The following is a 72,089-nucleotide window of genomic DNA, read 5'->3' as shown; positions in this document are numbered from 1 at the left end:
GAACCTAAAATGGGCTTGGATCCAGCCCCTTACTTACCTGAATTTACCATTGGTTTACTCCAAAGTCACTCTGATTTGTGTGCTTCGAATTGGCCAGCATGTCGGCTTCACGTCACTTCCCGTCATCGTCTTAGTCTTCCTCGCCAATCTTCCTATTGATTTGCCAGTGGACCTAGTACTCCTTCCGGTCACTTCCTATTGGACACTGGCCAGTCTCCTTCCTGCTGGTTACAACACTGAAGGCACTTCTTTTTTCTTCCTCTATTCCATCTTCTTTCTTCTATAATCTATTCTTTCTTGACTGCCGTCTTCTCTGTCTTCTTTCTTCCTTGCTGTTTTCTTTTTTCTTCCCGCATGCCATCTTCTTACTTCGCTAACGTCTTCTTTCTTTAATGTCTTCTTCTCTGTCTTCTTTCTTCATTGCCATCTGTCTTCTCTCGTTCTTTCTGCATGCTGTCTTCTGTCTTCGGTGTCTTCTTTCTTCTTTACCGCATTCCATCTTCTGTCTTCTTTCTTCGTTTTCTCCTTTCTTCGTTCTTCTTTCCCGCATTCCTTCTTCTGTCTTTACTATCATTGCTGCCATCTTCTTTTTTCTTTCTGCATGTTGTCTTCTATCTTCTGTGTCTTCTTCTTCACTGCATGCCAACTTCTGTCTTTTTCTTTGCTGTCTTCTTTCTTCTTTATTGCATGCCTTCTTCTGTCTTCACTGCTGTTGCCGCCTGTCTCCTTCTTTTATTTCTGCATGCCATCTTCTGTCTTCGGTGTCCTGTTTCTTTTTTACCACATGCTGTACTCTGTCCTCTGTCTTCCGTGTCTTCTTTCTTCTTTACCACATGCCGTATTTTGCCTTATTTCTTCGCTGTCTTCTTTCTTCTTTACCGCAGGCTTTCTTCTGTCTTGGCTCTCCTCTTCTATCTTTGCTCTTCTGTCTCCGCTGTGTATTCTGTTTTCTGTCCTACAAGCCATTTCTGTCTTCTGTCTTCTTTCTTGTTAGCCACAGCCAGTAGATGTCGCCGTTGTCTTTTTTTTCTATCTAACTGGTTTAAAAATATAAGAGAAATGTTATGATAATGTTTGTTTTACAAAAGATAAAACAAACATTATTATAACATTTTTCAAATATTGTTAAGCCAGTTAGATAGAAAAAAAGACAAAGGCAAACCTGATTGGCATTTCCAGTGCTTGTTAAACTTGTCAACACTATCTGGGGATTAGTTGTACCGCATTAGTTGTACCTCATTAATACTAGTTTAATAGCCAAATATAGCAAAAAAGCTACAGAATAGGGACCAGTCAAACTTTGAAAAGGGCCTTACATTGTTCAGCAACATGTGTCACTGTGTTTTAACTGACTTATGAATTGATTGGGCTAGAAACGACATTTTTGTTAAAGTCTGCAGACTATGCAGCTGATGATGGATTATGTGGCAAATGTGGCAAATCTACAATTATGCGAAAATCACCTCAGCCGCACAATTGCACAATTCCAATAGCCCTGTTTTTAAGGCAATGAGTATTTCGAGTTCAGTGCCTCTCGTTCAGCGCCAGTATATCCCTTAGGGCAGTGGTTTTCAACCTTTTTACTTTTGTGGACCCACACTTTATCATTACTGGAACCCAAGGACCCCCACTGAATCATTGTTAGAATCTGGAGACCTGCCACAGAATCATAACTGGAAGCTGGGGACCCCAGGGTAAACATTGTTGATGATTTAAAATGCAAAACAATACATGAAAAATACAGAAACAAGCATTCATCAAACATACACAAATGATAACTTATTTTATTTAATCTGCAAATATAAATAAAATAAAAAAAAATAAAAAAATTTAATAGGAAGGTTGGAGTTTTTCTAAAATCAATTGAAACCACACATCTTCCTTACTATATTCTGTTCGATGCACCTGCACTGTTCCCATGAATCAATCTGACGATAATAATTCAATTTTTAGCCTCCAATTTCAAATTCCTTGACATTTACAGCATGTTTTAGAATTTTCAACTGCACATTTAGCCACTTTATTTATATACACTTTATTATTCTGTTAATATTATTTAATTTTCTAAGCAGTTGACGACTCCCTAAGGATGCTTTGTGGACCCCTAGAGGTCCCCGGACCACAAGTTCGGAACCACTGCCCTAGGATATGATGATGGGCTTTATAAATACTTGAAATAAATAAATGTCCTGGCATCCTTCTAGCACCACAAGGTCTATTTCTGTCCTGCCTTCACTAGTCTTTCCACCCTCAACAACTTAGTCAATCAGTGCCATCCCTGAACTGTTTCCCACCTTAGACAGTCCAAGTTCATGGCCCGTGCCTGTGTCTCCCATCACCCACATTCACACCTAACACCAGTTAGCGCTCACAAATTCTGTACTCAGCTCAAGCCTTCTGGACTACAACCAACTAATAATAATATTACATCCTGAACGATTTCCCCTCCAAACCTTAGTCACAAGGAAGCCTACCTAAGTCTCACAAAACAGCCTGTTAGCCCAAGTATTTGCGCAATGCATATCCCTTGACACAGTGGCCTTCAAGTGCCATCTGCAGGTCTGCCTGAAATTAGCACAGGCCTGGATCACCCTTTCGGTGTTCTCTACCAGATTATCTAATCTCAGGCAGTCCCAGTCAGGTTGACATTGAAGCACAACCCATAAACTCAGATGCCACTATAGCAATTGTGCTACCGCGGCCTCAAAACTCCCACAATCTCCTGCCTCATGCATAAGAGAATAAGCACGCCTGGATCCTTGGTCATCCACTGCATCTAAACACCCTTGACACTTGATAAGGCCATGATCAAACCATTCTGGAGCACTCACCACATGACACTGAATCCTCTAGCCCAAGATCAGGACCAGTAAGGCTCCACCTCAGTCTATCCCCACTAAACGAGCTTTGCTCCAGATTCCTCTTTCCTACCCATTACCCAGACATTGTCAGATTGCCTAGATACCCAATCCTGCATCCCCAAACTTTCAAAGAAACTGGACAACCCCACATTATGTTCCCACATCAGTAAACCCTAGTTGTCTGAAATCCCCGCAACCCAACTATCACTCTCCCTTTAGCAGGTAAATCATAACTATCTGCCTGGTCACGTCATTGCATCCATAATGCCCTTCTGCTTCTTTCCTGTCAGAAGAGGGCTGTCCAGCTCTCCACCACCAGCAAACCTCCACATTAGGCCCATTAAGAGATAGCTCAATTAATAAGTGCTCCATCAGTCTCACCCTAAGTGATTTAAAACCTCATACAACACACTGCATCCCTCGGTAACCCCTCTGTTAATCCCTAAACACTACTTTACTTTTCTTGCCAATCAGACCAAGACACAACAAATGCATAAGGCCCACACATGCAGCCATATCATGGCCACAAACCCCAGGAAAAAACACAATGGATCATGTATTGGCTCTTAGGTGTAGCCCTTTTTCAGGCCTTGACTGATAGGTCATCAACATACACCATCACCAGCCTCAGTGGGACGTGTGTCAGCTAGGCACAGCTAGGCATCACTTTGTGTAGGGAGCATGTGGCTATGTGCATGGGGGGAGGCTCTTCAATTTTTTGGGGTGTTTGGGGTATCTTTGGCCCTGGCAGATTCCGTAAGTGAGGAGACGTAAAAAGAAAAGGGGGAACAAATATCTACTGAGTGGAAGCCCTGAGGCATCATCTCCCAGTATGAGGTAAGTTGTTCTTGACAACACGTCATATCATGTAGCCAACTATTGAGTAGAGGAGCGGGGCAGCGGCCCTACTGTATTACAACTCTGTGCTTTCCTAAAGGTAGCAGCATTGCAGTTAGGTGTCTGACTCTGCTGAGAGTGCCCTTGGCATAGATTGTCTACACAAATCACCTGTACTACTTGCAGGTGATCTATATACTACATTTGAGCACCTGTAAGGCTTAGCAGCCATAACTGAGGTGCAGGATTGAGGCTAAACCACTTAGAAAATAGACGTCTACTGCATTACACTACTGGCTCTCACTATAACCTTTGGGTTACATGCCTGCAATTGCCATCTTGCTCCCACGTTTAAAAAGGATCAGCCAGATCTGCATTGACTACATTCTTCTAGACACTGATCTATGGCACTTTGCATTAGATTTTGAAATTGTGATCCGAACAGACAGTGATCATTACGCCCTAAAGCTAATATTGAAAGAAAATTTGTTTGTCATCAACACAAATACAGTCCCTCAGTCTGAAGTGATACTATCCCTCTCAAGCAATAGACAAGCTGTTAAGTGGCCCAAGATTTATCTTAATTCTGTCATAATACCAAAGATATATCCCGCACTTGCCAGCAACCTGGCCCCCTTTTAATACCTTCCGACTAACAAGATCCCACTGCGTAACCTGCACAAGGAATTATTTAAGGCACTGCATTCCCTCTACACCAAAGAAATAATGATAGGGAAGGGGAGAATGAACCAGTCTCCTTCTTGGTACTCAGGTGAATGTTGTAAAGCCGAACAACATCTAAGAAGGGCGATTAAATAGGGTGACTGTGATCAAATGAAGCTATCTTGTGCAATTCATAAAACAACTATCACCGGATATAAGCAACAACGGATCAATTCAAATTGTCTAGCCCTAACAGAAGTATCTAGAAATAAAGATTAAAAATCCTTTTGGCATGGTGACCTACTGACCCAAAGTGGCGTGGAATATGCGGGCAAACCTCAGGAAAGGGTGGAACATTTCTCGGCTATGTATGATCTGACCTCCCAAGTGGCATCTCTTATAGTCGAAAAATAAGCTGTCCTGCCCGACCTGAAACTAATGACAAATGTTCTGCATTTATAATGGATGAAACCTTTATGGGTGCAACCTTTATGGATGAAACCTTTACGCCCCGGCAAGACATTGGGTCTGGACAAAATCCTGGGGAGACCTCTTCTGCCCCAAGCCCAAGATATCAAGACTCAGTATTAATGGACTCTAATAGAATCATGGCAGATGATGATACACCTACTACCTGGTTAGGTGCCAAAATTATTGCCATCCATAAAAAGGTCAAAGGAACACTTCCCAGCAATTGCAAACCTATCAGTCTGATTGGCAATCTTCAGAAAGTTTTGTTGCAAAGATCTTGGTAGACTAGAAGACTGAAAGGATGAATCAAGCAGGGTTCCGCACTATAGTAAGCACCATTGACCTGCCTTGTGTTTTGAATAAATATTTTAGTCTGGAAATACCTGGGGCTCATCAAAGACCACCTCTATGCAGCTTTTGTAGATTTGAGGGCTGCTTTCAATCTGGTCCCCAGATACCAACTATGGTCTTCTCTGACAAAAATAGGTTTACAGGATATTCACATGAGGCTCCATTAAGGGAGCTTTGCCCAAGTAAGGTGGGGGGGAGTGGGGAGCTCACTGACCGTATATCTTTTGATCGTGGTGTGCGTGAGGGTTGTGAGCTCACCCCCACCCTGTTTTCCCTTTGTATAAATGATGTGGTTAATTTTTTATCCACCTGCACCACAACTGCCCAAAACTGGGGGCCTGCTAATTCCCACACTATTATTTGCAGATGATATGGCATTATTATCCAACACTCCAGCTGGGTTGCAGAACCTCCTGAACAGCTTTTCTGAATACTGTGACTCCCACGGACTGGAAGTAAACCATTCCAAAACACAGATAATGGTCCTGAAGACACACAGCTCCTTTAGAATATGAGAGGGAATAAACTCCAACAGATAGATCATTTTGGTTACCTAGGAGTTAATATTGACAAATACATGAAGTGGAAGGCCCAACTATTGAAATCAGAACTGTCCTTCCTTTATAGCATTTCTGTAGTCAACAAACGCTATAGAGCTACTACCCCAAAAATCAGTATCTCCAGCCATTGAGACATACAGGGCCAAGGTGTAATCTGCTTCCCTTTATGGTGCAGAAATTTGGGGTTTCTAGAATTTGAGCCAGCTGATTTATAAAGAGAACAATCTCATAAAATCATTGTTCAAATTGCCACAAAGAACTGCGACTGTCCCAATATTCTTTGACATAGTCCTTAGAAGGATTGGAGACTTGGCAAGGTTAAATCCCCTACTCTTCAGGGCTAGATTATGGTCCACCCAGGAACTGGCCTCATATATACTAGCATTGGTGGAGGTCATTAGCTTGGGGAACAGCGGCTCTGTACGATAGTTCCATTATGTTAAATAACAATTGGGAATACTAGGATTTGGCATGTACTGGTCTAACCCTTCAGTAATAAATAACAACACCAAGGCAGTTATCAAAGAGAAATACTGGCCCAACCTGACTTATTCCGATTGAGGAGTTTTCCTAAACTAGAAATGTATATGGATGCGTGTGTATTGCCCCTAGCGCTGTCCTGTTTTTAAAACTCAGAGAAGGCACACTCCTTGCTTGTAATTTCACCAATAACTGGGATACTAAGCAACCCCAAATCCCAAATCCCAAACCTGCTCACTCTGCAATTATAGTATAGAAGATGTAGAGTGTGTACTGTTTTTCTGTCCATTTTATGCCAAAGCCAGGAGGTCATGGTTAAGACCCATTTGCACCTCTTTGGGTGTGAAACATTACAGAGAAGCTTACCGAATCTTGAGGACAGACTTTAGCACTTTGATTGCATTAGGTCTTGGCAGCTACCTACAAGCGAACTGTTGCATAAGGAAATCAATGAGAATATCGCTATGGCACTTTAATGTACCTATTAAACTGTGCACTTTTGTTTGACATAGTTATTGACATAGTCACTGAAAACTGTTTGTATTAGTTTTTAACTTTTATAAAGTAGAATTGGTATTAATCTTGTACTTTAGCTTGATGTATGAACTTTAGTCATAATGTACTTTGTTTTTCAACCAATAATGTATTTACAAGTGTTTTATTATCTTTCTATGATGTGTTTTATTGGCTTGCGACCGAAATAAACATTACTACTATATTACCTCTATTATAGTGGAGGCTGAGGCCATTTATTGGGCATTATGAGAGAAGTATTCCATGATACTTGATCGAATTTAATTGTGAAATATTGAGTCGCTGTGGATGTTTGTAGAAAGCCTCCGGGGTGCACTTGGCCACATGTGATAGGGATACAGAGCTCTGAGAAGATCGGAGCATTCTTGTGAAGTACTTAGTTTCCATGGTCCAGGGGACTACGTCCTTCTTAATCAGCCAGTAGTCAATCCTAGACACGTACTGTTTGTAGTGTCTATGCAAGCATCCTTTCTATCTTCGGGGGTGTTTAAGGCTCCATCTATCCACGATCCCATGGTCTCTCATGGTGAAGTGTGTGGTAGACTTGTATCGCTAAATCGTCAAGGTGCTGGCCCAGCACAACACTAAAGTCGCTGCCCTATATGAAAGTTGCGGGCTCTACAATGATGCCACATTTCTCTAAAGCGATCAGGGCAGGAAACATTAGGTTTGTATAGAGGGGCCAGAGTGATCAGTTGGCCCTTTAGTGAGTCATTATAATGCCATATCTGCCCTGTTTGTCACATATAGATGTGCGTGTGTGCCACTGGAGGCCTTTGCGAATTTAGAACAGCCACACCTCATGCACAGTTAGAGTACACCACTGTGTGCTTTTTCACAAGCCAACTGGTCTGCACTGGAGTAAATTACAAGTACACAACCTCAGCTTTCTGGAGTAGCCACTTAGCTGGTAGGTATTCCCACTGAGCTGCAAGGTCAGCATGAAGTCGGGGTGCAATGAGATTGAACTTCCTTGATACTGAATGTTGCCATTTTTAGGATGGTGTCTCTCACTTACAGTTACGAAGATGGGTCACTATCGGTCATGCCAGGGCCCAGTGAGAGATGAGTGCACTTAATCGCGAACATTGGGGACAAGGCTTTACCAAACAGTGAGCAGAATATTTTCTTGATATAACTGTCCATTTTATCCATTGCAGTGATCTCGGGTAACCCTGAGGCAGGCAAGCACAAAGACAAGTGGGGGAAGGGGTGAGGGGAAAACACACAGACAAGAAAGAGAAACAGAAAGCACTGTTATTGAGTGTTTAACCAAAAAGAAAAAAGTAGCACCTGAAAAAAAGTGAGCAGTGGAATGGCACGAGTCCAGGCTCCAGGGAGGTGGCAAACACCAGAAGAGGAAAGTAAGTCCACGGAAGCTGATGAATAAGAAGCAAGCAAAAGAGAGTGACAGTGAAGCCAGCCAATGGCAAGCAACAGGTGGGTTCTAAACACACTGTAAGCGAACAATATGTCTCCTAACAGACAGTGCAGTCACTGTCTTTGGCGAAACTTAAAAGACTACTGCGAGCTAGATGATGATCCACACCTTATTTTGAATTAGTTACCTTTTCGTTTCCTGACATTTGAGGAAATTACAGAACTTTTTCATTTTTTGTACACTTATGTTTTTAATTTGTATCTTTTACTGTTTTGGAAAAAAAACCAAAGATCTTTTTTCAAGTTTGCAGTTATTTATATCGGGATTTTACCAGACTGAAGATTCACCAGTCTGGGTTCACCAGATTTTGTTTCTCCAACTTGAGAGTTCAAAACAGTACAAGTAACATGTAGAGTCAAAACATCCTTTTTCGCGTTTGTCACAACTATTCGGTATTTCAGGCATGCATAACTCAAGTACAGTAGGAAAAACAGAAAGCTCAAGAGATGGAATCTGATACATATGAAAAAATAAGAGAAGCAAATCAAACTCTTGAAGCGCGGGCTGAAGCGAGTGAGTAAGAATGTGAGCATAAGAGGGCAGGATTGACAAGTAGAATGAGCCAGGCAGTGCTGATGTTGGAGGTGAAAAAGGTGACAGGGCAAATATAAACAAGCATGGCAAAGCTAATAGATCTCGCCTATGCAACAGCTATTGGCTTTAACAATGCGTTTTGCCATGTTGTACGCCACTGAGGCTGCTGTCCAGCATGGCATAAGTTATTGGCGTGGAGGAGTAGACTGTCACAGAGTTGAGTAGAGGGTGGCAGAGTTCAGTAGTTCAGTGGCAGAGAGTGTCGTGGAGTGGGTGGAAAAAAGGTGGAGGGGTTGGAGTGGATTGAGATAGTGGGGTGGATTGAGTTGGAGGAGAGTGGGGTGGATTTGATTGGGGTAGAGTGGAGGGATTGAGTGGGGTGGATTGAATTGGAGTGGATTTAAATTGGGTGAGGTAGATTGGGGAGGATTTCAGTGAGGTGGTTGGCTGGGATTGGAGTGATAGGGCTGAGAGGGGGTGGATTGGATTGGAGTGGGGTGGGTTAGATTGGACTGGTGTGGGTGGAATGTAATGGCTTCAAGTGGAGTGGATTGGATTCACTGGATTGGAGTGGGGTGGACTGGACTGGACTGGGGTGGATTGGAATGGAGTGGGATGGCCTGGATTGGAGTGGGGCAGATTGGATTGGATTGGAGTGGGGTAGATTGGATTGGATTGGACTGGAGTAGGGTGGATTGGATTAGGCTAGATAGGGGTGGATTGGAGTATTGTGGGGTGGATTGGAGTAAACAGTGGGGTGGATTGGAGTGGGGTAGATTGGAGTGGGGTGGATTGAATGGGTGGAGTGGGGTGGATTGGATTGGCCTGAGCAGGGTGGGAGAGGGTGGGATGGAGTGGATTAGAGTGAGTGTGGTGGATTGGATTTACTGTGGTGGATTGAGGTGGATTGGATAGGGTTGGGGTGGACTGTATTGTGGTGGGGTGAATTGGGTTGGGGTGAGGTGAGGGAGTGGATTGGGTAGGGGTGGGCTGGATTGGAGTGGGGTGGGGTGGGGTTGATTGGAGAGCAGTGGATTGTGGGTGATTGGACTTGAGTGGGTGGACTGGAATGGTTTGGATTGGATTGGAGTAGCGAGGATTGGCTTGGAGTGAGGAGATTAAATTGGAGTGGGGTAGATTGGAGTGGAGTGGGTGGATGGGATTGGTGTGGGGTGGATTAATTGGAAAGAGGTGGACTGAATTGGAGTGGGTTAGATTAAGGCAGTTTGAAGTGGAGTGGCTTGGACTGGACTAGAATGGATTAATGTGGACTGGATTGGACTGGAGTGGGGTAGATTAAAGTGCATTAAATTGGAGTAGGATGGATTGGAGTGGGTGGTTTGGATTGGACTGAAGTGGGGCAGGTTGGATTGGACTGGAGTGGGATGGATTGAAGTGTGGTGGGATGGATAGAAGTGGGGTGGGTTGGATTGGAGTGGGTGGGATTGCAGTGGATTGAAGTGGGGTGAATTGGGATGGAGTGGGGTGGATTGGATTGGAGTGGGGTGAATTGCAGTGAGGCAAAATGTTTTGGACTAAAGTGGGGTAGATTGGAGTGTGTCAGATTCAAATGGATTGGAGTGGGGCACATTCCAGTGGGGCGGATTTGAGTGGGGCAGATTGTTGTGGATTGGAGTGACACAGATTGTGTTAGGGTGGATTGGATTAAAGTGGGGTAGATTGGACTTGAGTGGGGCAGAGTGGATTGGGGTGGGATGGACTGCATGAGATTGGGGTGGATTGGATGGGAGTGGGGTGAATTGAGGTGGAGTGGGATGTATTGAATTGGGGTGAGATGGACTGGATTGAATTGGAGTGAGATGGATTGGATTGGAGTGGGGCAGATTGGAGTGGGAAGGATGGAGTGGGATAGATTATCTTGGATTGGAGTGGGGCAGACTGGAGTGGGGTAGATTTGAGTGGGGTAGACTGTTGTGGATTGGAGTGGTGCAGATTGTTTTGGATTGGAATGGGGCAGATTAGTTTAGGGTGGGTTGGGAGGATTGGAGTGGGGTGAGTGGTTTCAATTGGAGTGGGGTGGATTGGTGTGGGATGAGGTGGGGTGGATTGTAGTTGGGCGAATTGGAGTGGGGTGGACTGGGGTGTACAGCATGATTATGTGTTAAAGCACCATTTCAGAAATTACACATAATAAAGAAACAATGTCACTTTGCAATATTTAGAACGAAATAATTGTCATCTATTGAGAACATTGCCCATGAGCAAAATCAAAAGAAAACATGAGTGCAAAGTGAGAAAAGAGGACTTGGCAAAATATAAGAAAGTTAGCTATAAAAACTAAAACTTTACAATTTTGTTTGTCCTGTGGGATAAGGTTTTGCCAGTCACAGGCCTTCTGTTTGCAGGGCATTAGAAGATAAAAAGAACAAAATAGTACCTCAATGTCATTGGGAGTGGTGGACAGGCACTGATTAAGTTGAATCAATAAGTGCTTGGTCCCTGCTCCAGGGCCAGGAACGGAAATTACACTAGGCCTGCAGTGACAAATTGTGAGGCTGTAAAGAAGAGTGCCACACAGGCCAACTAATGGTAAGTGACAGGCGGTCTCCAAGTCTTTTACTGTACACAACCGAATCTCGAAAGCGAGAGGCATGCAGAACATGCACTTGCAGGTTTGAGCCTAAAAAAAGCGGATTTGGAACAGGAGTAAAAACAGAAACAGAAAACACAGGAGAGGATTCTGAGGATCAGTGTCTAGGAACTCAAGTATGACTCCTGCTTCAAAGTGCTAACGTGAGCTGCAAATTAGGTGGTATGCTGATGGCCTAGTATTCTGTATCTACATTCACATGTTTGCATTACAGTTTTGATCAATATTAACCTGTAACAGCAATCAGTACACTGGTATATGCATCAGCACTGCAGGTTCATGGGACGGAAGAAATCAAGGATTAAAGAGAGAGTAATGATGGGTACTAGGTCCGAATTTGCCTTAATTTGTCAAGCAGATCTTTAATCATTGTCTTTAACCCGTTCTGTGCAACCAGGGATTGTGTGTGTAGTGGATGGGGGGCGGCCCCTTGGGCAAGGGTGGCTCCCCTTTGGGGGGCATGTCTTTTAGGGCCATTTCTGCCCTCTTGGGGGCAGATCAGCCTATTTTTTTAGGCCCACCTGCCCCCAAGGGGGGCAGAAGCCACTTAGACACCAGGGATAGTGTGTGTGTGTGTGTGTGTTAGTGGATGGGGGGGGCCTTGGGCAAGGGTCGCCCCCCACTTTGGGGGCACATGTACTGAGGCCATTTCTGCACCCCTTGGAGACAGATCAGCCTATTATTTTTAGACTGATCTGCCCCCAAGGGGGGCAGAAACCACTAGAACGCCAGGGATTTTTTTTATTTGTTTATTTTTGTGGGGGGCGTCCCCTTGGTCACGGGGCACCCCCCCAAGGGAGGTATTGACCTGTTGGCCATTTCGGCCCCCCCGGGGGCAGATGGGCCTATTTTTTTAGGCCCAGCTGCCCCCAAGGGGGGGCAGAAGCCACTTAGACACCAGGGATAGTGTGTGTGTGTGTTAGTGGATGGGGGGGGCCTTGGGCAAGGGTCGCCCCCCACTTTGGGGGCACGTGTACCGAGGCCATTTCTGCACCCCTTGGAGACAGATCAGCCTATTATAAGCCACTTAGGCACCAGGGATAGTGTTGTGTGTGTTTTTTTGTTTTTTTTGTTTGAGGGCTGTCCCCTTTGGCAAGGGTCGCTCTCCATGGGGACACACTACTAAAGGTATTTTCCGGCCTCCTTGGGGCAGACAGGCCTATTTGTTTAGTAGGCCCATCTGTCCCTATGGCAGAATCCACTTAGGCACCAGTTTCTAAATGTTTGATGGTGGGGTGTTTGTCAACTGATGAAGTATTTGCATTTGTGCTAAAAAATGTTTTCCTCCTTTTTGTTCTAGTTCAAAGCTTTTGCTTTATTTGCTGTGGCTCCTTGCGGTTTTGGCGGTGGTTGACCTGCAGTTTGCACAGTTGCATGTTTTAGGTAAGTAAAAACAATTTACTCCAAAGGAGTATTGTTGCCATGCATGAATGACATGTTTGTAGGGGCTGTACTAAATGCAGGATTGTGTGTGAAATTGTCCTTAGATTTGTGCACAATGATATTTGTTTTGTCTTATTCCTAATTTGCCTTTCTTTCTTTCTTTTTAGTGGGATATCATTGGTGATTGCTGTGTCTGTGCAGAGTAGTTGCTGGTGAATCAACCTTTTTCAGGCAAGTGAGCGGTATAGTTTTTGAGTTTATAACTCTTACTAACAAAGCTACACTTTGTTACTTGTCTTACACAGTGCTGGTTGTTGGTGGTGAATTTGTCCAGTTAATTTTAGTAGGAGAGATCATGGCTAGCCGCAGGATGACTGCTCAGCAGGTGGTTGGTATGCTTTTTGAGTCACAATCTGATCATGATTATGAGGCGGACTCTGCATCTGAGGCAGAGGAGGAAGTGAGAGATTCTGGCAGTGATGTTTCTGTTGGAGGGGAATCTTCTGATGATGAAGCCACACTCAGTGCAGATGAAGGGCCTGTTTTAGAGAAGGACACTGATGTGCCAATAGTGCAGCAACCTGGGGCTGAAAGGTTTCCCGTTATAAGACCTGATGTCTGGGTTGCCCCAAACATGGAGCAGCCAGAGTTGCCTTCCTTTACTGGTCTCCCGGGGTGTAACGCCAATACAGAGAACTTTTTGCCTATCAATTTCTTTGAGTTATTCATGGATGATATGTTTTTGGAAGAGATTGTTGAGCAGACTAATTTGTATGCGGAGCAGCATTTGAGGGACAACGCTGCTAGACTTAGGCCACACTCTAGAGCTGCCCAGTGGATTCCCACAAATTTGGAGGAGATAAAAAAAAATTTGGGTTTGACTTTTTTGATGGGGTTGATAAGGAAGCCGTCACTGGCTTCTTATTGGTCTACTAGTCCCTTGATGGCAACAGCTATATTTCCTGCGACCATGAGTCGTAATCGGTATTTGCTTCTTCTTAGGATGCTGCATTTTGTTGACAATGTATTAGCATTGCCACGAGATCACCCAGATTCTGACTGTCTTTTTAAGATTAGGCCTGTCCTTGATCATTTTGTAGATCGGTTTTCGGAGGTCTATGTTCCAGGCAAAGAGATAAGTGTGGACGAGTCTTTGGTCCTCTTCAAGGGTCGTTTGGTTTTTAGGCAGTACATTCCTAGCAAAAGGGCACTGTATGGAATTAAATTGTATATGCTGTCTGAAAGTAGGACAGGATATGTGTATAGTTTCCGTGTCTACACTGGTAGGGATTCCAATATTGACCCCCTGGTTGTCCTCCCACTTTTGGAGTTACTGAGAAAATTGTGTGGGATCTTGGTAGACGACTGTTCAACAAAGGTCACCATTTGTATGTAGATAACTTCTACACTGGTGTGCAGTTGTTCAAGGAATTGTTTAGAGTGGACACAGCTGCTTGTGGCACAATCCGTTCTAACTGGAAAGGCTATCCAAGGGAGCTTGTCTGTAAAAAACCTGAGAGGGGACAGTGCTGTGCCTTGCGGAATGAGGAGCTGCTAGCTTTGAAATTTTCAGACAAGAGGGATGTCTACATGCTAAGTACCATCCATGATGAGAGTACTTCCCCCGTGACTGTTTGGGGCCAGGTTGCTGAAGTGCGCAAACCTATGTGCATTTTAGATTATAATAAGCACATGGGAGGTGTAGATAGAGTTGACCAGAGGTTGGAACCTTATACTGCTATTCGTAAGTCTTACGTTTGGTATAAGAAGTTAGCAATTCACCTCTTTCACTTAGCAACCTTCAATGCTTTTATTGTGTTTAGGGATAGGTCTCCAGAGTCAAAGATGACATTTGTGAAATTTCAGGAGTCAGTGATAGAGAGCCTTATTGTGGTGGAACAGGCCAGAGTTCCTAGAGAAGCAGTGGTGGAGGATGTGGCTAGATTGAAAGATCGCCACTTTGCTGAGCACATTCCTCCCACACCCAAAAAAGACTTTCCAGCTAAGAAATGGAGAGTGTGTTTTCGAAGAGGTATCCGGAGGGAGACTCAAATGTACTGCCCAGATTGTCCTTCAAAGCCTGGGCTGTGTGTGGGTGGTTGTTTTAAGAATTACAACACCCAGAAGAATTTCTGGGAACAACCATGAGTGTAAACTCATGTCTGTTTTGTATTTTCATGTGTTCAGTTTCATGGTTAGCATTTCTGTCATGTACTAGAGCTTTTGTGTTTGTAGTTTTGTAATTCTTTCTACTTAGTTAAGGGTTCCTCTGTTTAAAAAAAAAAATATGATGCCATTGTGTGTGGAGTGGGGCTTGGCTGAGAGTGTACATATTGACTTGCTGGTGGCTACTGCAACACACTGCCAGCCAAACACCAGTCCACACACTCCCATCAGCTGGTGTGATTGTTGTATCAGGCATGTGGGCGTATGTAAGTGATTGAGGTTTGCAAAGGATTCTAGGTCTCTAGTTGTCAAAAATGCACAGGTTTGGTAGGTTTCCCTAGGTGCCGGCTGAGCTAGAGGCCAAAATCTACAGGTAGGCACTTTGCAAAAAACAGCTCTGTTTTCTTTCAAAAAATGGGATGTGTCCACGTTGTGTTTTGGGGCGTGTCCTGTCGCGGCCGCTAGGCCTACCCACACAAGTGAGGTATAATTTTTATCGGGAGACTTGGGGGAATGCTTGGTGGCAGGAAATTTGTGGCTCCTCTCAGATTCCAGAACTATCTGTCACCGAAATGTGAGGAAAATGTGTTTTTTAGACAAAATTTGAGGTTTGCAAAGGATTCTGGGTAACAGAACCTGGTCAGAGCCCCACAAGTCACCCCATCTTCGATTCCCCTAGGTCTCTAGTTTTCAAAAATGCACAGGTTTGGTAGGTTTCCCTAGGTGCCGGCTGAGCTAGAGGCCAAAATCTACAGGTAGGCACTTTGCTAAAAACAGCTCTGTTTTCTGTGATGTGTCCACGTTGTGTTTTGGGACATATCCTGTCGCGGGCGCTAGGCCTACCCACACAAGTGAGGTACCATTTTTATCGGGAGACTTGGGGAAGCGCTGGGTGGAAGGAAATTTGTGGCCGCTCTCAGATTCCAGAACTTTCTGTCACCGAAATGTGAGGAAAATGTGTTTTTTTAGCCAAAATTTGAGGTTTGCAAAGGATTCTGGGTAACAGAACCTAGTCAGAGCCCCAAAAGCCACCACATCTTGGATTCCCCTAGGTATCTAGTTTTCAAAAATGCACAGGTTTGGTAGGTTTTCCTAGGTGCCGGCTGAGCTAGAGGCCAAAATCTACAGGTAGGCACTTTGCAAAAAACAGCTCTGTTTTCTTTCAAAAAATGGGATGTGTCCACGTTGTGTTTTGGGGCGTCTCCTGTCGTGGCCGCTAGGCCTACCCACACAAGTGAGGTATCATTTTTATCGGGAGACTTGGGGGAATGCTGGGTGGAAGGAAATTTGTGGCTCCTCTCAGATTCCAGAACTTTCTGTCACCGAAATGTGAGGAAAATGTGTTTTTTAGACAAAATTTGAGGTTTGCAAAGGATTCTGGGTAACAGAACCTGGTCAGAGCCCCACAAGTCACCCCATCTTGGATTCCCCTAGGTCTCTAGTTTTCAAAAATGCACAGGTTTGGTAGGTTTCCCTAGGTGCCGGCTGAGCTAGAGGCCGAAATCTACAGGTAGGCACTTTGCTAAAAACAGCTCTGTTTTCTGTGATGTGTCCACGTTGTGTTTTGGGACATATCCTGTTGCGGGCGCTAGGCCTACCCACACAAGTGAGGTACCATTTTTATCGGGAGACTTGGGGAAGCGCTGGGTGGAAGGAAATTTGTGGCCCCTCTCAGATTCCAGAACTTTCTGTCACCGAAATGTGAGGAAAATGTGTTTTTTTAGCCAAAATTTGAGGTTTGCAAAGGATTCTGGGTAACAGAACCTAGTCAGAGCCCCACAAGCCACCACATCTTGGATTCCCCTAGGTCTCTAGTTTTCATAAATGCACAGGTTTGGTAGGTTTCCCTAGGTGCCGGCTGAGCTAGAGGCCAAAATCTACAGGTAGGCACTTTGCTAAAAACAGCTCTGTTTTCTGTGATGTGTCCACGTTGTGTTTTGGGGCATATCCTGTCGCGGGCGCTAGGCCTACCCACACAAGTGAGGTACCATTTTTATCGGGATACTTGGGGGAGCGCTGGGTGGAAGGAAATTTGTGGCTCCTCTCAGATTCCAGAACTTTCTGTCACCGAAATGTGAAGAAAATGTGTTTTTTAGCCACATTTTGAGGTTTGCAAAGGATTCTGGGTAACAGAACCTGGTCAGAGCCCCACAAGTCACCCCATCTTGGATTCCCCTAGGTCTCTAGTTTTAAAAAATGCACAGGTTTGGTTGGTTTCCCTAGGTGCCGGCTGAGCTAGAGGCCAAAATCTACAGGTAGGCACTTTGCAAAAAAAACAGCTCTGTTTTCTGTGATGTGTCCACGTTGTGTTTTGGGGCATATCCTGTCGCGGGCGCTAGGCCTACCCACACAAATGAGGTATCATTTTTATCGGGAGACTTGGGGGAACATAGAATAGCAAAACAAGTGTTATAGACCCTTGTCTTTCTCTACATTTTTCCCTTCCAAATGTAAGACAGTGTGTAAAAAAGACGTCTATTTGAGAAATGCCCTGTAATTCACATGCTAGTATGGGCACCCCGGAATTCAGAGATGTGCAAATAACCACTGCTTCTCAACACCTTATCTTGTGCCCATTTTGGAAATACAAAGGTTTTCTTGATAGCTATTTTTTACTCTTTATATTTCAGCAAATTAATTGCTGTATACCCGGTATAGAATGAAAACCCACTGCAGGGTGCAGGTCATTTATTGGCTCTGGGTACCTAGAGTTCTTGATGAACCTACAATCCCTATATATCCCCACAACCAAAAGAGTCCAGCAGATGTAACGGTATATTGCTTTCGAAAATCTGACATTGCAGGAAAAAGTTACAGAGTAAAACGTAGATGAAAAATTGATGTTTTTTTCACCTCAATTTCAATATTTTTCTTTTTCAGTTGTTATTTTCTGTAGGAAACCCTTGTAGGATCTACACAAATTACCCCTTTCTGAATTCAGAATTTTGTCTACTTTTCAGAAATGTTGCAGTTTCTGGGATCCAGTGTTGGTTTCATGCCCATTTCTGTCACTGACTGGAAGGAGGCTGAAAGCACAAAAAAATCGTAAAAATGGGGTATGTCCCAGTAAAATGCCAAAATTGTGTTGAAAAATTGGGTTTTCTGATTCAAGTCTGCCTGTTCCTGAAAGCTGGGAAGCTGGTGATTTTAGCACCGCAAACCCTTTGTTGATGCCCTTTTCAGGGAAAAAACCACAAGCCTTCTTCTGCAGCCCTTTTTTCCCATTCTTTTGAAAAAAACGAAATTTTCACTGTATTTTGGCTAATTTCTTGGCCTCCTTCTGGGGAACCCACAAAGTCTGGGTACCTCTAGAATCCCTAGGATGTTGGAAAAAAAAGGACGCAAATTTGGCGTGGGTAGCTTATGTGAACAAAACGTTATGAGGGCCTAAGCGCAAACTGCTCCAAATAGCCAAAAAAAGGCTCGGCACAGGAGGGGGAAAAGGCCTGGCATCGAAGGGGTTAAATTACCATGAGGGTGCTACAAACTTTGAAAGCACCAACTTAAATGTATGTTAATATGTAGCTTCAAATGCAGTTTTCATACCACCCCGCCTCTCTGACAGAACTGCATTCCTCACAGTGAATTGTTGCAGTCATGGATTGCTTTGCCTGTTTTGACCTTGCTAATTCCTCCCAGTGCGTGTATGTATTTTGTTTCCAGATATATGTTGTTTATCAGGTGCTCTTTCTGTGACTTAGCAGCAGAATCTACAACAGTTATCAAGCTGTGCTAGGTGTGAAATTATATGATGATGGTTATTGGATGTTATTGGGCTATCACCCAGTGAACAGTTGGAAGTCTGATGTCCATCATGCTGTTGTTACGAATAGTAGTCGTTACTAAAGGGGTTCTAGAGGTGAACTTGGACGCCCCATACATAAAAAGTGCATATGTGGCACAGTAGGAATTCAGTTGCTGCAGCATCATTATATCCTGTGAGTCTGCACTCCCAGGCATGACATGCTTGGACAGCCCAACCAGCTTTCCACAGTTTCTCAATGATTATATAGTTTGACTATAGTTGAAGTTGTTGAAGGGATTTATGCCACCTAGATTGGAGCCTTGTTCGCGCAGGTTCTGCCCTGGCATTTAGCTGATGGCTAACTAACGATTCCTTTAGGACTGTACTGTCTCACTTGTTTCTATATGCGTTCTAGGCCTCTTCTTCCAGGATGCTAGCCTGGGATGCAGATAACTTTATATCCGATGATGCATTTCACCATTAGCTGATAGAGATATTTAGTTTTTTTTTTTAAATTGTCCCCTCACCTTCTAAGCCATTCTTGCATAATTTTACATTTATACCAACCTGTTAACTCATTCATTTAGGTAATCCCTCATATAGCACATTCAAAACAGTCTTGTAGGGCATGCCCTGTAACTCATTAGCGCCACCTGCGCTCTGTTTGGAGGAGTGGTAGAAATTCAGAATCAATGATTATTGGTAGACGGCTCTACAGAGTCTATGGTTAATAGTCCATGTAACATCTACTTACCTAGAGTTTTCATACAGTGCCAGTCATTTCAGAGCGCGTCAAAGAAACACAGAAAAAAGGGAAGGTAGAGTCGAGTGAGGGAGCATCTCAGCCCAATATTATTCTAACACTGTCCCCGAAGATGTGCGATTTAGTAGAAAACAAACTGGAACTGTTCAATTTAAAGTCCGTTCCTGAAAAGGTTGTCAGCTCTGAGGTTCAATTTAATTGCAGGTGCTGATGTCACTTGAAACAATAGCCATACAGTTATGGAAGAGCAAGGGTGCTACAGAAGGGCCCTGCGGCACACATCATGAAATGTGCCAGATGGTGGACCCGAGCACCCTTATTTTGAAATGGTTGAGCATATACTAAGACCGTGTTCCTGAGTGCATTCTATTATTGTAGTCTTTCAGTGAGGTGCTGTGCTCTACCACAACGCATGCTATAGATCTGACCTGAAGAATCAGTGGTGTTGATGGTGTTCATCTAGGTGTCAAGGAAAATCCTCTTGGCTGCTGGCTGCCCAATTTCCCATCGCTGTCTTGGATCTAACTCCTGGTTAGAAACACAGAATCGCTTGTTTTTCATCCATGTGCTCCTCCCCTTGTTTTGTGAATTCAGTGTTGCTGCAGTAAAGGCTTTCAAACAGGTCTTGGTCAGCCATTAGTGTTTTTTTTCTGAGCCGTTTCCTGTTTCAACCCATTCGGCTGTCAACCCCTCTCATTAGCTATCATTTGATGAGACATGTTCTCAGAAGCAAGTGATTGTAATGACTTTTTGACACAAGATGGCTTCACTCGTAGGTTTGAGGCCTTAATCAGGCCTGTCCGACAGAAAATATCCCTTATCCTGTGAACGAATTAATAATATATGAACGGTATAGCTCTTTTTTTTACTAATGTTTTGCATATGTGTGGCGTCTCCAGATTTCACCTTTGCGACTTCTATTTTGATCAACCGGAACACCCAGGAAGTTATTCCTGGAGGCCCTAACAGCAAGGGTGTTGCACGTGAAGAAGCCTTTTTCATATGACACGACATCCTCCCTGTGCTTACAGGGGTTTCTTCTGCTCACTTGAGAGGATGTAATTATTGAGAGTGACTCCAAATCACAGACCTCGCTAATTTAAAGAACTGTGCTGCTGATGGCACGTTCTACCTACGGAGTCAGCCGACAGGCATCCTTAATGATTTATGCATTATTGGCGCATTTCACGTTTAAAAAGTGCGAGAAAACCACATAAAGTGCAAGAGAGATGTACACCTACAATATATATATATATATATATATTTAAAAACAAATTATATATATATATATATATATATATATATATATATATATATATATAATTAATTATTTAACTACAGAGCAGGCAAAACAGAAGCAAAACAAAAAAAGATTTAAGCAAAGTGAAAGCAAGTGTAGTCACTAAAGGAAATTAAACAAATACATTGCTCGACAATCAGGCTTTGGGAGTTTGCAGGAATGTTAACAGTTTAGGCAATGTGCCAATAGCTACAAGATGCATATTTAAGTGGTAACAGATTTGCCAATAAAGAACCCCAAAGGACTGGCGGATTTTTGGAACTTTATCACTCTTAAAAGTTATTCTCAGCTTTAATAAATTAACCGTCGCTCATTGTGCCAAAGCAGGTAACCTTAATACGGAAAATTAAAACTAATGCAGGTATTTTGACCTAAACTAATATGGCTACATTTCTTGGCAATTATGGCTATCCCAGCTGTCATCAAGTTGGTACATTTTCCGAAAGACTATTCTCAAATAACATGTGCCATACCATCCTCTAGGAAGACGGTAATAAGCATTTTTTCCACAAATATAGTAAACTCCAGGCAGTGGAGGATCTTGACCATTCAGCAAAAAAGGTCCATTTACTCCCAAACAAAAACACGTCTGCATTCACTCGTTCCCACATATATTCTATCTACACTAGACTGTGTCTTGTATATACAAAGCTCGCCTACATGTAATCCATCTAAAGTTAGCTTCCCTTGTTTAGTAATGTCAGTGTATCCCTGAAACAAATCCCTTATCTAGCTTAGCTTTAATCGCTCTTCTCCTATCCTCTGTTATCTAGAAATCTGTTCTCTACGGGTATAAGCAAACAGGTTAAGTTATTCCTGTGGGCGAACGCTGTCCCAAAGGTTAATGTAGGTTCAAAGAAACCCTTTACTATCTCTATGTTAAGATCCCTCGCTATCTTATTGAGATCCTTAATGATAGGCACAAAAGAAAACACAATGTCTAAGTCTGAGTAGAAATATTGAAGATATTCTTGGTTATAGAATCGTATTAGTAAAAGACTACAACTTATGGCATGAATAAGCGGCAGACTATGATAAGCAATTCCCTCCTCAACAGAGGCTGGAATCTGAGTACAGACATAGTAATCTTTCTCATCCATTACATCAACATACTCATGCAATAAGCAATAGAAGATATTAGATGAAAGTTCTTTCTGTTCGTGTAAGTATCTATCATCTATTTTGAACCTATGTATTGCTGAAAGAGTAGGAATTGATTTTGAAGGAGTAACAGTTGCAGGTATAGCTATGGTATGGTTGGCTCCAATTGAATCAAAGACAACCACACTCACAATCAATAACAAGCATACTATTGCACAAACAATTGCCAAACCAATACCTATAGATTTACAATTACTATTCTTAGTGTGTTGATTACTAAAGTTTGCCATGGTCTGTAAATAATCAAAAAGTAAAAGCAAAAACAAAATATGGCTATGCAGCAAAAATCAAAAACAAAAACAAAAGACAAAAATTTTAAAGATCTTCACCTTAAAAATCTTCAACTTTCAATCTTCGATCTACAAATTCAATCCCTCCTAAAAAAAAATTTCTTTTCAAAAGTTCATTCGCACTATCAAGACCCTTTGTCAAAGTTCGGTAATATTGTCAAAATCAGTTTAGCAGCTTGTCAAGTTAGGTTATCAAAGTCTTTTCAAGTACTATTTCAACAAAGTATTTTCACTTTCATTTTTCAAAATTCAACTTTCCCAACAAATCTTCATCAGCTTTTCTTCATGTGCCAAAATATAGACCTAGAATGTCTCTGTGAAAACAAAAAAAAAAAAACTCTTCTTGCCATTCATTAGTAATTGCATATGCCCATTCAGGACCAGAATTTCTCTTAGTGGCAACTTTTTACCTTTTCAATCTTTGACCACCATTAGCTTCTACTTCACTCGGATCTTCTTCTCTATTCAACTCACTTTCTTCCTCAATTGGTGGTACTACATTGATCTTCCCTTCTTCTGAGCTTTTCTCTAGCCAGTTATCAACTTTCAGTGGTTTTCTTGTTAATGGTCTTTTCAGAATTGAACTCAAATTCTTCTCCTTTTATGTTACCGCAACTGGTTCAGGAGGAGTCAAACCCTCTTGGCTTGGATCTGTCTCAACTCCCTTTTCATTGGGGTCAGTCATTTGTTCAGTCTGGTTTGTCAGACCACCTGCTTCTGAGGACACCCTCCTCTGAGCAGGTTTTCTCTGGACCGGAACTCTCTTTTGTTCTCTTTGGACCAGTTCTTTTACTGTTTCAGTTGAGGATGATTCACCCTCATCTTCCAGGATACCCTCCACTTCGTCTGACACAGGAGTGGGTAAGTCAACTGAAGCGATTCCAGGTGCAGCCTCCAGCTCTTCTCTTTCTTGACCTGGAATACGCCTGGGCGCAGGTAATCTCAACAGCTCTTATTCTTGCTCTGTTAGATTATTTACTTTCCGAGTATGGCTTGCATGAATCCAATTCGGAAGTCCCGCACACTTCACAGCTGTAGTTGTGATTAATATCACCTGGTAGAGTCCTTTCCACCTTGACTCCAAGCATGATTTCCTTACGTGCTTACGAATCACAACCCAATCACTAGCCTTCAGGTTGTGTCCTTGGCCTTAAGACGGTTGAAGTGTGGTAGCTTCCGCCTGATGAGAGAAAGATCGTACCACATCAGCTAGTCCCTTGCAGTAGTCTAACACCATAACTGTCAGGAAAACTATTGCCAGGGTTGTTAAGTTCTTCCATCAACAAAAACGATTCCCCTTTTCCTTGTACCCACGTTGGTTGCAGCGGCGTCCTCACTCCCGGTGGCTCTTGCAGAGGCTTTTCTTAGAACTAGCTTCTTCAGGTTTAACTGCCACTCAAGATGGTGGCTGCAAATGTTTGTGCGGTCATCGATCTAATGTTGCTACCTCAGTCTCCTGCTGAAGCTTCCCTCTGGCTGTTTCTCTCTGGGAGCTGTGCTCTTCAACTGTTATTCTGAGGAGAATGAGCTGTGTTCCTGAGGCGCTTCATTTCATAGAGATTTCCTCCAGTTTTGAGGAATGAATTCTTTTTCTTCTTACAGTGTTCACACCAGCTACTTTTTCCCTTCTGGAGAAGCTGAATTTCTTCCTTCTTCCAACAACTGGCTATCGGCTTTCTGAGGAGAATTCGTTTTGGCTCAACAGAACTTCAAGTAACTGCAGTAAGGAATCATTTTGTATGATTTCCAGACTTGCCAATATATATATGCACGTATATATTCAAAAACTCTTCGCCTTTCAGACTTGCTAGTCTTAGAGACAAACCTCAGTGCCCAGACTAATTCCTAGAGACTGATTGAGAAAACTGAAGCTTGAGAAGGAGTTTTCATTTCCTGTAAAAGATATTAGTAGATTGTATATTTGGGAACCTTTGAACTTTTCTCCGGAGAACCTTGGATAACTCTGACTCCTGGAAAAAAGAAGATATTAAGTTAACATTGTTCTCTTAAAGAGAGGCTAGTCTCTCAAAAGATCCAGGTTAGGATAACAATAGGATTGGGTGAATGTGAATGGCTGAACAGTTGAATGCGCAGTAAGAATGTACTTATCTATGCCCTTATCACCCAACTGAAGGTCCTTCCTTTGAAGAAATCCCAATAAGAAGAAAGGTGCAGGTTACAGAAGCACACACTGAATATCTTATCTTCAAGTGGGAAACACAGGCTGGAACTGGATCTGGAGGCAGTCTCTCTTTTTCTATCCCCATTCCCCTTTCCCCCTATGGGATGCAGGGTTCAGATAATCAGTTAAGACTGATCACACATCTGTTGGAGGGAGTTGGGCAAAAGACATCTGCTCCTGTGGAAGTTTGATTTTATGGGTAATCTCCTGACAATATCATCTGTTAAGTTCACAAGAGCATTTGCAGGTACAGCTGGTAATCTCATAGCTCTTCCCATGAGGATTTCATGGGACGACAGACCTGTTTTCTTGTCAGGAGTGCCTCTCATTGACATTTGAACCAACGGCAAAGCATCTGGCCATTTCAAATTCGTGGATGAACACATTTTTGCCAATCTCGATTTCAGAGTGCCATTCATCTGCTCTACGAATCCTGAAGCTTCTGGGTGGTAACTACAATGGAGCTTCTGTTAATGTTTAAAGCTGAACTTAGCAACTTAATCACTTTGTTGCTGTGGTGGCTTCCCCTACCTGATTCCAAATAGACCGGAAAACCAAAACGTGGAATTAACTCTCTAAGTAGTAACTTTGCTACTGTAAGGCTATCATTTCTCCTTGTAGGATAAGCCTCAATCCAGTGACTGAAAATACACACAATCACCAACACATACTTCAAACCAGCACACACAGGCATCTCAATGAAATCCATCTAATTTCTGATAAATGATCCTCCCGCCATTCCAATATGTCCCATATTGACCACTGTCCCTTTGCCAACATTCATCTGTTGACAAATAATGAATTGATGGCAAATTGCTTCAGCAACCTGTCTAAACTTTGGATAGAACCAATGCTGTTTGAAACTGTGGACCATAACATCTCTCCCTATGTGAGCTTGTCCATGATAGTATCTAGCCATTTAAGTCAGTAGACTATTTGGCAGAACTATCTTCTCTTCTCCTGTCATCCAGATATCATCATCCCTCTGGACACATTTGACCTTTTGCCACTCTCTGCGTTCTTCTTTAGGAACATTATCTTGTAGAGCTTTTAGCTCTTCCAAGTAATCAATAATTTGCATAGTAAAATTCATATAGACTTCATCATTTTCTGGCAACAATTCCCAGTTTCCTTTGAAAGATATGCAATTCAAGGCACAAAACTTTGCGACTTGATCTGCATGTACATTTCCCAATGACACATAATCTTGTGATTTCTGATGTGCACTGCATTTCACCACAGCAACTTTCTCAGGCTTTTGAATAGCTTCTAACAACTCATGAATTATTTCAACATTTCTAATAGGTGAACCAGAAGAAGTTAGGAAACCTCTGTGACCAAATTTGGCCACGGTCATACACAATTCCGAATTCCTATTGACCTTCTGTATAAATTGTTACTTTTATCTCATTTAAAATGTGGCAGGTTCAAGTAAGTACTACCAATTCTGCCACTTGAACAGAACACACTCCTTGAGCCTATGAAGCTTCTAGTATGCCAGTGATTGGACACACTGTATATCCTGCACTCAATGTGCCCGCATTATCTCTCAGGCAGGAATCATCAACAAAAATAATTTGATCTTTCTCTTCCAGGCAGGTGTCTCTAAAATCTGCTCTGGGTTTTGCGCATAACTCTGTAATTTCCAGACAATTATGTTCTGTATCATCCAATTTGTCTGAGAAAGTATTTTCAGTTGGTAGTAAAGTTGCTGGGTTAAGCACTGTACACCTCTTAATACTAATATTTGGCGACCCCAAGATTACACTGTCCTATCTGGTCAGTCTACAACTGGTCAGATACTGTGTTTTGGACCGGGTAAGCAAAAATTCAATAGAATGTGGTACCATAATGGTAAGGGGATAACCCATCACTATGCCCTCGCTCTGAGCGATGCTCTCCTCAGTTGCTGCAACGGACCGCAAACAATCAGGTAAAGCTGCTGCGACCAGATCCAAAGTAGCTGAAAAATACGCTACTGGGTGATTTACACCACCATGAGTCTGAGTCAAAACAGACATAGAACATGCATCACGTTCATGACAAAACAACAGGACAGCTTTTGTATAATCAGGCATACCTAAAGCTGGAGCTTGACACAAACTTTCTTTCAGATCAGTAAATGCGTTCATACAAGCTGTATTCAATATTATAGGATCGAAAACATCTTTATGAGTCAGCTTCTGTAGTGGCTTTGAAAGAACTGAAAAAATCAGAATCAACTGGCAGCAGTAGCCAACCATTCCTAGAAACATCCTCACATCTTTTTGTGTACTCAGTACTTTCATCTGTAAAATTGTAGCTACTCTCTGTCAAAATATTTCTATCAGATGACCCAAATATTTCACCTCTTTCTGACAATACTGCAATTTGGCAGGGGACACTTTATGTCCATTGTCTTCCAGGAAATTCAACAAAGCAATTGTATCATATTTACACCCTTCTTTTGTCTTTGATGCGATCAATAGTTCATCAATGTATTGCACCCATGTCGATTGGTAAGACATCACTAATGACTCCAAATTATTTTTCAAAGTCTGGTTGAAAATGGATGGTGACTCTGAAAACCCTTGCAGAAATGTACACCAACAGTAGACCTTGCTCAGGAATTTAAAACAAAAGAGAAATCTGCTGTCCTCATGAAGGGGCTTGGAAAAGAATGCTTGACATAGGTTTAAAACAGTAAACCGTTCAGCCTCACATGGGATCTGAAACATAATCACAGCTGGATTTCGCACAACTGGGCAACACCTAATCACTATGTCATTTATTTTTCTCAAATACTGTACAAAACAATTTTTTCCACATGGTTTCCATAAACCCATTATTGGTGAAGTACATGGGATACTCAACACTTCTTTAAAAATTCCTTTTTCCACAAACTGCACTATCAAAGGTTTTACACCTTTGATTGCTTCAATTGTCATTGTATATTGTGGAGTCTGAGGGAAAACTACATTAGGCTTCACTGCTACTCCGACTGATTCCACTCCTTTGATCAACCCAATGTCTTTTCCTGAAAGATCCCAAACTTTAGACTGAACAGTCTTCTGCAAATCAACAGGAAGATCTTTCACTTCAACAACTGGAAAGAAACGAGTTAAAGGAGCTTCCTCAATTACTGGCTCATCAAAACTAATCAAAGGAAATTCTTCAGACACCGACTCACTGCTGACAGGAAGTGTTGGGTCTTCTCCATCCTCACTCAGTTCCCTCATCTGAACAGGTAATCGAACATCTTGTTTTGCACAATAAATCTCTTCCCAGCAGTGACACTTGACTTGAATCACAAACCACAAACTTGTGCAAAGCTTTAAAATTTCCAATTTTAACCAAAACTAGTTCTATAATGGGGTTCGTCAAATATTGATTTGCATCTCCCACAATCTGAATGGTCTTTCCTGATAAAGGCAAATCTGGAACCTCTGCAGATCTCACTGTCGTGCGTGAAGCTCCAGTATCCACCAGAAAAGAAACTTTGTGACCATGCACTTTTCCATTAACATAAGGATCTTTCTGATCCACTTCTAATGAAGCAGCCATCACATATTCTTCCTCATCTGAACTATCTGACAGCCATATGTAGTTTATTCTATTCTCACTATGTAAAGGAAATTGGTGAACAGCATTATTATTATTACTCTGATTTATTTTCTGACCTGTAACTACCTGAGAAAGCATCCCCTGTTTCTGATCCATAGGACTCTGTGGTATTTGCAATTGTCTAGGCATTAGAATTTGTTGTGAAGGCACCATCTGCACTTGTGGCTGCTTCTGCTGTAACTGAGGTAATTGTACTTGTTGTACCTGCCGTAGTACACTTTGCACATGCTGCATGGGTTGTAAAGGTTGAAAACCCTGCATCGGATTTACATTATTATGGAAATTTTGAATTTTACCTCTTATTCTTGGTCCTCTCGTATTCTGAAAAGCACTGACACCATTCACCTCTTGAACAACACCTCCTTGATTCAACATTGGACACTGTCTTTTTCAATGCCCAATTCCTCTACAGACATGACAAGGTATTATTCTTTTTCCCTGTGGCACTCCTTGCATCATCCCAGAATTCAAATCTACACCTCGATTGACACTTCCCACTGTCATTCCACCACGACTTCTACCTCTGCCTCTATTCTGAAACGCATCTTGATTCTAAAACATGCCATTTCTCTGCTGCTGCTGCGGAGGTGAAAACTTCCCTGAATCCCTGTCTGTGCAGCTTTGATCTGCATCACCATTGCTTTCTCTTTCAACTTTTGCTGTTTCAATTCAATCTCATCACTACAATATTTTGCATACTGCAGCACCTCATCAATCGGCTTTGCTTGCCAGCAAATCAGATGACCCTTAATCATCTGGTCTCAGTCCTTCAACAAAGCTGAACACAAAATGAATCACGTCTTTCGACTTTGTTGTTTCTGTACCACTGTAATGTTTAAATGCTTTTAACAACCTCTCATAGTATGTGTCAGAAATGGGGTCTCTAGTTGGAAGTCGGTTTGAACTCTGTCCAAATAGGGACCCTCACTCTAGTCAGGATAAGGGAGATACCCACTCAGATGACCCCTGCTCACCCCCTTGGTAGCTTGGCACAAGCAGTCAGGCTTATCTTAGAAGCAATGTGTAAAGCATTTGCGCATAACACACAGTAATACAGTGAAAACAATACAAAAGGACACCACACCAGTTTTAGAAAAATACCCAATATTTATCTGTGTAAAACAAGACCAAAACGATAAAAATCCAACACACAATGCTGAAGATATGAATTTTGTAATATTTATCTTAAAAATACAGTTCCTTGCAGCTGATAGCTCCACCTGGGACTATCACAGCATTGTGATAAATAAAACCAACAGTTCAGGCCGGCTGTGTTGTCGCTGGCCAGCTATGGTGTCGGGAAGACCCGCAAACAGTACCTTGGATTTGCAGGGTATCTTGATCCTCGTGGTGAGCTCCGGAGAGCGTAATTGCTGGTGTCGGTTCCAAGGTCGCTGCGGGAGTCGTCGGGCCCTTGAAGTTCACACGCATTGCAGATCGAACTCCAGGCTGATGAAGTTAGGTGCGCCGGTGTTGATGGCGTCAGTCTGCAGTGCGAAACGGGACGATGTGACGTGCAGTGCCCACAGGTCACAGTGCAGGCAGCAGCTTGGTGATGGCGTCCAGTAGCATCGGTGTGGCCAGGGCTGTGGTGTGAAGTGAGGCAGTGCAACGTGCGGTTTCCACAGGTCACAGTGCAGGCAGTGGCTTCATCATGGCGAAAGTGCTGTCTTCACTAGGCCCAAACCAGCGGTGCGGGATGGGACGGTGCTTCGTGACTCTCACAAGCTGTGTCCACAGGTCACAGTGCAGGCAGGGATGCCTGGTGATGACACTGGAGTCCATGGTGCTGGCGTCGGTGGACCGGGGCTGCAGTGCAGGATGGTGCTTTGTGCTCCTCACAAGCGGTGTCCACAGGTCACGGTGCAGGCAGCGGCGCTGGTGTCAGCAGGAGCGACGTCGTCAGGGAAGCCCAGGCTGTGGTGTGAGCAAGCAAAGCCGGAGTGCCGGGCCCACAGGTCACGGTGCGAGCAGTGGCTCGGTAAAGCCGTCTGATTACGCCGTCGGAGAGACCAGGGTCGTGGTGCGAAGCGGGGCAATGTGACTCCATGTGGTGTCAGCAGGTCAAGGTGCAGGCCAGCGGCATCGTTGGTGGTTTCTCCTTTTGAACAGCACAAAACATTCAGTTCCCAGTGCTGCAGGTCGAGGAAACTGAAGTCTTTGGTGTCTATGAGACTTCCAACAAGAAGTTGGCAAACCTCAAAGCAAAGTCTCAAGTGTTTGTGACATCCTTCCCTGTCCAGGCAAGCCCCCAGACACACACCAGGAGTTTGGAGACTGCATTGTGTGAGGGCAGGCACAGTCCTTTCAGGTGTGAATGACCACTCCTCCCTCCCCTCTAGTGCAGATGGCTCATCAGGATGTGCAGGCTACACTCCCACCCCCTTGGTGTCACTATCTAGAGAGGTGCAAAACAGCCAAACTGTCAACTGACCCAGACAGATAATCCACAAACAGGCAGAGTCACAGAATGGTTTAAGGAAGAAAATGCCTACTTTCTAAAAGTGTCATTTTCAAACAGACAATTTAAAAACCAACTTCACTAAAAGATATATTTTTAAATTGAGTTCAGATACCCTAAACTGCACATTTGGACCTGCTCTCAAAGGGAATCTGTGCTTTAAGGATATTTAAAGGCAGCCCCATGTTAACCTATGAGAGAGATAGGCCTTGCACAGTGAAAACAACTTTGGCAGTATTTCACTGATAGGACATATAAAACACACTAGCATATGTCCTACCTTAAACATGCACTGCACCCTGCCCTTGGGGCTACCTTAAGGGTGTCTGACATGTAGTAAATGGGAAGGTTTAGGCCTGACAAGTGGGTACAATTGCCAAGTCGAATTGGCAGTTTAAAACTGCACACACAGACACTGCAGTGGCAGGTCTGAGCCGTGTTTACAGGGCTACTAATGTGGGTGGCACAACCAGTACTGCAGGCCCACTAGTAGCATTTGATTTACAGGCCCTGGGAACCTCTAGTGCACTTTACTAGGGACTTACCAGTAAATCAAATATGTCAATCATGGATAAACCAATCAACAGTACAATTTACGCAGAAAGCATATGCACTTTAGTACTTTTTTAGCAGTGGTAAAGTGCACAGAGTCCTAAAACCAACAAAAACTGGTCAGAAAAATTAAGAGGAAGGAGGCAGAAAGACTGGGGATGACCCTGAAAAAGGGCCTGGTGCAACAGTATGCATGAATCGATTATTTCACCTCTTGAGCTGTTCTATCTATGCATTGCCAATCAATGTTTTTCAGTGAAATTCTCATTTTCAGGATTTCAATGGCCTTGTAGTAATATTTCATTACTTCAGGAGATGGTGCACCTGTTGACGAATCTCTTGGCGGTTCACATGTTGGCCAATCTACACTCCTCTTGCACTCGATCCACAAGTCTGCTGGAACAACTATCTCCAAAAGAGTGTTTGAATCCTCCCACAGGCATTTCGCAAGTTTCACAAACCTATCTGTTTGCTGGTCCCATCCCACTGGTTTCTCCCTCAACCTTTGGTAGTCAGTGGTAAATGACAAGACATCACTTCTGCTCGAAGGGACATGTACAAAATTCCTTCCTGGAATCTCTCTCATTGTTAAAACGTTTACTGGCTCTTTAATTAGTGATACATCTATAGGAGGACTATCTGAACCTTTCCTCTGTCTTTCTCATTTCTTGACCCATCTTCCTTCCCATCTTTCTAAAGCGCTCCAAATTTTTACTCTCTCAAATAACTCTCTAAGATGTGTTTTCATCCCTGCAGAACTCATGTGTCCAGCTTCTAAATTTAATCTATAATTTCTCTTCAGGCCTTTTGTTTTCATAAGATCTATCTCATATTTATCTGCTAACTCTTGTAATTGCTGATGCACTTCAGCTGCTCCCTCTGTAATTAATGGACACAAATATTTCGACTCAGTTTCAGTAGAAGTCAAGTTTGTTTACTCCCATTGCCCCTTCAAGAAGCTCACCTGCTTTTATTGACAATCTTGTTTTATTCATATACTCCTTTTCCTTGAACTGACTCGCTGGAACACTTTTGAAATGACTCTCTGGAATGTTTGAAACACTTAATTTTTCCAACCACCTTGTTAATTGCTGTGCAGTCAAACCCTGTAATGAAATATTGCCAGGTAGTACACTCTGTAACTGCTGTTGGATTGGGCTTACGCGTTGAGGTGTCAATATTTTTAACTCAGGACCATTACCTCATCCAGCCATTTCAGAATTTCTAATAAGAGTTAAATATAATAACGACCTTAGTCTATTTAGTGTCTGTCTTATAGGTGACATCAACCTAGTGTTTTCATTCTGATTTTGAACTCCTTGATTTTCTGCACTCTTTTTGCCCCGAGCATATAAAGACACAAGTGGACCAAATGTAGTTGGTACTGATGTTGCATCCTGGCTTCTGGTTTCTACATTCTGAGATTGCACTACTCCTGCAGTCTGCATTTGAGGCAGTAACATCGGAGTAGGCTCTGTCTGAACCAATACTGGCTCCTGTGAATTCTGACCTGAACATACTACTAGATTAGTAGCTGTGTTCCCAATCATACATCTGGATAAATACTAGGAGCATTAATCTGTGGCAGCTATCTATTGTCCGTCGACTGATTGAAGCTGCTCTGCATTGGTATTTGCACTTAAGGACTAGTCTGAACTGAGCTCTGGTTCATGTTAGGATTTGCCTGTACGGAACTCTCAGTCATGTTATGGCTACTCTGTATTGAACTCTGTGTCGCTGCAACTGGTATTGGTACAGTAGGATTTGCACCAGTAGTATTTGAACCTTCATGAGCCACATAAGGTGGCAGACGATTTCTCAAAATTTCTCGTCTGATTCCTCATCATGAACCAAAGACCTTTCAGTTTCTTTTGATGTCTGCTCTTCAACTGCTAAAGAAGAACTCTTTTTAGTTTTCCTTGAAACTTTATTTTCATCTTTCTCACTGTCTTCAGTCATTGCAGGAAACAACCTAAGACCTTGTAAAGTATCGAGTCTCCACTGTCTCTGCTTACTGTCCCACCTAGCTTCTGCTAGTGACTTATCTGCTCTTCTAATTTTTCTCTCAAATGTCAATGTTTGTTGCTGTCTGACTACTAACTCCCAAATCTCTAAAGCTTCGAACTGAGCTGGTATTGGTGGAAGTCTTAAACCATACATCATCTGTCTCAAATTCTCCAATGTTTTGAAATTGAATGTACCATTTTCAGGAAATGCTAAACAACCTTTCCTTCCGTGTGATTTTAATCCAATGTTTTAACCAAAGGCATGCTCCGGTACCTATCTCTTCAATTACAATATATGCCGGAGTACCTGCTGGCGGACAAAATTCTCCTTGCCTAGCTGGAATATACTCACCTCCTCTAAGAGCACTTTTTAAAGCTTTGAAAAACTTCGTGTTCACAAATATATGTCAAAAATCAATAATCAGGAAGTGACTGTAATCCCACAATGCTCTTCATCTCCCTTCTTGACCAACTGGACTTCACATTTGTCCACCAATCCATGTGTGATCCTTCTCACTAACCAAACTATCCCAGCGTGGCACAAAAATGACTTCACACTTATACACAGCGGCTGACAAAGTCTTGCGGCTTGTCCTCCTAAACTCAAAAACACTCAAATGTGATGCAAAATAAATTACGAGAACTTCATAAAAACCTAATAAACAAATTTGTCTATTTACTATCGGTAGGGTAATCGCAACCAATTCAGGAACCTAACGGAATTTTACTGCCAGCTTTCGCTCTTGCAGTTGTTCTTGTTTCTCAGTTCCACAGATTCCAAAGCAAAATTCGACCTGCAAATCTCACTCTCAACTGATCAATGGATACTGTCCTGGTGCACATAGGACTCGCCAAATCCCAGTCGTAAAGATTAAACACTCCATTTAACACGCAAACTCGACTTACCAACAACACCTGATTGGTCTATTAAATAGACAAATTACCACAAAAATCAAGTGTCTCCATACACTTTTCAATATACTCCAGAGTCTTAGACCTACTCTCTGAGGTCCGTATACCAACAACCATGTGGACAATTTTTCTGAGTACCAAGCGCCACACACATATGAAGGTCGCCGACTTCCATACTCTCACACTTCAGAGTAAGCCAACTTTTTCTTTAACAATATCTTCTGGAGTACGCCAACTCCCCCAAAATCTTACAAACAACTCAATCAACTGCAAATTAGCTAAAGCTGTGCAAGCACATAATCTACTTTATTCAATTTAACAACAGAATGCTGAGAACATTCCCTATCAACCTAGGCAGAATCTAAGAAGTAGGAAAAGTCACTTTGGGTATTTAGGTATTCATTTTGTCCATGTTAGACAACAATTTCAAAAACAATAATCAAGACAAACAAATCAATTTATGCATCATAAGTTGTGTAACCAATGATGTAATTTAAAGAGATACTAACCATCAAATTCTGCTACCAAAACTGTTAAAGCAGAAATCTCAGCTATATTTAAGTCATAGCAGACTAGATAGTGGATTTCTTATTCTGAGTCGATGAACCAAACCAAATCTGCTTTTAAGAAAACATCATAGGAAATACGCCATAAAAAATCAAATTTAACATACCATAATTAATTTGCACATCAATGACCACACTGGTTTATTAAGAAGATAAAGGTTTTTTTCCCTATATTAACAATGCTAAAGTCAAAAAAATAATTCTCAAACTCAAATGATACATGTAAAGAAACAATAAAGGCTGATTTAGTTGACGAATTAACCTAATCTTAATCAATGCTATTAGAAACAATACCTCAATGGATAATACACAAAACCATAGCAATAAAATGTGAGCAAGAGAAATTGAATACATTGAAATAATAATTACCATTTAATGAGTGTGAGGGTGACACCTCACTAACCACTAATTAGCATTAACATGTTGGACTTCATGTAAAAGTATTTCGTAAGATGAATTTAGAAAACATCTAGCCAAGGCGCTATCAAATATAGCAGCAGTATTAAAATATTAGCAGTTGGTACCTGAAAAACAAAAGGCAAATAACAATACACAGTTCATACATTTACCCACTCTCTAAGGTATTCAGCAACAACGTCTACTTCATCAGGGGGACAGCAACATCCACATCAGAACAGGGACAAGGTAAGGGGATTTGCTTTAGAGTTTGGACCATAAAACAAAGTGACAGATCATAAGAAGTAAGGTCTCTGGAACCCAGGATACAAGAGAAAATCCCAAAGAATGAAATGCAAATAATGACCCAAATCAATGGTGACTGAACATTAAATTAAACCTGTTAAACTCTTGTGACTGGTTATAACATAGGTGAAAAATGATGTCTAATCAGAATATTAACAGATATCAAAATTACATAAAATATTAGTTTTAAGCTATTCTATTTGCTGTTGCTCCAATTGTCAAAACTCAAACTAATACAACTTGTATCTTGTACATCCTCTTCTCCAGTTGCATCTGTGGACCCATTGTTTGGCACCTTCCGAATATGCTGTTACAGGCTAGTGATTACAAAATATGGAGAAAAAAATTCTCGGCGCACCATTTCCTCAAAGGGAAAAACATGAGTTAGAAATATAATTACAAGTAAATATGCGAATACAATGAATGAAGTCTGTTAGGCTACGGAAATTCAGTCAGAAGAACAGAATACACTAGAAACATTTATTACAGATAACATTGCACAGTGACCTTGCATCTGCTTCAGCCCAGCAGAGGCCATGAAATACTCATTTTATTTCTGCATTTATTTTAGCAAATAACACGCTCTTAAAGAGACAGAATATTTTCATCACAGTGTTAAATTAGCACTAGGAAACAAATGCAGGCCTTTCACTTGATGGCGGTCACTAAGTAGATCACAATTTTCATAAACATATATTTATAATCAAATTAAGTCACACATTAGTATATAAGTATAATTACGTAAAGATAACATATTTACAACAAAAATCTCAGCTCTCACAATCCCTCCTCTGATGCCTATATATGTCATCACACAAAAACCCAAATAAATGTATTTATTTCATTTCAAAATTCAGAATTTAGTCTCATTCATATTTGTATAAATTTTGTTTCTTCTCGAATTTTTCACATAAATGTTTTCCATTTGTACATCTACCTTCCTCTGATTCTTTTCAAATCTTCTTTTAGTCATTTGAAACAATTTGTATGTTCCCCAAATTCCAATTACACAAAACACAATAACTGAAATCCATTTCACTAACTTTAATATAATACCTTCTCCTAGGTTTCCAATCCAATTTCCCACTGAAGCAATTCCCTTGCCAGCCTTTTCCCAAATAGTAGTTTCAGTTAATTATTTTAGTTCTATATAATCTTTTGTTATATTGCTAATCAAACCTTTGACTAATTTACTATTGTCCGGTATGTATGAACAACAGTGACGCGGACCAAGTAATTTACAAACTCTGCCCTCTTTTGGTAAGAGAATGTCTAACGCAAGGCGGTTCTGAAGAGTCATAGCTCTTGTCGCAGCCATTTCCATATCTAGGAGTAGACTAGCTCCTGAATAATCCATTAACATGTTTTCCACAACTGTAGACAAATGTTGTATTTTGATTGAATTCAGAACAGCTTCAACTGAAGAAATGATAGCTCCAAATATGTCACCCACAATGCTAGAAACTGATTCCCGTTTGTGCCTCTGTTGAATTTCAGTAAATTTAGGAACCTTACTTGAGTCATCAAGTTGGTACATTTTTGGAAAAAGATTATTCCCAAACAACATGTGCCATACCATCCTCTAGGAAGACAGTAATAAGCATTATTCCCACAAATATGGTAGACTCCAGGCACTGGAGGACCTTGACCATTCAGCATAAAGGTCAATTTACTCCCAAACAAAAACACATGTCTACATTCACCAGTTTCCACATATATTCTATCTGCACTAGACTGCGGCCTGTATATACAAAGCTTGCCTACATGTAATGCATCTAAAGTTAGCTTCCCTTGTTTAGTAATGTCAGTGTCTGCATGATCAGTTCCAGGACTTCATAAAACAAATCCCTTATCTATCTTAGTTTTAATCGCTCTATGGGAAATTCCTATTGAGATCCTTAATGATAGGCACAAAAGAAAACACAATGTCTACATTTGAGTTCAAGTTGAGACATCTCAGCCCTCACACAAATAATTTTCTTTGTGCCAAAGCAGGTAACCATAATCAGGAAAATGAAAACTAATGCAGGTATTTTGACCTCCTCTAATATGGCTAAATTTCTTGGCAATCATGGCTAGTCCGGCTGTCAAATGAAGTCCAAATCACTGAATTGATGTTGATGAACCATCCTTTTGCAGTCTACAGCATGCATTGTTCATGAAAGAGACTTGCCTTTCTCACATTTCACACCAACTCCTGGACATTATTGTTGCTTCAGGGTACACCTTTAACACTTTGCAAGAAAGATGTAGGGTTCACATGCTTTGATATCCTATACCAAATAAACTTTAACCTGATGGAATTGCCTCCTTGTCTTTTCCCCCCTTTACATTCTATGTCAATTCAACCTCATATAAAGGCCCTCCAGAAACAGCAACACCAATGTAAAAAAATTCACTAATTCAAGATGAGAAAATTTCTCTGTTACCATTTCTTATTAAGATCCCGGAAAAGCTGTCAAAATCACTTTGTCATCTCATCTTTCAAACCACTCTGTGATGGACCCAATTAAAATGGGTTTCAGACCCTTACACAGCACTAAGTCAGCATTTGTCATTGTGATGGATGAACTTCACTGGGTTCTTGATCAAGGGTATAGTGCAACACTAAGGTGCTCATCACGTGTCTGGCGGTCAGACCGCAACCAAAGCAGCGGTCCAGCCTCCACATTATGACCCTGGTGGAGCCGCCACAGTCTGCCTGCCGGCACCGGCAGGTTACCGCCAGTCCACAGCCTGGTGGTGCCGGCAGTCTTAATGCTCCAGGGCAGCTCTGACCTTCTCTGCCAGCTTGCATGGCGATCAACTGCCATGAAAAGGCTGGCGGAGAAGGGGGTTGGGGGCCCCATGGAGCCCCCTTCACTGCCAATGCACTTGGCATGGGCAGTGCAGGGGCCCCTATAGACAGACCCGTCAAGCTTTTCACTGCCTGAGTTACGGGCAGTGAAAAGCACGATAGGTGCTGTTGCACCCGATGCACTGCAACATTGATGCCGGCTCGATTACTAACCAGCATCAATGTTGTGATGAGTTTCCTGCTTAGCCAGCGGGCGGAAAACCAGAGTAGACAGGGACAGGTAATGCAACAGTTCTAGAGGCAATAATAATATAAGGCTGAGAAAGTGACATGCATCTTAGCAACAAGAGTAGGCCACAGGAGTACCTGCATGCCTATTGTCGGTGAATCGGTAATGGCTGGCTGCGAGGTTTGCACAGGATTCCCCACTCGGGATGTGACCTCATGCTTCTCTCTGGCCCTTCTCAGAGGTTTTTATTCTGTGCTGCAAGAAGGAAAATGCTCCTCAGGATGAAAGCATGCCTGGGGCCCTCCCGGGCTCCAAGAACCGTTGCTCATGCCATGCTGAGGGATAAACTGTGGCCGATTGCAAGGTTCGGGGCATCCTCACACTCCGATCTATGTGTGTATGGTAGATTTATATCCAGCCATCTATTGTCTAAAATCTCATGCAGTTTTTCTTAAGGGAGGCACCCAGACTTACTTGGAAAGGAGCGACCATTGACTACCGCCGGGGAGAGCCTTGGTTGCAGACTTCAAGCGTCATGCCATTGTTCAGCTTGCCCTGCCCCGGGTTCTGTGGGCCCAGCGCATCTCTGTAGCCTGGGTGACTGAAGGGGCTGTAGCGGGGCACATGCGCCAGTGTGACTGCAGACACAGGAATCAGGCACACCCAGCACAAAGGCAGAATCAGGCTTCCTCGTAGAGGTTTGAAAGCCTGAAGGCTGCCGAAGCAAAGCGGCCCGTATGCAAAGCAGCCTCCACATAACAACCATGAAGCTTTTGCAGAAGGGATAACAGCGGGGCGGCAATGACACTCTGGCAGTGCTGCAATCCATACAAAGCAGATTTTGGTATGACAAGGCCTTAGTAGGCGAAATGGAGCACTCCTTGTGCTCTCAGTCACCAAAAAGCACCTACCACATGTTAGCAATGAAGGCAAGACACCATAAACAGCGCTCCCTGTGCGCTGATTGTTGAAAGCATAAGGCAGGCACCAAGCCCTGGGAGACTCTTGGAGGCAAAGTCAGTTAGGAGGGTCCAGTCCTTCTCCTTGCAGGGTAGGCAGGCAGCAGGCCAACACACAAAGCAGCTGCAAATTGGCAGTCCCTCTTACAAATGCAAAAACAACAAGTGATGGACGGAATGCTGAACATTGTCAAACATTCACCCCCAGTCACAGATCTGGGTTAAATCCATCGTTTTTTTGCTGCCCATGCCATTCCAGTTTGGACCCACCCAACAGTAGGCCAACACAACAATGTAGTGCAGATTGGCAGTCCCTCTTGACAGCCCGGCAGTCCTTCTTCCTAGCAGACTGTATTTGTCCCAGCAGAGTTTCAAAAGTCCTCTAAAATCATGGAGTCAGGGACCCTGTACTTATACCCAAAAATGTATTTGTTCATGGGGTGAAAGGAACCCTTGTAAGTGTAGCACAACCCCTTTCAACACAGCCCTGGCACCAGAGTGGGTAATCCGTCTATTGTGTGAGGGCAGAGTACAGGCTATTGACATGTAAGGTGTGAACAGCCCTCCACTCCTCAGCCCAGGATGACTATCAGTATGCAGCTAGATGCCAATGTTTTTCCTGTGTTGTCTGGAAAGTATGCTGAAAGTGTAGCCGTCACCCTGCTCTAGAAGTGGGTTGGAGTCAGGCTGCAAAACAATAGAGTTATACGGACAGAGAAGTGCCCACTTTCTAAAAGTGGCATTTCTAAAATAGTAACAAACATACCAAACATGCCCACCCTTTCCCTCGCATATTGGAAATGACCACTTAGACATATATAAAGAAATTCCCAATGCATAGTAGTGAAAAACGAAATAGACTAGGACACGCAAAACATAAAAGTGCATGTACTACCTTTTACCTACAAAGCACCCTGCCCATAGGGCCACATAGGGCCTACCTTAGGGGTGACTTGGGTGTACAAAAAGGGGAGTTTAGCCCTTGGCAAGTAGTTTGAATTGCCAAGTCAATGTGGCAGTAAAGTATGCACGAAGGCACTGCAGTGGCTGGCCTGAGACAAGTTCAAAAGGCTACTTCTGTGGGTTGCGCAATAAGCGCTGCAGTCCCATTTGTAGCACTTAATTTACAGGCTCTGGATATATGGTATACCACTCTACAAGGGACTTACAAGTAAATTAAATATGCCAAACAGGTGTAAGCCAATCATACCAAGTTTGGGGGAGAGAGCACATGCTCTTTAGCAATTATTAGCAGAGGTAAGGTGCCCAGAGTCCTAAGGTCAACAAAAAGAGGGTCCGAAAAATAGGGGGAGAAAGGCAAAACGTTTGGGGATAATCTTGCAGAAAGGGCCTTTTCCAAAGGTGCTCAAAAATGTGGAACTGTCAGTCACAGTGACCGATTGTGTAGCTCCTGGGAGGAATTCCACACCCCATTCACACCTTATTCAGGTCACACCTTATTCAGGTCATGTGCATCTTGGAGAAAGGTGGAGAATTATCGCAAAATAGCTTCCAGGACCTTCAGGCAGAGAAATTATAACTTTCTAAAAGTTTCCTTTCCTCAATATTTAATAAAAATAGTTATATTATTTTTGGAGCTTGCTCTTTTAGACAGCAGATACAGTACTAGGTTTTTAATCTGTAGTCTGGTTTTCTGTATAGGACAGCTAGGTCTTCCACGGAGAAAAAAGCTTTTGGTGGCTATTCATTGTAAGTAGGTGTTAAAATTACATTTCTACATGTCCTACTTTTAAATACCATGCACCCTGCCTTGGTGGCTACAGGCCTACATAAGGGTGACATTAAAATTTAGAAGGACAATCTTTACCTGTCTTTGAGAGGTTGAAATGCATGTTTTGCACAATTATGGTCAGGCTACAGTGGTAGGCCTGAAGCCACGTTTGTGTTGCCTCTGTAGTGGATGGCACAGTAGGTGCTGCAGTCCACTAAGGCAAAACTTCCAGGCACTGGGAACATCTGGTACCATATACTAGGAACGTATAGGTAAGCTAAATGCACCAGTCAGGAATATGCTAATTCAAGCATTTTAAAAAGGGAACACAGGCTCTTTAATTCTGAGTAGCAGAGATACAGTGCACAGAGGTCCTAAGCCAGCAAACATTTAGGGTCCACCAAAAGGGGAGAAATCTGGGGTGACCACACAGAAAAGGCAGATTTCCTACAAAATCAGATTGAACAAGTCTGAAGATCACAACAGAGCCCTGTTCATTCTTCGTATTACAGAGGTAGCTAACTGTATTGATTACATTGTTCTTTAAATGCACAGTGATGAGATCAACATCCTTTTTTTGGCCATCCTCAACTCATCTTGGGGAGATTATCTGTGGCCTTACGACCTAGGTCCAGCTCCTGCTTCTGTGAAGATTGTAAAAGGCCTGGTCTTCAATCTTGATGATAAGCTATCTTTCTCCACTCTAGTTAATAAGATAATTTATCTTTCAGTTTAACATTTTACGCACATGTTCCCAGACTTGCATATTCATTACCACAAGTTAGTGACTCAAACTCTTATGCTCTCGATGCCACACTACTGAAGTAGTCTTTTTCTCGTGGCACTCGAAAAGGTGGTTAAAAAGTTACAATCACTTCAAAATTTGGCCATCTGTCTAATTTGTAGACTTGTAAGAAGAGCACAAACCACCCCTTGCAGGTGGGAACTTCATTAAATTCCTGTGAAAAAGCGGATCCACTTTAATTCACTTTGCTTAGTTCATTCAGTCATTAACAAACTTGTCCCACTGTATTTACAGCATAAACAGCACAATTACATTTGTCATTGTTGCCTTCTTTTGAGAAAACACACTGTGGTGACTGTCCCTTTAGTCAGCTCGCTGTTAAACTCTAGAATGATCTTCTGCACTCACTAAACAGTTAGGAAGAGCACCTCCTTTTCGTGATAAAATGAATACGAAGTTCTCTTTGAGAAAGTAGCGTCCTTGCTTGTGTCCTGTTTTTGAAGAAATGTTGACTATTAGTGTAAGAATTGATGTAATATAACATCAATCAAACCATCAACAACTAAAACCTGCCAGATAATTGAAACACTAATGAATGAAAACCAACTTCTGAATCACTTAGACACCTTAAGCATCATCCAGCACTTCTAAGAACCCAGAGACAAAGATCCAAAATTGGATGGTAAGTGGTTTCACGAAGTAAAACCCTATTCAGACAGAATCTGCTCTCATTCACACCACTAGGAAAGCAATACAAGTCTCAGATTGCCAAATTGCAAGACTAAATAATCACCTTGACTCAGCCTGAAAACAGACCATTATGGAACATATCTGTCAAAACTAACAGAGCAAATAAAACACAGACATCTGGATACTAACCATCTGTAATCCTACACTTACCAGTTTTGTATCTGGTCTGTCGGGTGTCATTCCCTAAGTGGACATCATCAGTATCCAGAAGGAGCCTCTTGTTTTTCTCTTAGCCAACCATAAGCTCAAGATTGGTCGACATAAAATCAATGCTCGAATGCAATTCAAAGTTTCTACAGCAAAGGCAGCAACAGTCTCAGAAACTCCCTATAATGCATTAAAACATTGATGCCACATGTCTATTTGAATGAAACCCCTACTAAGAATGACTCTAACCTAAGAGACACTGCCACCTAGGCAAAACTCAAGATTGACAACATGCAAATTGATGGTTCACGCATTCCTTGACTATGGGTGTGAAAAGATGCTAAGTCTCCTGAAATCTTAAAAAAAATGCTTAAAACGTTGAAAACATCACAAAGTACCAAGCTCACAAAGTCAAAAAGTCATCTTTAGCCGTCCTTGGCAGATTCAGAAAAGTATTACCACTACCGCAAATTGCTGATGTTGGACTGCTGACACTTAGCAGCCCTTTTCCATCTTCTATTTTGACTCCCACTGCCACTGTGCAAAATCCTAAGCCACATACCACTGGGCCTCTTCCAGCACAGTGTCATCTGCCCTGCTGTGCACCTGTCCATAGCCTGCCCTAACTATGCATGTAGCCCGGAAACTTCACACAGGTTGGTTGCATAGTCATCACCAAAGGAGGCCAATGAGGGTGACTTGTAAGATATCACCACTAATGGTGCAGAAAAAGGTGTATGCAAAGTGACAAATCCACAAACCTACAATAATTAATTTAGTTAGGCCTTAAATAGCCCAAAATCCAGGAGGAGCGAAAACACACAACTGATTTCCTTACATTGACTCTGCTTTTTCAAAATCAGTTCAAGAATCATGAGCCAGTGTGTGAAGTCTTGCTCCTGAGCAGCTCATCTCCTTCATAATAAACTGATAGCACATTAGATTTTAGAATTCTGGCATCTCTAGAATTTGGTTTAATTCAGGTAACACATTATCAGACGGTTCCCAAGAACTGACAGCTTGATGGGAATATCAACAATTGGTACTCATAGGCAGGAAGAAAACTTCCTTAATCAGGGCCATTGTGGTATTTCTTTTTCAGGAACCAACCCTTTGCTTTTGGAAAGAAAAAACAAATATTGAGCTGTGCATAATGGCATGGCAGCCTGTCCGGCATTCATTCCTTCTGAAAATGCTGATGTTCCCTGAAGCACAGACAGGTGACCTTTTATAATTGACAAAGAGGAGTATTATCAGAGGTTAGTTCAGGATGGGCCCCTGCAATGCAAAAAGGTCTCAGGAGATCTACAGGCCAAACCCTCTAAGCATGCTTGAAGGCAACTCATCCATCTAAGATAGGTTTCCTAGAGTTGTTGTGCAAGTTGCCACATACATTCTCCTCCCAGCGGGAATGTTGACCCTGAGATAGCTGAAGTCCTCTTCAAACTGTCTGTGGTTTTATCTTTATCAATCCAGACCTGGTGGTCTGAGGTACAGGAATGCTTACATGTGTTGAGATGCTGGGGTGGGAGGTCAGGACAGTGAAATGACACAATGGTGTGGGCAACACCATCAGACAAGTGAGAGAACGCCACATTTTACTGAGCACAACCATATTCTTATTAATGAAAACAGTAGATTTCGTATCCCAACTAATACCATGTTGAACTGTCTGCTATTAGTGGAAGGGGCAAAGGCAGGTCCCCGGAAGCCATGGCACCTCAGTCGACCATTTGCTGTGGTCTAAGGTCCTCTATTGGGATTTTTCCAAATCTGTATCTGTAAGCTCAAGGAAGGTTCATACATGAGGTCTCTAGAAACTAAAAAGAATATGCAAATGTTTTAATTTGCTAAAACAAATCAAGCAACAAGTCATCTCATTTCCTGCAACATTAAAATTGGCCAAATACTAGGTCTCATATTATCTATTTGCAAATGGAGCCTAACTTCCCTGAAGATCTTGTCCTAATGTACCCCAGATCTAACACTTGATCACTGTGCTTAGTGCCATTTCATCTTATTACATTTCATATATATTACATTCCCCAAATTTGTCATTGAAAACCATTTCATTGAAAACCTCAGAGTTTGCAATACCTCGATTAACCTGAAAATTGAAAAATTAACTGCTTGCTATAAAACCTTTTTCATTGACAAACATTACTGATCTTCATTGAAACCTTCCTCCCTTTTTTAGCAATCACATGATTTTGCATACACTTCTAAAGTTTTTTTTTTTTATTACTTTGAAACCCAGACACTAAACCACCATCTCAGACAAACTCAAACCAAACTCTGCCCAATCCCTTACTGTAATGCTAATTGAACTTTGAAAATAACATTGTTCAAATTCTGCAGCCAGAGCTTCATGCTAACTTTTACTCTAACTCTAACATAATCCAAACCTTACAGAGGCCCTAAGCCTAACCTTGACCCCAACTGTTCTCTGGTCATGACTTATTACTAACCCAGAGTCAAACCCTAACTTTAATTCATGGGATGTTCATAATACTTGCCATAACCAAGACCCTAATCCTAACATTGACCCAAACACTCACTTACCGATACACCATCACCGTTAACATTCTATAACTGTAACCATTACACCAATCCTAAACTTGATTTTTACAATAAACCGAGTCACTAAACCTTATCCTGATCCTGGAATGAATGCTCAACCTTGACCCTGACCCTTGTGTAATACTATCCCTGACTCTAACTTTTTTCTTTAGCCCTGACCATACCCTTAATTTTAATGAGATCTTGACCCTGTCACTAACCCTATTCTTGACCCTAGCGCTCACCCTATTATCCTACTGTATTTAATTAAATGTTTTTCATCTGATTTCAATCAAACTTGTTGTTTAAATTAAATCTTTTTATCAGAAAGAATGTCCTAAATAAAAATGTATGACAACACAGGATACCAGTGCCTGCGGCTCTGGTATTTTGTAACTGATGGAGGAGTGGGAGAAGAAAGTGATGGAATTAATTGTCCATATCAAAACAAAAATGATGTAATATATAACATTTTCTCCAATGCAAGGCGTTTCCACCATTTGATGATTACCAGCTAGCAAACCAATCATCAAAACCGTTCACACGCCATGCTCCAGGCTAGGAAACAGGAAAGAGAAGTGTGAAAAAAGTTTGAAGGAAAGTAAGTCTCATTTGCAGTCAGCATTATTTCATTTTATTTTTATCCTCGGTCGGCACCTAACCTGTGAACTCAGCCCCAATAGGCTGTCACTTGATACTCATAAGCCTTCTGTCACAGCCGCCTCAAGGTGTGAGAGGCAGCTGCTCAGAAACACCCGCTTTCATATGAAAAAGTCGAGAAGGTGGGAGGAAATCCCTTTACTAATAGGCACTGTGCTGCCTACACAGCGAAACACCAGTTAATAAAGGGTCATTCTTCTTGGTGGCTTCAGCAGGGCAGTCTTCATAAGTTGGGAGAGTTAAGAGAGTCTCAGGTAATGAAGGCAAGATAGACTTCTCAGCTATTGAGTCACTTCTTTCAAGTACCCCTAAGGTTAGCATCTCTAGCAGTGAGGATCATATGAAGTTGATCTGCTGTTTGTAATTTTCTTTGTTACTTTTTAGCTGTGCGTCTTTTTTACCAGCTGTTCAAGCACTACAAACAATGAAAGCTGTCTGGAATGCTGATGGGGCTGGCAGAGGCGAGAAAGGTTTAATGTCCTAGGCCTAATAATTTGATGGTACACATTGATAAACTTAAATAAAGAAAGAAATTCGAAAAAAACAAATGCACAAAACGAAATGTATGGAAACATGCAGATTTACTTGTGAAACGTGATGATTTTGAGAACAGACACAATATTAGTGAGTGATTCGAATGCTTTGTTCTACTGCATGAAAAAGAGTGTCCACTTTTTTCAAAGGTGCAAAGACACGGATGTTAGTAATACCTGGTGGCAAACAAATCGCATCAATCGTTTTTTATCGGCGAGCACAAAGTGCTCCGTCCATTCTGTAATCTCTCTTTGGGCTTGAAACCACGCCCAGGCCACGTCAGGCACTTACATTGGTTCGTGGGCTTGCCTTTTAAAATGTGCTTGCTTTCATTTGTGAAAGGCACGCATACCTCATGCCTTTTCCGGTGTTTAGCCCACCTGCACAGCACTAGTAAAGTACCAAAAACATACGAGGCTCAATGTTTTCAGCCTGGAGTCCGGACCACTTTATCTGTTTATTTTCCACGCAGCGTGATCGCGCTGCATTTTACCTAGCGCAATTGCGCTGTTTTTTTTTTTTGCTTTACTATGCTAATAGCTCTAACTCGAACAAATGCGAGACCCGTTGCATTGAAAATGCTTGTCCTAATTTTGTTGGTAAGGCAATGGTTCAATGTTAGTTGAGGAAGGTGAAAAAAGTGGCATCTGTTTGCACAGAGCCATCATTCAGCTGCCATGTAAATACACTAACCAAGCACTGATTTAGCAATTTGATAGGAAAATTCAGGTTGTCTCACTACTACAGGCATGTAGGCCCTGATTTATACTTTTTTGCGTCACAACTGCGTAATTTTTTGACGCAAAAGCGGCGTAAACTTACAAAATACAATTCTATTTTGTAAGTTTACGCTGCTTTTGTGTCAAAAAATTATGCAAAAGCAGCGCAAATAAAGTATAAATCAGGACCCTAGTGTGTGACTCAATAATCATAAAAGAGTACCACATGCCTTGGCTTCTACACCACACTTGAGTAAATGGACACATGTCAAAGCCCCGAGAATATTGCGCAAGACATACCATGGAAAGAGACTCATCTATTTCCAACACTGACATGCAACATACCTCCCTGGAAACACCTCAAAAATCAATCCACATCACTAGGACAGGTTCACATTGAATATTCATGTAGGCCAAACAAAGACATCCCATGCAGTGGAACAACATTGACTTCTCTTTGAGAAGGCATCCCAGATCCTGTTTATTCAAAATAATACCTGGAAATTTCCCTGTGTAAACAATATTTCTTTGGCTTTCATGGAGGGGTCACCAAAATGCAGTTGATGTTCCATTTGTGACCAAATCATAAATGAAGCTATGGCATTGCATAGCCAGCTAACGGACTCTTGCCACAAACTCAGACTCGAGATGAATCCTCTGAAGACTATCCCCAAGGTGCACCCTACATCATGGAATTTCCTTGGAACCTTCAAAAAAAATAACTTGTTAAATATTACATTCACAAGCACTGTAATGTGGCCATGATTATTTATTTTGAAAAGGCCAACTTCAGTAAACAAATTTGACTTTGAAAGAATGTCCATAGGAATGCTTTTATGAAAAAATCTTAGTGGTGTTGGACCAGATGTAAACCCGAAAACAGTTCTTAAAACATATTCTAAGGTCTGACCCAGAGTTGGTGTGTTATTTTAGTAGGTCCCATCTTTTACTTCTAGTTATTTACGAAAAAATCAGTGTAACATGCTGTCATGACATTTACAACTTCGGCTCTTCTCTGCATACCATTTTGGTGGTGTTCCTCCACCTCATGGAAAGAGGAGATCAACACTAGACCCCAAAAGGCCTCATACATGTTCTCCAACAAAGTCCTCAACCACCAGTTTACAAACCCTACGTTTCTCATATTTCTCATTTTACATTCTTATTCCACACATATCTCAGCATACTACACCACCCTTACATGGATCTCCTCTTCTGGGCAGGTACGAGCAGCAAACTCCACCAGAAAACACCGTAGCAGGCTGCACAGCCATGTATGCAGCCATGACCTGCAAGAGAAGACCGAACTGGCTTAGTGCCGCTTCCTAACCGTCGCCTTATTTTTTCCCTCGATCAAGTTTTGTTTCCTTACGTCATGTTTTTTAACATGTATTTGCAGGTGTACACGGGATACCTGCCCATGCCCCTACATCAATGTGCTTTTTTCCTATTTTTTTCGGGAGAGGATAGTGCTCCCCTGATCTGCTTGCTTCTCCACTATTGCAGTGATGCGTAGTTTTTTATACCCTGTAATGACTTGCGGTAAATTGTAGGCTGTGATGTCAAAGCAGCCTGAGATCCTAACCCTTGTTTAGGCTTGCAGGTGCACGTTGGATGACACGGTGAAGATACATCCACATAAAGCCTCTGATAATAGCCTAATGTCTCGGCTCTTAATGTTAGCAAATAACCAGACCAAAAGGCAGCGATCGAGTAGAAACTGGAGTCTGAGTAAAGGGAACTCTCCAGACATTACACGCCATTTTAATCTTATTGAAACAGGTACTGTGCACTTAGAGGCTTCCGTTATGAGTCCCACTGAGGAGCTGGGCGAGAACATCATAAAGAGGCTGTACAGGTGTGTGTTATGCCCCTGGTAAGAAACCCCATTAAAATCGCGAAACACTTCAACAAAGCTGAGAAAAATTAAGCTCAAGAGCACACTTTCACTCACATGAGTTTTTGTGAGAGTTTTTGTAATTTCCCTTTCTGAAAACTGTGCGACATCCAGACCTTACCAACGTGGTGACAGGCCAATAAATCGCATTCTCGTTTTCTCATTCCAGAGATGCCCATTACGAATCATTATTGACTTTTTCCAATTTTTGGACCAGCTTGCTTTCCATAACCTTTGATTTCCCAGCAGTTCCCTTAGAAATTACACAGCCCATAAAGTATGATCTTGGCGGGCCTAAGAGAGCCTTTTCCTTTTTGATTAAGGTACTCTTCCATGATTGAAATATTATAAGGTACTTCCACAGCTCAAATCAATAAAAAAGGGATTAAACTGCAGAAAAAATGATGTTGAGACCACAATTGGGCTACGGCCTGAGAGCCTTCTCTCTCTCTCCCTTGTGAACTCTGACCAAGTAAGCGGTGGTGGGAGGGGGATATTTCAGTTTTTTTCCTTCTCTCCAGCAGTATATGCTTCTCTTCCACCTGAGAGAGTACGTGGCAAGATATTTTACCGTTTAGGCAGTCCCATTCCCCGTGCAAAAAGGACATTTTAATGCCATTTGTTGCAGTCTCATAGGCGTTCAGGGACACTTGCGGTGGTGAAGCATGACAGCTGCATAGAGTGGCCTTGATATAGCGCCGACCCACCAGTTGGGTTACCCTGAGTGAAAACTGGGGCAGCTCAAGTTAGCATGTGAGTCTGACCAGATGGTGGGGCTGGGGCAGAGAAGTACACATTTTCACCACATCTTTCGTATTAATTAGCACTAAGCAACTTTCATTTAGTATTATAGTCGTACAATAATCAGCAAAAACAACCAAAAACAATTTTGGGTCATATTCACATAAAATGTTGTAAATATTTGATTGGTGGGCTTATGTATATGCAAAGTTAATATTTACAACTTTTACCTGATTCAAAAAAGCGCAAAATACCTCCATTGAAAAGTTAGGCTTTGAAACGTTTTTCACAATATAGACTTGTGCGTCTACCCTAACTTGGAAAATGTGCACCAAAGCAAGAAGGGGCAGAGGGCATATGGGTAAAGTGGCACAAGAGCACCTAAGCAAGGGGGCAGAATGGGGCACTTATCAAAGGGAATTCAAAAGGCACAGGTGCAAGGAATTATAAGGGGTATATGCAGTGGCCCGCTGTGGCCACAGAGGTGGAGGAGGCACAGAGAGGGGTTTATGAGTAAGGGAGCAGTAACTCAGTAGACAAATGTACAGAAGTTGTGAGACCCGCCTTGGGGCTCACAGGCCAGAAAGGAACCTGGGGCCACAGCAGTATTGGACTCTACACTGACATGGCCATAGAACTTGTTTTAGCACTTGACTTTCAACAGTAAAGAGTAGTCCAGGCTTTACGCATGAATATACTGAGGGTTAGACATGCAGAACGCAGTAAAACGAGGTTGTCCTCCCACTTCATACCTCATGTATCAGTTGTACATGTACTGCAGCAGGAATGAGCCCAGCTTTGCAAACCTACGTGCTTCCTGTTCGTCTCACCAGCTTTAATTTTTGATCCGTTTTTTTTGCCCATGTGTCAAGTCGTATAACAACTAGGAAGAATGCCTTGGGCCACCAAGCAAAGAAGAACATTGGGCCTCTTGTCCCCTGGTGTGGTAGTAAGAAAGAGGCACTCATAGGGCTACAGTAAGCTCCTTCATGTGAGTAGAAATCTGTGGCCCAGGGTCCAGAAATGTGGGGGACTCACTGCATTCTAAATGTATTATTAGCTGTTTTACAACCAAACCAGGTGACGGGAGTCGAGTTTTTTTGCTTGCATAAGGTCCCATGACGCGAGCCTCTCACACCTCTGGGACAGAGTACGTCTGCACCTACTGCACGCCCTTGCTTCATTTTAGTACCCTGGTGGTAGGTCTGTCTTGCACATGTGTAATTAGTCGACCTACTGTGATTCCCCATCCCGTTTGGCATAAATATACGGAATACCTCACTATGTATCTGCCTATATGTTGTAATTCCCAGTCACCACCAAAAAAGGACTACGTATACCCTGGTTACTTAACAGTGCTTCAAGCGACATGTCCCCCTCGCTTCTGGGTTGATACCTCATGGTGTAAATGCTTGGTTGCTTCCGGGGGTTGCGTTCATGTAGTTTCTTAGGGCCAGATGTACAAAAGGATTTTACCCATTCTGTGTCTATGGGAAAAAGCTTTCGTACATATGGCCCTTAGTGTACTGCATATAAAATATTCCACCTATCTGCATGATATGCAGTCTACAATGCTCTCAATATAAGGAAACTGACCGCTTCTAACATGGTAGACATGCCCATCTGTGTCTACCTCTCACATTCTCAGTAACATTTCATGCTTATGTGTCAAAGGTGAACCTACCATGTTTGAAGCATGTCTTTGAACCCCATTAACTTCACCCATCACCTCCCACATAAGCCAAACTACATCCAAACCCTATCAACCATGCACTACGAAAAGATACCAGCAACCAAGTGGAAAGAGAGCACACTGTGGCCTGGACTGATAGATGCAGAATATGAAGCCCTATGTAAATGCTACAATATACATCTTTTCAGGAGCCGAATGTCCAATCAGTTGAAAAGTGTTTAATACACATGAAAAAAAATTACCAAACGTGAAATATTTCAGACCTCTTTAGCTCCTTCCTTGACAGATATTGGACCAAAATGCTATTGTATCGCTTAAGTGCTATGCTCTAGAAAAACATTTATCATGGTGACCTACAACCAATGTTATTCAAAGCTGCTCACGTAGTCTATCAAGCTTGCACCTTTGGAACACCTGCAGCTAAAAGAGCAGAGTTTGAACTACTGCACATAAAAGCCAAAGGGCCACATGTACGAAAACCAAACTTTTCCAGTCGGGAATTGTGAATCAATGCGAATCGTAATTATTTACTCGCAAATCGGAATGTGCATAGGAAGTGACCACCAATTTAGCGATTCGGTACCAAGTCGCATTGCAATTTGTGATTACCTAAAGTGTGAATTGGATTGTTACCGAATCCCAAATTGCGACCCAGACTCACAAATTGAGATTGTGAGTCGCAATTAGCGAACAGGAACAAAATGATAGAGAAACTTCACTTCCTGGTGCTGGGTAATGAACTGTGAACCTGGAAGTGACCCCCATGAATGTGGGAGGAGTCTAGGCAGTACACTCAGCAGAGGCTCACCAACCAGAGTGGAGTAACTGGAGCCATGGCTAGCCAAACAAAGGAGACAAAAACAGCAAAGAGGAAAAGAAAGTTAAAATTCTCTGTAAAAGAGTTGGAAGTCCTCACTGATGAGTGCATCCTACATCATGATGTTTTGTTTGGGAGGGCAGCAGTGACTGTACCTGACTCACAAGAAAAAATATGGATGGACATACAATCCACAATAAATGCAATTGGAGTCAGCCACCGCTCAATTGATGAAGTGCACAAAAGGTGGCATGACCTCAGGTCACGGACCAAAGAAAAGGTTTCAGAGCGGTTAAAGGAGGTGCGTGGAACAGGTGGCGGACCATCCATAGTACCGCTACCCATAGCAATTGAAAGTATGGTGAGACCACACTGGAGCCATGTGGACTAGGATCTCACTTAACTGTGTGATACTCTGATGTGCAACACTGAGTGCTCACCTGATGCACATTATAGAGTGCTCCCAATAGGCACATTACTCAGTGTTCTTGTACAATGCACTGCTAGTCTCCCTACTCCTCAGTACATATAGACCTGAGTATTTACATTTAGCTAAACTCCTTTCCAAATCTAAAAGTTAAACTATGTATTTACAAAAAATTTAATTAAAGATCAAGACTTTCTTTAGTCGAAACCAGTCAGTTTATGTGTGCTGGGCCTAATAAAGAAAGCTAAAAGATAAATGATCCCTGAAATGCCGCGTAGAATTCTTGAATTGAGGAGTTCTGGTGGTGAAATGTAGCATATAGAGGATGGTCGACTTTGGTATGCTGGCACCGGCTTAGTGCTCGCTGTGAAAACGATTAGTGGTAATAGAATATAAAAAGATATATAGAGATATTTTACCCAGTGGTAGTTATAGTTAGACCAATTTTCTATAGGACAAAGCATTTCTTTGTGTTGCTAATAACTTTGGTGCCGTTTGACAAAGCTTTCCAGAAAGGTGCTACCTTTTGACTAGTTTGTGCATGGCAGGTTTTGGGATTATCTGTCAAGCGTGGGCTGAGATAAAAGGGAGGTCCCAAAACGCAAAATCCCCATGCATTTTCCATAGACTTCTTTAGGCAGGGTTACAGCAAAAACTGCTGACTGGAATTAAAATTTAAATTTGTCAGGAAGATAGATCTTGGTCCACAGATTGTGCTTTATGTGATTTGGTATTATTACATTCAGTAGTTTTTGAGAGATTAAGGTACAAAAATATTTGTATATCTGGATAGTTGGGTTCAAGGAACTTTCACAAGGCTAGGTGCTTTTTGTGGCAGATGCTGATCAGTTTTAAGAGCTCCTTACAGTCCCAAGGTATCGTCAATTAGGCTTTTTTTTTTATTTTTCACTTTATGTGGGCAGGGTCCTGCCTTGATCATATTAAAAATGGAGAGAAGGCAGGGGTTTATTGAATAGGCAGTAGGGTGTAAAGGAATAAAGGGTAGCCTTCAGCCTAAATTGAAAAGCATGCTTAAACTTTTGATACCACAGGCATTTGCTTTAGGCATTGAGTGCACTAACTGTGCAACCACATTCTTATTAATCGTGGAACAGTCCAATGACAGCAAACATAAAAAACTGTTATTGTGTTTGCTCTGAAAATAGTATTTCTGTGTCTTCCGTTGAGCTTGAGAACACTGCTTTTCAGGCCGATACAATCCTAGGCTAAAATAATTTGTTTGAAAATGCAAACCATTCATATAATCCATTGTAGGGAGAAAGGGAACCTGAAAAATAATGTCTTTGAGTCATTTCCAATATGAAGTTGAGTTCAGGTCATTGACTTTTTTTTTAAACGTATATATTTTTTAATCACTTCACAGATTCATAGACTTGATGATATATGTAGAAGGTACCATACGGGTATCATATGGGAATCTAGTATTTGAGTTGTCCTAAGTTTCAAAAGAAGCTGTATGCAAAGACTGCTCCACTTTTGCCCAGCAAAAGCTTCAGCCCCAGCAAACCACTGGGCTGTTTTTTTCAATACTGGCAAAATAATACAGGTCATTATACTTTAGACTCAAAATCAAGGGTGTAGCTACCAGTTGTGCAGCCAGTGCATTGGTGCAGGGGCACAGAGGAGTGAGGGGGCCCATGATGCCTTTCATCAACTGTAGCCACTTTTTAAAATGGGTAAGGTTGTACTCTCTTTTTATGTGAAAGTGTTTGGCTGTGGCCTAAATCTATTTCTTTTGGGAATAATGGGGAGGCAAGGATATAAACGCAGCAGAGAGATGCCCCAGTCAGACAGCGAAATGGAGTGCAGAATTCAGAGACTGTGGCCTAGATTTACTAAAACTTGGAACCGAGTTTGCATTATTATTGTAATACAAATCCTGCGCAAAGTGTTGTGGTGGTATTTATTTTCCATCTCAAATCAGGATTTGTGTTGGAAGGTTGGCCAAAGTAACACAAAATACCGATATACACTACATTGTGTCAGCAGGCATTCAATGGGTGGTACATGGGCATTCCCATGCAACCCACAGGGGCTTTGAAGCAAATCCCTAACTACTAACAACTGTAGACAGAAAATTGGGCCAAAACCTTATCCCTTCTCAAGGCAGGCTGTTGTATCTTGGGCTGTGGTCGATTCCAACTCAAGAATGCTACTTATGTCATTTTAAAACTGAGTGTAGAGGTTCTACATGGAAGTTCAACAAAAGTCAGTTGGATTGGCTGTCTGGTGGGAAAGGACTGAATGAGGCAGTTTTATTCAGAATAAACTTGTCTTCTTTTATCTGTATCTGGGGAGTGTTTTAACTGAAGAGTTTGGTGGTGAAGATCCAGCTATGTCATTAAGCCAACCTTTGGTCCAAGGAACCCGTTCGTGGTGTTGGTGACGTTTCATGAATGGAAGGTATTGAAATAAAATTGATTTTGATTGTTGCCTTGATGCCTCAAATGCTTGCATAATGCTTTGTGACTTTTGAAAACAGCTAGCGACCTCAAATGCTCATATTGTGCCTCACTTTGTGTGCCTTTAACTCTTTATTGTGCTGTTCGCTGCCTCCGTGTTTCAGCCATGAGCAAGATTCAAGTGTGGCATGAGAACTGCAGGAAGCACAGCGTGGCACAAGAGCCCCTTGGGGCGACAAAGGGGTGTAGCACATTACCCACTCACGTGAGTGAGATTCAAGTGCGGCACTAGAACCACAGAAAGCACAGTGCAGCCCAAGAGCCGGTTGGATGAGACAAAGGAGTGCGGCACATTACCCGCTCATGCGAGCAAAGTTTGAGTGCAGCACGAGAACCATAGAAAGCAGAGAATGGCACGAGAGCTGCTTGAGGAGACAAAGGAGTGCATCACATTACCAGCTCATACAAGCAACATTCAAGTGCGCCACAAGTACCACAGCATGGCCACGAGAGTCGCTTGAGGAGACAAAGGGGTGACGCATATTACCCGCTCACACAAGCGAGATTCGAGTGTGACACAAGAGCAACAGGATGCGCAACGTGGCACGAGAGCCACTGGAGCAAATAAAAGGGTGCAGCACAGTGCGAAGATGTGTGTATTGCCTCACATGAACAAAGAAGCAGCAGTCAAGCAGAAAGAAGCCTGAGCAGCATTGGGAGAGAGTGTATAATGTTGTGTACTGGCACAGTATAATGTAGACTATTTCATAGATAAGCAGCAAAATATTTACAACACTCACCAATTGTTTCATCACCTCTGCAATCTAACTGTGCTTGTACGTTTGGATCCTCTTTCTCTTTTGAAAAAAGGGACAGAGGGGGCCATGACAAGTGAGAAAGGACTACAGATTTACAAGTATAAAGAAGCAATCGAGAGTGTTAAGTGACTATTTTAAACTTTTTAAAACAAAATTACTATTCAAGCTACACACATTTACCCCTGTCATAATGGATTCTACTGCCTTTTGAAGTATTATACCTCCACCATGTTTTTTAACACACATAGGGTCACCGCCAATTGAATGGGAAGAATGGATAGACATATTTTAAAACCTAGAAGCACTGAATGGTCTGGGTTTTAGGCCATCAAGGAAAAAGAGAAATTCTGTTGTGCACATTTGGCAAAGAGGGTCAACATACTTTAAGTACCTGACTGTCGCAATGGACCAGGATGGTGGAAGAAAGCACTGACGTGTACGAGGAAGCCAAAAAAATATTGTAAAATAGATTTGCCAAAGACACTATTATGAAAAGATTCAAATTTATACGTAACCTTCAAAAACAGGTGAATCTGTAGATGACTTTGTTTCCTGATTGTGGGAGCTATCTATCAAATGTCAGTTTGGTGGAATGACTGACAAGATGATATGTGGTCAACTGACTGTGCAGTGTCAGAGCAAAAAGATGCAAGAAAGGTTGTGGGTAGCTCGAAATCTATCTTTAAAGTATTCAATCAAAATAGCTAAAGTAGAGGAGTAATCAGAATTCTGTATAAAGGAAATGGAAAAGAGAGACAGTGGGGCCAGTGAAGGTAGGTGCCTAGAAAAGAACAATGGGACAGAAGTGTTAGCAGCTGTGAATCACTATAATCATGCTAGTAAAACAACAATGCATCACAAGTCAAATACCAAAATGTTTTTTAAGTGTGAGAGTAACTTCCACAATTCAGAATTTTAAAGGCTTTTTCACAGTGGGTAAGGACTGAAGAAAGTGCGGCCGCAAAGGTCACTTTGCATGCATGTGTAAGGTGAATTCCAGACCAAAAATTGCTGTCATACAAGGATAATGTGAAGGGAGTGGGAGTGAAATGTATGAAAAAGAGGAAAAAATGTTATGTATTGATGATTCAAAAGAGGATCGAATTCTATGCATTGAAGATACAAAGGAAGGTCAGGGAGATGTGTTAGACCAAGAGCAAAGTTCAAGATCAAAGGCAAGGACGTTCAGCTCATAGTGGACTCAGGCTCTCTGTACACAATTATTCCAAATTATATGTTGGTGCAGGAATGGCCAAAGGTTTGTTTGTTACCAAATTATATAAATGCTGGGGGCACCAGGGTGAAAGGATTTATAGAATTGGGCATATGTACATCTTTGGAAGGTAAAGTATATGTGGAAAAATCCAGACCTCCAATTTTGGGGTGGCAGCATGATCCTTATATAATCATCAACTCAAGCGCTCCCAACCAGGTTATGATGGTAGAGTGATGTGAAGAAAATGCTTGAAGACATGGTAAGTGATGGGATCATAGAACCGATTGAGAGCTCTGAGTGGGTTTCTTCTATTGTGAGTACTAAAAAAAAGATAGTGAGTTAAGGTTCTGCGTTGACCTACGCAGTGTCAAGCGCAAAATTGTGACCGATAATTTTGCACTACCAAATATAAATGAATTAGGGCTGTTGTTAAAGTTGCATGTTTTTTCAGTAAGCTTAATCTGAAACGTGCATAGCACCAGATCAAATTACACAGAGGCTCTAAAAAACTTACAGCCTTTGGAAGCCATTTTCCAGTTTACTAGGATGTCTTTTGGGCTATCTTTGGCTGCGAGTGTCTTCTAGAGAATGATGGCTGAAGTGTTCAAAGGTATGAGCAATGTGATATTTTTCAGGGGGATATTTTAATGTTTCGAAAGACCATAGAAAGTCACAACATCACCCTCAAACAGATGTTGGATATGCTTACTGAAACAGGTTTAACTCTAAAAAAAGAGAAATGTGAAATTTTGGTTGAAGAAGTTAAATATCTTGCGTACACAATTTCTAAAGGTGGAGTGAAACCAAGAAAAAGATCTATTGAAAGCCGTCAAGAATGCTCCGGTTATGTGTAATAATAATCAGCTTAGATTATTATTTTGGGATCTAATAGAATATAACTCAAAGTTTATAAAAAAACTTTGATGACAAAATGGAAAATTTGAGGAAACTTGTGAGGAAAGATTGTAACTTCGTTTTGGAGAAGAATCAAAACGTCCCTTTTGATGTAAAGGATGAAATGTGCAAGGCTGATCCTTACGGTGGATACCAGTACGGTGAGAGTAGGGGCTGTGTTGTTCCAAGCCCATGCCAGGGGAGAGAAAACAGTGACATTTGATTTAAGATCACTCACTCTCAGCTAATTAAACTATCTTAGTTGCAGCATGGGCAAGGGAATATTTTCGTATGTATATATGGAGCATCCATGTCACACTGCGAACAGATAATAAACTATTGGTTAAAGTACTCTTTCAGGGAGAAGCAGGAAAGGGCTCTGCAAGATTGGATTCCCACCATCAGGAGTATTGTTACTCCATTGAACATATTCAAATACGGTGTAACATTCAGGCTGAATGCTTGTTGTTTCCACCATTAGAATGGCAAATGGTAGATAAGGATAATTTGAAAGGTGGGAAACAGAAGGTGCAGTGGCAAGTCTGGAAGATGTATTTGATTGTACTCAGAGTGCTGTGCGTAAGGAGGAGTGGCATCAAGCCATGGTGGAAGATTCTACCCTAAAGGAAGTCGTGTTGATGATTGAGAATGGAAGCAGGCAGGAGAGTTCGGTGAGCGTGCAAGTGCAACCATATATTCAAATTTCAGATGAATTATCGGTGGTGGGGGGTGACATGGTAATGAGAGGCAACAGGATTATTACCCCAGTGAGTTTCCAATTTAAGCTTTTTAGTCTAGCTCATGAAGGACATTTGGGACAAACTCTGAATAAAAGAGGTTTCACAAGAACTTTTGGTGGCTAGGAATGGATGGAGATGTTGAAGCATGGGTGGAAAGGTGCAAAGAATGCAGAAAAAGTGAGAAGAGGTTGAAAGTTTTTAGACAGGCATGTGCAGGAGTGTTCACAGATTCTGAACTGGTGTGGCACAGTGTGTGCACTGATTTTATTGCACAATGGGAGGTACTGAAAGAGAACTCAGGTTTGTCCCGGTAATGGTCTATGTCCATTCCAAAAGACTAGTAGTGAAATTTCTCAGCGGTATCACTACTAAAACAATCAAAAGTACCATAGTGGATATCTTTGGGAGGAAGTATATCCCTGCAAAGTGATTACTGACAATGGCACACAACTGGCTTCAGAGGAGATAAGGATTTTTTTTTAAATGTTTGGTATTAAGCACTCTCGCACCAGCCTTTACAACCCACAAACCAATGGTATCATAGAGAGAGCTAATCGCATAGTGAAAGGAGCTATTCAAATGGAAGTGGTTAACAGTAGGCCTCGGTGGAGTTCACAAAGTTCAACTCCATGGAATACTGTTGAGTTGATTAAAAACTCTGTGGAATTCCACAGAGGTGGAGTTCCATGACCCGCGGAGTCCTGAATGCACCAGATCTCGGTAGCGCTAAGCAGAGTCGAGCCTGGTTAGCCAGGCCCAACCCTGCTTAGCGCTTCCGAGATCGGGTGCTTTTAGGAGAGGGCAGTAGGCAGTGAAAGCTATTGTTTTAGGCCTCTTGTTCACCAGCCTGCCCTGTGTGGCCTGAACGGCTGCTTTCTTTTTCTGCCTATGGGCCTGGCCTGAATTCGAACGAGGGCCATAGGCAGCAAAAGCAGCCAGGCCTGTTGTGCACCGACCTGCACCATGTACAGTGCACATGGGACAGACCAGCGCCCAAGAGGCTGATTTCAGGCCAGGGCCATAGGCAGCGAAAGCAGTGGTTTCAGTCCTTGTTTGTGCACTAATCGAAAAAGAATAGACAAGGACTTACCTTGGTCTTCCAGGGGGTCCTCCTCTCCTCATCATCCTAGGCTACGACGTGTCCTCAGTGGCTGCCTCCCTCTGGCCTCTGCTCCCTGCTCCTGGCCCCCGGTGCACACTGCAGCCCAGTTATGGACTGCACAGTGCAAGCTCAGACTGTCTGCGCTTGCGCTGTGCAGCCTATAACTGGGCTGCACTACACACCGGGTGAGCTCCGCTGGCGGAGCTGGTGGAATTTTAGGACTAATTGCCTGCTCCAAATGGAGCACGGAGTTCCAAAAACTCTGTTAGCTCCACCAGTGGGGCGGAGCTCCCCGCATTCCCCTAGTTAACAGAAGATATGTCAAATCATCAGTTTTGGATTTGTTATAGGCTTACTGTAGAACTAAGAATAGTGTTACACGAGAAGATCCCTTTGAGTTGATGAGGGGCAGGAAAGCTAGAACTAAAATGTTGTGCGATGAGACTGATGACCGGGCCCTCAGTGGAGAAGAGATAAAAAGAGGGGGAGGAAACATCTAAATAGGAGATTATGTGAAGGTGAACTCAGACAAGGTAACAGGTTATTGGAAAAAAATGTGAGGGCCTTTTAAAGTTAAAGAAGTGCATTGTTATTTTGTGGTATTGAAAATGAAGAATGGTGGAATTAGAGGAAGGTGGTGCAATATGATGGAACAAGTCTTGTGAAAATGGAAGAGATGGACGGTTGTAGTAATTTTATGGCATTGGATCATGGTGAGATCTCGAACAAGTGTCTCAGGGAGGTTCCTATGAATGGGGGTGAGGTCCGTTGGAACGAAAGGAGAGGGTATGTGTGGGGATACACAGGAACCAAGAAGAACACAGGTTCTGCAAAGCTCCTGAATATTTTAGAGAGTTTGTTAAATAATGCCCCGTATTTGATTGCATTGCATCTTGTTTTAATTCTGCATTATTTTGGTGATAAAGCTGCATTTCATTGTTGTTGTGGGTTTTCATATCTGTTGGGGGGGCAGATGTGATATATCTTGGGTTGGGGTATATTCCAACTCAAGAACGTTATTCATGTTATTTTAGAACTGTGTGTAGAGGTTTTACATGGAAGTTGCATATCTCATTTTTTTTTTTTTTTGCATGGCTGCGGGAAAGGAGTGTGTGAGACCACTTTCTCCAGAATAAACTTGTCTTGTTTTATCTGTATTTGTGGAGCATTTTAACTAGCAAACACAATGGAGAAACAGTGGGAAAAGTATTAAACCCTAGTTTTTGAACCAGAAGGCTCACCTTCTAAAACAAAAAGTATGTTTCAGAGAACACACACACCTTTGCACCTCACACACACACACACCCTGCACTATGGTACAGGGGTGTGCCCATTGGGGTTTGGCAGCCTAGAGTGCTTCAGTGTCTGTTGGGGGGGGGGACAGCACCATCTTTTAGTAGCCATGGCACTGTTTTCACTCGCCCTTTGACGCAATACAGTGCCGCTTTGTTTGCTGTGGTGCGTCACATTTTAGTACATTTCTTCCTCATTATTCCACGCAAGAGTGGCCTTCTGATTGTGATGGGCCAAGTTGCTTTCTAATAGGATGCCTTTCAAAGAACTAAACAGTGCAGTTCTACTGAGCGTGAAAGCTCAGTGCAGAGGGTGAGCCGCAGCAGTGACTTCTGAGATGGCTGGCCATCATTGGCGTGTCTGTGCACAAGTGGGTGGTGGGTACAGCTTTAAATGGGAGGAGTCCTTCCAGTGTTCAGAGCCAGCAGTAATTAAAAGCTGACAGAAATGAGCCCTTACCGGGCCCTATATTCATGCCCCTAATTTTACAGGTGAAAACGTGGATCAATTTCCTGAAAATGAGCGTAAAAGCCCTTATGCATGTATTCATGCCAATGATGGAATCCCTGTTTATATTTCAAATGTTTCACTTCATCTTGTATTCGCTAGGTTTTTTCCCAGATGTTCATTTCTGCAGTTTAATTTTCCATAGTGCATAGGGATAACCGAGGTGCCTCTAGGTGTGTGGGTGCATTCCTGACAGCGCACAATTGAGTGCTCTGAAGTTGAGCCTGAAAGTAGTGCACGTTTCTCACACTGCTAAGCAGAGGGCCATAAGGTTTTCATAACTTACTCATCCAGTCCTTGGCCTCTCTGCAGAGTTACTGATAGAGCGGAACGTGGTAACAATTTACCTGCGTTCGGACGCTCTTTAGGTCGATGAATCTTTTGACTAAGTGGGAACTCTCTGTACTCTTAATCGATCAATCACCTTAAATCGATAATCAATAACGAACATAAGCAACACCTTGAACAACAGAACACTTAACAATTAATCCAGAATACATTTCGGCGAACCCTGACCTTTCAGCCAGGAATAACCACACCAGTTTATTGCAAAGTTAGTGAATTTATTTCCCTATATTAACAAAGCTAACACGATATAGATGTGTCTCAACACCAAATGATAAACATAAATGAACATTAATAGCTGTCCATATCGTCGGAACAAGTGTAATCTATGTAGCATTTGAATCACAAGGCATTCGATAATGGCAATGCAAAGCACTAATACGATAATCTGCAATGGGCTAATTGCGTACATTAGTCAGCATAACAAGATCTCAAATTGCATCGTGCGACATATGGAATTCCTCGTCTAACCTCAAATTAGCATCAGCATGTGGGACTTCATGCAAAAACAATTTGGCAACATCAATTTAGAAAACTCCTAACTAGGGCTCTTACCAAAATCAGCAGTTGGTTACCTAAAAGGAACACAATGCAATTTTACAATTTCCTTTTCATATTTACCAATTACGATCAGCATACAAGGAAGTCTTCGTCTCACAGGTACCGTTCTTCGGTCAGCATGGGTACCGTTTCTCGATCAGCATGGGACGGGGCAAAGGGTAGGGGTGAACGGGGCAATTGCCTCACGGCGGCAAGGTAAAATTATTACTTCATGCAAAGGGATCAAATCAAAGTTACAGTCTCTAGGGCAAGAATCATTAAAGTCTCTTTCTCTCGATTAGAGAAAGCATCAAAGTCTCTCAAAATGGCATCGCAGCAAAGTGGGCCATAATAGCTACGAAGTCAAAATGGCGGGATGTCCGATGATAGAGAGAGCTCACAATGGCTACCTTCTTCTCGTGCACCTGGGTTTTATAGACAACAGTTCAAGTCCAGTAGGGTCTCCATTGGAGGGTTCATAGGTTAGCTTCAAATTGACCAATCAAAAACAACAGTTCTCAAGCTTTTACTTAAGCATACATTATCCTTGGAGATGGGTACGCAATTTGCAACATTGTCTCTCGATTAGCTTACTCTCAGAGCCTCCATTGTCCGCACCTGCAAGTCGACCTTGAATTAAAGAGAAAATATGCCAGGCTGGCACTAACTTTAAGATAAGCATGTGAACAGTTTCTGTGGAAAAGTACAGCTTCAAGCAGAAATACACGTTTAATAGCACAGTGGAAAAATACGAACATCTAAACCGTGAGACCAGGCAACTAGGCCAAAGCCTCCGCTAAAGTAATGCTAAGCTAAAACATTTCAAACAAGCAAATCGTAGCATACGTTTATGATTATGTCGGATTAGTGCAATTCTAATTCACCACGTTATATAAAGCACGCATATAAATGATGGCAAACTACTCTGAGGGCACATTTTGTCCCCGTACAATCTTTATTAGTTCGGTTAATGTCACACATGATTATTTCAGCACTACGTTTAAGCGTTAATAAATCAAAACCTTCATTTTCTGCTTCATCAATCCCTCCTCTGATGACTACTTGTCATCACACAAATTTAGCCCACAAATTTTATCCCATTAAAATTCTGTCAGCTCCCTTTTCCTTTTTGTTCCCCTAGTTTGCGCTTTGTATTCTTCTGCCATTCTTTTCATAATTTTCTCCTCCTTTCTTCTTTTAATTCTTTCCATAATCATTATTATTCCCCTTTTTATTCCCCAAATTCCAAACACACAAATTATTACTATTAATATTCCTTCTATTATTTTCAATAATATTCCATTCCAAATTCCCCCAATCCAATGTCCCACTGAAGCAAGTCCCTTTCCAACCTTCTCCCACACACCTGGTTCTTTCAGTTCTTTCAAATCTGCACTTTCTTTTGTTAGATTAGCAAGCATAGTTTTAATCTTCACACTATTATCCGGTATATAGGTACAGCAGTGACGTGCACCAATCATTTTGCAAACGCCTCCATCCTTTGCTAAAAGAATGTTTAAAGCAAGCCTATTTTGAAGAGTCATAGCTCTTTCCGCTGCAAGTTCAGCATCCATCAGGATTATAGCACCTGAAAACTTTGTCAACATGTTATCCACTATAGTAGACAACTTTCGTATCTTGATGGAATTCAACACAACTCCTAATGAAGGAATCATGGCTCCAAATATATCACCTACCACAGCAGCTGCGGTCTCTCTTTTCTGGATATTATGAGATCCAGATGTCTTTTGAATCATCGATACGTCATCCAGTTGATAAACCTTTGGAAACACTATACCCAAGTAACATCTCCCCCACCATCCCTTGGGAAGACGATAATAAGCATTATGCCCACAAATGTAATATACACCTGGAATAACAGGGTCAAGTCCGTCCATCATGAATGTCCATTTGGCCTTAAAGATGAACGTATGTTTGCATTCACTCGCTCCTACAAAAATATTGTCATAGTAAGATTCACCTCGATATATACAAAATTTCCCTACATGCCAAGCATCTAAAGCAATTTTCCCTTGTGTCTTTATAGCAGCAAAATCATAATTATCTACTGAAGTCCTCTTATGTAACTCTTTTTCTAATTTCGCTTTCATCTGTGCCCTTCTATCATCTGTGCGATCTAAAAAGCTTATTTCTATAGGCGAGACGGAGCAAGTAAGGTTCTCCCTATGAGCATGAGCCGTTTCAAAAGGTTGCATTGGCTCGATAAATTCCCCCATAATTTTATAATCCCAATATTTTGCAGTCTGGCTTAGCTGCGCTATTATAGGAACATAAGCAAATGTAACATTATAATTCGAGTAAAAATACTGTATGTTAGCTTGACCATAAAACCTAGACATTACTATACTACATGTAATCCCATATGTAAGAGGCATGTGGTGATAAGTCACCCCTTCCTTTACTGATGTCGGTATCTGGGTACACACATAACAATCTTTCGCATCCATAGTCTCAACATACTCTGTTAATAAGCGATAGAAAACGTTATACGAAAGCTCTTTCTTATCATGCAAGAGCCTCTCATCCAGTGCTAGTCTTTTCAATGGTGTTAGTTCAGTGACAGTAACAGGAACAATAGTGGAAGCAGCAATAGTCTCCTTCTCACCCTTTCCATGCATTCCAAACACAATTGCCATTATTATTAGTACACATGTTAGTACCAAGCCTATACACACGTATTTACAATATTTCTTTCTATTATTCTGCATAGCGTACCTAGGCATGATCTGTATAGAATCAGAGAGCTAGAAGCACTTATAAATGAAACTACTTAGCAATTCAGTTACAAAGCTGAGCGAGCACAATGTTCACACCGTCTTCTTCAAAAGGCCAGTCACTTATCGGTTAGCAGCATTTGTCTCAATTCGGTTTAACAATGTCTCAGCTGGTTGTTTGTCTCACGTTAGATTGCAGCAAGCAATACCATTTACCACCGTTTCAATCAACAGAGTCTATGAAACTTTTCTTCTCTATTGGTATCTCTTCTTCTTCTTCGTTCTCGATGCTTAGAGATACAAACTCATCAGTCCAATCATCATTGACTGTGTATGCCCATTCAGGACCGGAATACCTCCTGTTTGGTATCCTTTTCCTTTTCAATTTTGCTTCTCTTTTCGATTCTGCTTCGCTGGCACTTTCCTCCTTCGCCAAGTCTTTTTCTTCACTTGACGATTGTTCCACGACAGCCACTTCCTTTCTTTTCTCTTTCACTTTTGGCCTCCCTCCTTCGTTCAAACCTTCTTTACCCTTTTCTTTTATCGGTGAGATACTTAGTCTTCTTTTTGCACCGTGTCCGTTTGATGGACCTGCGATCCCTTCTGTAGAGGTTTGAGCTCTTTCGTTCTGCTCTTCTTTGTCCCCACCTTCAGGGGAATCAGTCACGCTTTCCTTTTCTTTTTCTGTATCGTCTGTTTCTGGGAAAGCCCCCTTCTGCTCAGGCTCTCCTGCTTTCTCACCCTTTTCGAGCCCTTCGTCACCGTTACATTCTTCTGGCTCTGTATCACTTTCAGCTGCTTCAGGTTCTTTGTCACCTTCGGCTGCTTCAGGCCTTTTGCTACCCTCAGCTGCCTCAAGCTCTTTGTCACCTGCAGCTTCTTCGTCGCTGTCTGAACTTTCTCCTTGGTCTTCCCCAAGCGAGTCGGACTCTTCGTTCTCCAATAATATTTCTTTCTCTCCTACTTCTGCTTGTTCGCTTTCAGTTCGCTTCTGTTCTTTCTCAGCACTCGGCACCGTTTTATCAGGCACTGGCAATTTCAGCGCTTCAACTTCCTCATCTGTGGGACACAGCACCTTCTTTGTGTGACTGGCGTGAATCCAGTTGGGAACCCCCGCGCACTTCACAGCGGTAGTTGTCGTCAGGATCACTTGGAAAGGGCCTTTCCAACGGGGTTCCAGACACGACTTCCTCACGTGCTTCTTTATCACGACCGAGTCACCTGCTCTCAGTGCGTGTCCTGGACCTTGGATCGATGGCAAGGTGGTCGCTTCCACCTGGTGAGAGAAAGAGCGAACCACGTCAGCCAGTCCTTTGCAGTAGTCTAACACCATATCATCTGTAATATTCAAAAGCATGTTTGCGGGAACTGCAGGAAGTCTCATAGCTCTGCCCATGAGTATTTCATGCGGAGACAATCCAGTTTTTCTATCAGGAGTGTTTCTCATTGACATTAGCACTAAGGGCAATGCGTCAGGCCATTTCAAATTTGTCGATGCACATATTTTTGCCATTCTCGATTTCAGCGTACCATTCATCTGCTCCACCAGTCCTGAGGCTTCAGGGCGATAGCTACAGTGCAGCTTTTGCTCAATGTTCAGTGCTTCGCAAAGTAACTTCATCACCTCATTATTGAAGTGACTTCCCCTATCTGATTCTAAAGAGATCGGTAATCCGAAACGTGGTATCAACTCCCTCAACAATAGCTTGGCAACTGTAAGGCTGTCGTTTCTACGTGTGGGGTATGCCTCAATCCAGTGACTAAAAATGCACACAATCACCAACACATATTTCAGACCCCCATGCACAGGCATCTCAATGAAGTCCATCTGCATTCGGCTAAAAGGACCGCCTGCCCTACCAATGTGACTCGCGCTCACAACTGTTCCCTTTCCTGGGTTCATCTGCTGGCAAGTGACACATCGATGGCAAACTGCCTCTGCAGCTTGACGAAATCTGGGGTTAAACCAATCAGTTTTGAACAATCTTATCATGGCATCCCTCCCTAGGTGAGCTTGCCCATGATAGAACCGCGCAAGCTGTGATAAGAGACTATTTGGCAAAACAAATTTTCCCTCATGTGAAAGCCATAGCTCGTCTTGTCTCTTTATACATTGTGATTTAATCCAGGAATCTCTTTCGTCCTCCCTGACATTATTCTGTAGTGCTTTTAGTTCCTCTATTGTATCTACGACCTTCAAGGCAAATGCTTCAGCTGGTTCGAGTTCTGGTTCACTTATTGTATTCCAATCATCCCTTAGCAATATACAGTTCAAAGCACAAAATCTTGCGACTTGATCTGCATATGCATTTCCCAGAGACACATAGTCCTGTCCTTTCGTGTGAGCACTGCACTTTACCACTGCAACTTCAGCTGGCACTTGAATGGCGTGTAACAATTCCCTTATTCTCTCCCCATTTTTCCCTGGGGATCCTGAAGAAGTCAGGAAACCTCTCTGTGACCACAGTTGTCCAAAGTCATGCACAATCCCAAACCCGTATTGGCTATCAGTGTAAATGGTGACTTTCATCAATGCAGACAATTGACATGCTCTAGTAAGGGCTACAAGTTCTGCTACTTGTGCAGAATAGACTCCTTGAAGCCATCCCGCTTCCAAGACCCCTGTCACAGTACATACAGCATATCCTGCTTTCAAAATTCCCATCCCATCTCTTAGACATGAACCATCAACAAAAAGAATTTGGTCATTTTCATCAAGTTTTGTATCTTTGATGTCCGGTCGGGGTTTTGTGCAAAATTCAGTCACCTGAAGGCAGTCATGCTCGACGTCTTCAGCGTTCTCAATTTCAGCATTTTCTCCAGGAAGCAAGGTAGCTGGATTCAACGTGGTGCACCTTTTCAGCTGCACATTCGGTGAGCCCAGAATAGTCGTTTCATACCTTGTGAGTCTCGCTCCAGTCATGTGCTGCGTTCGGGAGCGGGTCAAAAGTATCTCAACTGAGTGAGGGACCATGACTGTTACTGGGTGTCCCATCACTATTCCTTCACTCTGAGTGAGGCTGATACCAACTGCTGCTACGGCGCGCAAACACCCTGGGAGTGCTGCTGCAACCGGATCCAAAGTAGCTGAAAAATACGCTACTGGTCTGTTTACGCCACCATGGGCTTGAGTCAAGACAGACAAAGAACATGCATCACGTTCATGGCAAACCAATGTGAAAGGCTTCGTGTAATCAGGCATACCTAAAGCTGGAGCCCTGCACATGCATTCTTTCAGTTCAACAAAAGCATCCATCTCATCTCCTTTCAGTTCAATTTCATCCAAGGCATCCTTCTCTTGTCAATTTCAGTAGGGGCTTCGCTAGAGACGAAAAGTTGGGTATCCACTGTCTACAATATCCCACCATTCCCAAAAACTTCCTCACCTCCTTCCTTGTCTTTGGTGGACTCATCTGAAGTATGCTTGTAATTCTTTCCTTCATTATTTTCCGTGACCCTTTCTCTATTTGGTGACCCAAGTATTTCACTTTCTTCTGACAGAACTGTAATTTGGAAGGAGACACCTTATGTCCATTCCTTCCCAAATGGTTCAACAGAGCAATGGTATCGGCTGTGCAGCCACTTTCCGTCTTTGATGCAACCAGTAAGTCATCAATGTACTGTACTAGGGTTGACTCGAATGGCAGTTCTAGTGCTCACAGATCTTTCTTTAGAATCTGATTGAAGATTGACGGTGACTCAGAAAACCCTTGAGGAATTCGACACCAACTATACACTCTGTCCAGGAATTTGAAACAAAAGAGGAATTGGCTGTCCTCATGAAGAGGCACAGAAAAGAATGCTTGTGACAAATCGATGACTGAGAACCATTCAGCATCGCAAGGAACTTGAAACATTATCACAGCTGGATTCGGTACGACAGGGCAGCACTTTATTATGATGTCATTTATTTTCCTCAAATCCTGTACGAGTCGGACTTTCCCACTTGGCTTTATTAGTCCCATTATCGGTGAATTACATGGACTGCTTAGCACTTCTTTCAGTACCCCCTGCTTTACAAATTCGTCAATGAGTTGAGCAACTTTCATGAGGGTATCTTGTGGCATGTGGTATTGTGGGGTCTGGGGAAAGATCGCATTGGGTTTTACCATCACTTTTACTGGTTCCACTCCTTTCATCAATCCCACCTCTTTCCCTGTCATGTCCCACACTTCCTTTCCGACTGTTTCCCGTAATTCTGCTGGGATATCTTCTTCAGTTATCATCGGGAAAAGACAAATCAGAGGATACTCTTCGTCGACTGTTTCCATCTCATCCCCCTCTACACTGTCCTCTTCTTCCCCATCATTGCTCGTTTCTATTGTTATTCCTTCGTTTGAACACATTATCGAACAACCCAATTTACACAACAGGTCTCTCCCTAACAGTGCTATCGGGCTTGAGTCACACACCACAAACTGATGTACCCCTTGATAGTTACCAATGTTGACTGGAACCGGATCTGTAATTGGGTTTGTCAGGTGTCTATTTGCTACTCCCACCACTTGAACTGTCCTCCCTGAGAGTGGCAAATTTGGTACTTCACTACTCTTAACAGTTGAACGTGTGGCTCCCGTGTCAACCAAGAATGAGACACGATGACCCATTACTCTCCCCTCTACGTACGGACCCCTTTGATCAACTTCCAAGGATGCCGCAAGCACACAGTCTCCTTCTTCTCCTGAACTTTCACTCTCCCATACGTTATTTATTCCACTCTCACTGTGTAATGGGAACTGTTGTACGGTGCCATTTGTACTCATTACCTGACCCGTTACCTGTGGAGGAACCATCACTTGCTGCTGACTCATTGGTGCCAAAGGTATTTGCATTTGCTGATTAGGTACCATAGGTAACTGCTGTTGCATCGGCTGCATTTGCGTCATCTGCATACGAGGCATCTGCATCTGCTGCGGCTGCATAGGTTGCAATCCCTGCAATTGATTTACCGTCTGAAAATTTGCGTTTGGACCTCTCATTTTCGGTCCTCTCATTGTCTGAAATGCATTGACATCATTGTTTTGCTGACCAACACCTACACCTGCACCTGCACCTGCACCTGCACCTGCACCTTCCTGCACCACCATCGGGCACTCGCGTTTCCAATGACCAACAATCCCGCACACGTGACACGGCATCACCTTCTTCATCGCCTGCACACCTGTCACAACAGTGTTCAAATCCGGACCATTATTCACAAAACCTCCTCGACCTCTGCCTCTGGCCTGTGGCTGAAACGCCATGTTTCCCTGCAACTGCACCTGCGGTTGTGGTATCTGCTGTTGGAACCCTTGCATCCCTTGCAAACCTTGCAGACCTTGCAAACCTTGCAAACCTGTTTGAGCTGCCTTAAGCTGCATCATCATCACCTTCTCTTTCAATTTTTTTCTGTTTCACTTCGATTTCGTCGCTACAGTATTTCGCATAAGTCAAGACTTCGTCAATCGGTTTCGACTGCCAACAAATCAAATGCGACTTTATCATTTGACTTATTTCTGGTCTCAGCCCTTCCACAAATCTGAACACAAAATGGAGCATGTCCTTCGCCTCTATTGTTTCCGTGCCACTGTAATTCTTGAACGCCTTCAACAACCTCTCATAGTAACTATGAATTGATTCTTTAGTCTCTTGGGCAGTTCGGTCAATCTTCTGCCAATCCACGTTTTTCGCGGGTACCTTCGTTTTCAAATGCTCAATCACCTTATAGTACAAGCTCATCACCATAGGTGATGGTGCACCTGTCTCCCTGTTTCTCTCTGGTTCACTTGTCGGCCAACCTACAGCTCTTTTGCAATCCTCCCACAAATCTGCCGGAACCACAATCTCAAAGAGAGTGTTCAGGTCTTCCCAGAGACATTTTGCAAGCTTCACAAACCTATCAGTCTGTTGATACCATTCAATCGGCTTCTCTCTTAGTTTGGGAAAATCGTCCGTAAAGGACTGAATGTCGCTTCTGTGCCATGGTACATGTACTAATTTTCCTCCTGCTGTCTCCCTCATTGGTAACATTGTTACTGTATCACCACTCTGCGGTCTTTTCTCATTGTGCTCTGTAGCACTGTCCCTCCTCTTGTCCTTCCTCTTTACCCACCTGCTTTCCCACTTGTCTAAGCACCTCCACACTTGTGCCCTCTGCAGTAATTCTCTAAGGTGTGTCTTCATGCCTGCTGACCTCATGTGTTCAAAATCTGTGGTCCCAAAATCTAACCTGTAGCTCCTGCTCAAGTGCTTCGTCTTGTCTATGTCAACCCCGTTTCTGTCGGCGGCTTCCTGCAAGCTCTTATGTATCTTGTTCACTTCCTTCGTAATCCTGGGACATAGATACCTCAGCTCTTCTTCTGTGTAGGACTCTAACCTGTTCACACCCATAGTCCCTTCCACCAATTCTTGTGCTTCCATGTTCAACCTGACCCTATTCATGTAGTCTTCTCCTTTCCCACTAGCTGGACTTTGTGTGGAATTCAGACTGTTGAACCACTGTGTCAGCTGTTGCGCATTCACCCCCATCAGGGTAGTGTTTACATCGACTGCCATCGATGGCTGCGGCAACTTTTCAGTGTTCGATGTTAATGGTATTATCAGTGGGGGGCTCGACCTCACCAGTGTAGACTGAGCACATATGGGACTAAACTCCATCAGAGACCCAGACCCAGTTGGCTGAGTCGCTATCGGAGTTATCCCTGGAGTGTTTTCTATGCACCTTCTTTCTGTCCCATTCTGCAGCATTGGTCCCTGACTGCTCATACCTAAGTTAGGGTGACAATACAGAGGTACCGCTGGACCTACGGTAATGGGCAGTGATATTGCATCTGGATTCTGTCCATTTCCCATATTCTGAGGCATGTTCATCCCCATATTATGGGCCATCATTGCCGGCATGCCCATCCGACTCCCCGTCGTTTGAGCATGAGCGTTTCCTCCCTGCATCTGCTTTT

Source organism: Pleurodeles waltl, chromosome 7 (genome assembly GCF_031143425.1).
Source record: "Pleurodeles waltl isolate 20211129_DDA chromosome 7, aPleWal1.hap1.20221129, whole genome shotgun sequence".
Taxonomy (NCBI): Eukaryota; Metazoa; Chordata; class Amphibia; order Caudata; family Salamandridae; genus Pleurodeles; species Pleurodeles waltl.
The sequence above is the reverse complement of the archived record's forward strand: the minus strand, read 5'-3'. Positions refer to the sequence as shown.